The sequence below is a fragment of the Artemia sp. Qi Xiang Cuo genome, chromosome 17 (genome assembly GCF_049724085.1).
Source record: "Artemia sp. Qi Xiang Cuo chromosome 17, ASM4972408v1, whole genome shotgun sequence".
Taxonomy (NCBI): domain Eukaryota; kingdom Metazoa; phylum Arthropoda; class Branchiopoda; order Anostraca; family Artemiidae; genus Artemia; species Artemia sp. Qi Xiang Cuo.
The window spans coordinates 1711297-1783385 of record NC_142810.1 but is presented as its reverse complement, the minus strand read 5'-3'; the positions used below and the strand labels follow the sequence as shown (position 1 = coordinate 1783385).

The 72089-nt window shown below is 37.0% G+C and overlaps 1 protein-coding gene across 1 annotated transcript; it reads left to right on the top strand.

Annotated features, from left to right (window-relative positions):
* The first annotated feature begins 23024 nt into the window (after positions 1–23024).
* Positions 23025–31008, top strand: LOC148941781 (triacylglycerol hydrolase DDHD2-like). Its single transcript, XM_089103607.1, has 2 exons — positions 23025–24117; positions 30821–31008. Exons 1-2 carry the CDS (start codon positions 23025–23027, stop codon positions 31006–31008), a joined length of 1281 nt encoding a protein of 426 aa, XP_088959733.1.
* The last annotated feature ends 41081 nt before the right edge of the window (positions 31009–72089 follow it).

Here is a 72089-nt window from a genome sequence, read left to right as displayed (position 1 = left end):
CCTTTTTCTCTTTAGATGTCCATTCCTTACAGCACTGAGGAAAATTTTGAAGAGTTATTTTGTTGAAAATACGCAAAAGGCCAATTAACTATGTCTCTAGGGATCAAACATCCCCCCAAAGACCCCAAAGCAAGGATGGTAAATTATAAAGCTTATACCTTTTCAATTGCAGGACTTGTCGTTAGGAAAAGGGAGAATGTTCAATTCTGCTTGTGTTCGAAAGGGTTATGTATATTACGGCGAAACGTAGAAAAATATTGAGAGGCCTTTTTAAGTAAATCAAAATATACAAAGTTCATCCAGCTTTTCAATAAAGCTGTATTTGCAATATCTTGAGAACAGCTGAAGGTATTAAACTTAAACTTTTAGGGTATGTTGAAGGGAATATGAGAATGGTGGGAAGATAATCAGACCCACTTCCTTATCCTTTTTAGTTGCAATGTCCTCAAAGACATCTGACCAAAATTTTGGTATTGCCCCCTATTTCAAAATAGTCAAAAATCAATTAACTATGCTCCCAGGGATGATAAACCCCCCTCCCACAGCACTTGGGGCAGGTGTTGTAGGTTACATTTGTTGCTCTTTGTTTGTATATGAGGAGAAAATTTTATCCTAAGTCTCCAAAAAGGCTAAGGGATTGAGGTAAATCCTTTAGAAAATGTTGTGGGGGAATGTCAAGTAAAATCAAAACACACCATAAGCAGGATGACATTTAAAAGGGTACAATAGCAATATCTAAAGAATGGCTAATTGTATTTTGTTGGAACTCCAAAGTAATGTTGAGAGGGAAGTTGTAAAAGGAACGGAGAGCTTCAAGCTCCCATCCATTTGTGACTGCTTGCAACTTTACTAAATTAATTACTTGATAAACAGCATTTATGAAAATACGAACTCTTCTATTGACATGAGTAAGTTAGAGTCAGGTATTGAGGAAAAAGCCAGTACAACTTTAGCATCGAAGGAGCATATTAAAAATGTCGACGAGCAGCGTGACGATTAACATGTTCAAAAAATTGACGACCAGCAGATTAACGCAACCAAGTTTGCAGCAGAAGATGGTTATGCAGCAAATTTGGAGATCACAAATCACAGTTTTTATATAAAGCCCCCTAGTGAAGACGATGATAAAGAATTCTGGAATCCCTTCTCAAAAGAAGATTCATCTCTTCTTGAAAGAGGATATTTAGAAGGAAGGAACAAAGTCCCCGTGATGGATAACCAGTTTGATACCAATTTAGATTATAGCCGTTGTCCAAATGTTTGTGATTGCAGGCCCGTATATTGGCATGAAGAACCGTTTTCTGTGAGACGAAGTGGGTTTTCTCCTTCATGGAACAAATATGAACAAATTTGAACCCTTCAGTTTACAAGAGTCTGCAAATCTCGAAGAGCATTTCATGTGGACCTTGAATAATGCCAATTGGGGTAGCACCCTTACAATTAACAAATATGTCGTAATCTTTATTTCAATTGACTGTTTGGTATGGTGTCGCAAACCAAGTTCTGAACGCTTCGACGTGTACAGATTTTATCAGGACGTTGATAAAATGCCAAGTAGCGAAAAGAAAAATATTGATCATGTTGCATTTATCCATCACAGGATAGGTTCGATGAAAAGCCCTTTTGTCAAAAATGTGGACGGGTTTCTTGACGTCGCAAATACTTTAATTTCTGAAGATTTAGGGGATGACGTCAAAAGGATTGAATTCTTACTTTTAATGTGGCACAAAAAGTTACAACAAGATTCCTTAGATGCAGAACTTCAATCCACTACTTTAGGACAAGTAAAGCAACTACGAACTCTTACCAGCGAGACGCTTATTGATATAATGTTTTATTTGAACAATTTAAAAAACTTTTTCCACAAAATAAGTTTTTCAAAGAAAAGTATAGAACTCCATTAAACAAAAATGAGCAAAAATAAAATCAAATAGTCTACCAAGCGTAAAACTACCACAAATCAGCATCGATAAATAAATGAAACCCAAAAACGAACAGAAATTACAATAATTAACCGAGTCAAACTCCAAACGAGAAGAAATTAACATAAGTTGGGCGCAAAACCCCTATGCCTTCCCAAGGCCAGAAAAAAAACTTGCACTTTATTGAAAAAATATAAATGTTTTTACTTTTATAACTTTAATAAATCAAATAATAATAACATTTTGATTGCTAAATATCAGTATATGTATATTAAACTGACAATGCACATTCATTTGCATTCCGACATACGTGTCTAACAACACGGGTCTAATAACACGGTGACAATTTTATTTCTTATAGGTTTAAATAAAAGTCATTAGTAGAAATGACCCTAAAGGTCCCACGCCCACACCATATTTGGGCATAGAGTCCCTAGGGGAGATGGATTTCTGAGAAATTGATTGCGTAATCAAAGTGTGTCAATGACCTCTTTTTCCAAGGTCGATTTATTTGCTGTTTCTATGTGTAATAACTCCGGGACGAAGGTTGCACATGCGCATTGAATTCTAACGGGAACAATTTTATTGATCTAGGACTCGAGGGGGAAGTGAATTTCCGAGAACTTGATTGCGTAATCGATCGTGAATGTCATGGTGTCCAGAAATAGTATTTGTTGTTGTTGCTCTAAGCAATGTTATGAGTTCCCCGGGAACAGTTAAATCACGTGTGTCCTTCTCAACCAATCAGTGGGTCAGTTAAATCTCCCTTCTCAACCAATCAGAGGCCTGGTTACATATAATTTTCTCCGTTAAATAACAGTTCACCTTTAAGATTTCGTATGTAACTGGGATTCACAGTGATTAAATTATCAGACAGTATTTTGACACAGTTGATATAACAATGGATAATATTGATGAATTAGAAACCTTGGCAACAACAATTTACCATGTAAGTTCCGTTTTAGTTTCAAAATTATTTTCCTTGTACATCCTCCAGTATGTTCAGCTAAAACTTAAATATCTTCCTTTACCCCAAACCCCCTCCCCCCACAAACCTAACACCGTGCAATCTTTATACTCACTAGGAAACATAAAATATGTTCTTTTTATTACTTAAACCTAACCCCCCCCACTGTTTTTAAAAGTATAATTCTTGCCAATAGAAATATTTCTCCTTTTTCAATAAATTTATTCTTTCTGTAAGCCTATCTAAAAGTGACATTCAACTTCTGTCTATCCCATAATAGCTGTTAATAAACCGTTTCCATTTAAGCCAGCCATCACAGCCGTTTAATTGACTGAAAAAAATTTTTCCGCAATGATTTAAACAGGTGATAATTAGCTGACACCCCACAATTGCACTTCCTGCTTGTTAATCCTTTACGTTAGTGACTTAACCAAAAGGTTTCAATGATAAAAAGGATTTGTTTCCCTCTTTCTCAAATTAAAACGGTTTTAAGCAAAAAGAGATTGCTGTATATTAAGCTTGTGGATTCGTAACCTGTATTTGACGGAGAAGTGGTGAAACGGGAATTATTTCCAAAAATAATTACCAACAATATATTTCGGACATTAATGAAAGGGGGGGGGTTTGACATGCCTCAAGTCTATCGCCAATATTGTAAAATGAAAACAAAGTGTTTGCATGAAAAGTAAGGTTAGGTTGAGATGTCTATGAATAAGCCTTTTTTAATTAATTAAAATAGCATTTAATTTCTGAGTTTAGTATATTTTTACTTTTTGCTTTACTGAAAAGAGATAAATGCTTTTCTAAACAAAATTATATGGATGAGGGTACTAACTTTCTTTCTGTAAAAAAGGGGCAAATTATTTTGATACTAATTTTTTCTCTTCTTTTTAAGGCAAATTATGAAGAATGTATGGCGCCGTCGCCCGCTAAGAAACCGAGAGTGGACGAGACTAGACCATCCATTATTAAGTATGCTGGCTCGACCCCAAAACAAGTGCAACCATCTGTACAAGAATGTAGCGCCACCGGCCCGTCAACCTTCCATCATGCGTTGCCTGGGCCTTCAAGAGCTGCCCCACTTGTGCAAGGTCAGGAAGTGGCCCTCCAGCATGCACTACCCGGACCTTCGGATGCCCAAGACCAGACGAATTTTGCAAATGTAGGCATTTTTTCCTACCTTTCTATAGAAATATCTATCGATTTCATCCAACTTTTATAGGCCTTTTCCACATTCAACATTTTCGAACACTGTGTAAGAGTATATCTCAATGGGGATATTTAGTGATTTTTTTTCTCCAATGGAAATATAGTGTTCTTACTTTTGACTCACGTCAAGTGAATGATTTCGCTCATTTTCTAAATTAGATTAGCGAAGCCAAAAAAAGGCAATATATAAATTTCATTTTTAGGGTAGATAGTTTCTTTTGCGATATACGCGAATGCTTCACATAAACTATACAAATATAAAAAAAAAACTTTATATCTGAATGAGTTGTGTATCATGAGAGGAGATGGCTATCCTTTTCAAAATCATGTGTTTTTTCAACAGTGCCGATCAAAATTATTAATAAGAAATTTTATTGTAGTACTTTTTATAACAAATTCAGAATATACTATGTCATGTTTTCGCCCAATTGCTAAAAGATATTAGCGAGGCCAAAAAAGGCGCTATATTCTGGTTATTGTAGGTGTTGGTAGTTTCAATTGAAATATAAACGAATGGTTCACCTTGCCTCTACAAATATTATAAAAAAAACTTTATATCCGAATTAGTTGTTTATCCTGACCTGAGTTTGCTATCCTGGTCATTCATGTTTTTTTCCACCGATCAGAGTCAAATTATTCCTAATAACTTGAATGTTTTTGGATGGATAGTAAGTTATAATCAAAGACTATTACTTGCGATGTGGTATACGGTAAAGCTAGTCTACTAAGATCTTAAGTATAGCGTTATCAGAACGTATTGTGTGGCGAGGACGCATCTTAAGACTCAATGCGGATCAAGTACTTTCCCCAGGGATGCGCCACGCGCCAGGAAAAAGCAATAGGGATGTACAAAGGGCCCTGGAAGTGCACCAGAGATGTACACCGGATCAAGAAAGTGTCGCAGGAAGTAACCTGGGTCAGGGACACACCACGGGAAGTGCTGGGGGAAGCACTGCGGGAAAGTGCCGCGAAAAAAAAAAAAATTGAAAAATTTGAAAAAAAACGAAAAAATTTTCGCCTTCTTTGTCATATCTTATATTATCGTCAGTTTAATTAACCAAATGTTTTTAAGCAATAATAAACCAAATTTTAAAAGTAGGGGTGATTTGAACACTTTGAAAATAAGCTATTTTTTCATCTATAGGTTGTCCTGCGTCCATACTCGCCATCTCCCCCCTGCTCGTCAGTTGGAGAAGGAGAAGAAGATGCACATGTGGAGCTCCCCAACAATTCACTATGGGATGATTTACATCAAATTCCAGATAATATTGACGAGTTTATAACTAATTATTTTAATGTGGATAATAGCGCAGTTGAGCTGGTAGACTTGAGCCAAAATACCTTGCAAATTTTAGACTATTTTACCCGGGAATTAACAGGGAACCCTCCAGCCTCCGATACCCACACGACTCCAATTCGAACAACTGAAGTGGAGCATGCGCCAGTTATTGTTGACCAGCTGGGGGGAGGGGGTCATAACGACGCGGGGGAGGGTGGTACAACTCTTCCACACGTTCAGATGTCTCACAGAATTTTAAATCATCTAGTTGTTGTCACTGTAATGTTTGGTGACCCCTTTAAGTCACTTGTGTCTGGAAGATTTGTTTATGATCCTAAAGAGATTTTGCACACCTATATATATAAAATTCATGCACAACTGGAGAACCAAATTTAGTTGTGGGGGAGGGATCCAATTAAGGTTTCCGTTGTTTTAAAGGTTTTCTATTTGAATGAGGGAAAAAGTGAAGTTTATTATCATTATGTACATTCCGAGATGCGTTTGGTTTATTCGAATTTGGAAAATTTTGAGGGTGTTTTCTTAGATTGGGTCGATCAAATTATAACGCATCACGAGAACTATAATGAAAATGGTAGTGGATCTCTAGTTATTTTTATTGAAAATTTAAGTCTTAATATTTGTAAATTAAAGAAACATTTTCATTTCCGAGGGGGGCCTGGGGGCGGGCGGGCAGTAGAATTAAATTATAGTTCAGATCTGGGAGGTTGCTATGGTGTTCAGAAGATTCGTTTTGAAAAAGGTCAAAAGTTTTTCCGATATGCTTTTCTCATATCCACATTTCAGCCTCTAGCAGATGAAGCTAGCAAGAAAAATTTGGACGTTTGGGCTGTGCAAAGGTAGGAAGGGTCCGTTTTCCCAGTTGTAGATTTTTCTGGTTTAGAAGGAAAATACCCAGTAACGCTTCGAGCCATTGACATTTTTGAAAGAGCTAATACCCATTTAAATATTGGCGTTACTGTGGTACAATACGAAACTGAATTTGAAGATGGGGCTCGTTCTAAAAAGAAGGGGGTGGTTTTCCCCGTAAGGAGCCCGTCAGTTGATTTGGTCAGACACTGGGTTTGGTTGCTAGACACGCCACCTAGTCAACCGAATACAATCGGTCATTTTAACCCTATCACTGACATTAGTAGAGTTCTGAGGGAGGGTAAGACAAGGGGGACCCGTTTCTACTGTCCAACATGCCTCTCTAGATTTTGGACAGAATTAAAGCTATAAGATCATATGAAGTATTTTAGCCGCCATGGCTATCAGACAGCGAGAATGGTTTCAGGGAATGGGGCTATTTTATGTTTTAAAAATATTCAAAATACACTCCTCTAGTGCGAGAAAACATCGTTGGATTTGGAAGTTAATTTGGTGAAAGTGAATGACTCCTAATTTCCGAATCGAATCAAAGAAGATCAGGCTATTGCAGTTTCCTACGCTCACGCGCAAAGAGATACTTCTAACACCATGCGGTTGTTAGAAATAGTTGAGACATTGGATGAGAACGAGTGCATGGTCAAGGCACTGACTAAACTAATCGACACGGCTAATGGTGCTATTTTTCGTTTGAGAAATACGCATTATCCAATGGTGTTGTCTGCAGCGGATTGACTCGCGATTAAAAATCAACACCTATAGTGGGTATGTAAGGGAGAGTTTGTAGAGGGGGATAAGGGGACTAAAGGGAAACGTGGAGAGCATAGCCACTTCAGAAACCATGATCATGTGTGGCAGATTCTATCCTCGGGATCTCTTCCCGGTCGAGGAGTTGCGATTCAATCGGTTAATTTAAATGTGAGCCAGAAGTTTTTTATCACTGTTTTTAGTCATTACTACAATTATGACTTGAATTTTATTGGAACATCACGGGCTCGTATGCACAGGGGGGGTAGGGAATTCTATTGCCCATGTGTAAATAGTACTTTTATAAATGGGATACACCACAAATAGGCCGATAAGTTACTACTTCTCGAACTGAAATGGCAAGCAGTGGATAATAAACGTACGTGTGGTGAGAAAATTAGGTTTTTATATTCTTTTATTTTTTTCCCCAAGGCTGCGATTCTATGGTTTCAAGAGCAAAAAAGCGACCATTTCTATAGCTTTCCATTGCTTGATAAGACAATTCCAGGCGTTGAAAAGTAGTGTCAATTGTACTGCACATGTATCTATGACTCTGAATAGTATTGCTCAGATAATCGCTTAATTGAGTTTAAACTCCATACAATTGAAGCTTTTTACAATTAACTGACAAGCAGTGAATGCACAGACGCGAATCATAAGTTTTCAAAGAAGGTGTGGTCCAAGGGGGATTGTAAGAATGGTTGGGATTATTGTAGACTGTACTTGGCCAGTGACGTTCTAACTCTCTTGGATATAGTCTGTAAGAACACAGACCAGATCTATTCAGACTTCGGGTTAGATATAGGCTATTATTTTTCTACACCCCATTTAGTGATAGATTTAATTTTGAAAATTAGCAGGGAGGAAATAGGTTTAATCACCGACGTAGATCAGCACCTTTTTGTAGAGCGTTCAATGAGGGGTGGGTATGTTTTTCATGGGGACCGCGTCTTATCAACCGATCCGAGCGGACAAAGCACCGGTGCAAAGTCATATGCAGTGTTCTTGGACATGAACTCGTTGTACCCCTCGGCAATGTCACACTACTCTTTGCCGTGTGGGAACTACCAATTGCTTGAGAATCCTTGTGAGTTCCCTGAAATTACCACCGTCAAGGACAATGGGCCACAAAGATGGTTATTTGAAGTTGACGGTCACAGTCCGCTGGCGCTTCACGACTTAGTCAAAGATTTTGTCTTTCCCTTTATCAATCGGCCATTGAGCAGGGACTCCCTGAGCCCCTACAATTGTTAAATGGCTGAGGATATAGGGATGCACTGGACACCCTCCAAACAGAAACTGATTGCTGATTTGGACCCTAAGGAGAATATCATTGTTCACATTGTGCTTGGGAATTGGACGGTGTGCAACGGCTTCAAGATCACCGAAATATCTCGGGTCCTACAGTTCAAGCAGCGACCCTATTTGAAAACGTTTATCAATACTTGTGTCAATAAACGCTGTCGGGAAAATTCAAAGGTGGAGAAGGAATTGTACAAACTTATCCTAAATTCAGCATTTGGCAAAATGTGTGAAAGTGTTCGTAATAGATCTCGCTGCGACGTTGTGACTGACCCTCGAGAGTGTGCACGAATTATTGCCGACCCCAATTTTACATCGTTCACGAGCAGAGAGGCTGGCATGGTTCTTCTAAACAGGCGAAAACGACATTTAGTACTTAACAAGAATATAGCAGGTGGTAGTTCAGTACTCGAAATTTCAAAAAAGCTCATGTTGTCTTTCTTTTAAAAAATGTGAAAGGTGCACGGACAACAGGCGGGGGAGATTCGAGTTTACGATGGGGATACATATCTTCTGCTGTTAAAGGTAAATGGGGCTGAAGATTTGTATTTATTTGGTCATTTAGAAAAGGGGGTGCACATCAGTTCGCGGATGGATTTCATCAACTGGTATCCATCTGTCTACCCCGAGCTGGTGAAACTTCAAGCCCTCAACCAACTATTAAAATTAAAATCAGAGACGGGGAGTGATTTGATATCCCGGGGGGTGGTCCCGGGTCCCAAAGTTTATTGCGTGGAAACACATAGTGGGGAAGAAAAGCAGGCATGTAAAGAGGTGCCTACACATTTTTTAAAGAACAATTTCAACATGAGCGTGTACAGTGAATGTGTAGAAAGGAGCCTAGTGCCGAGAGCACAAGTGCTTGCAATTCGCTCTCTACAGTATAGAAATTATGCTGTGAGATTGGAGCAAACTGCAATGTCATTGAGATGTGACAAAGTATATGTGCTCGAAAAGTGTGTTACTTTTCTAAGTCATGGTCAACACCATTTTTAGGACTAAGCTGAATGAATAGAATCTCACACTCAACAAGGTCTTGATCTACTAGCATTACCTGAACTAGCCACTAACCAACCTTCCACTACCTTAACTCAACCTCATCTAACCCAACCTCAACTAACCCATAGCAGTGACGACAACTATTGTTTTTCCCCCGCCGCTCCCGGGGGGAGGGAGGGGGGGGCCCTTCCCGCGGCCGCCCAGGGGAGGGGTCCCGCCCGCGGCCGGCCGGCCTTCGGCCCCGCGGTCCCGGGGGGGGGGGGGGGACCCTTTTTTTAAATTCATAACGTTCAACTGTGTTGCTAGTTCATGTTCCCGTGTGTGTATTTTGTTGTACAAAAAGTGTTGTATAGAAAAGTGTTTAAAGACAAAAAGTGTGGTACAGAAAAGTGTTGATGATGGACAAAAGTGTTTTTTATTGTAGATAAAGTGTTGTACATAAAAGTGTTTTTAAGGACAATAAGTGCTTATTTATATAGTGTTATCGTTGCAGTTCATGTTGAACAAATAGAGTTTTCGTGTTTACCACAATGAAAATTTGTCAATTGTTATTGTTGAACAAGTGTTATTATTTTTATCGTTGTGCAGTTCATTTTTAATGCAAATATTTTTTTTCATGCGGTTTCAAAATAAATACTGCAATGAAATATTGTTTTTTGTTGTTCTTGAATAGATAGATCCATGGGGAAAATTATTGCTACGTTTTCATTGAGCACATACGATTTACAGTTAGTTATATTTAGACTACTGTCAACAGCATGCATCAATTTAAAGAGCCCTTCAGATCATGTCTGTGTGGACCCTCAATGTCGGGGAAAACAATACTTTTAACTAAAATAATTCAAAATTTTGATAAAATGTTTTTGAAGAAACAAAAAAAAATCTACTATTGCTATAGTATTTGACAGGAATACTCTGATAAAATAAAAACAGTTTACCCATTCATACCAATACAAATCATGCGGGGACTCGATGTTTTCAATGGTATTTAATCGAACTCGAGGTTGATTATTGAGGATTTGGCTGAATCCATTGAACAGCTCTTACAGGAAATGCTACAACTGTTCACCGTTCGCTCCCATCATGAACACATTTCCGTTACTCTGGTTCTACACAATCTGTTTCATCAGAGCAAATGTATGCGAACCCTTGCTTTGAATTGCACTGTCTATATTATCTATCGAGTCGTGCGGGAACCAAGCGCACGCATAAATCTCAATAAGCACATAAAACCCCGTGCCCCAAAAATTATATTGTCAGCATACAATCAGGCAACTAGCAATCCCTACGGTTACATTTTGTTTGATATTAATCTGAGCACGCCCGAGGATCTACGTGTAGTCACCGACATTTTCAACAATGAAATTACAGTATATCTACAGGTGAACAGTAGAAAAGACTATTAGTCACCATTATGACGCTGAAGAAACTACACGCACAACGGCATCTGTTTTCTGTTTTAAGCACTTCAAAACCATTGCTTAGGAAGGTTATACTCAAACATGGGGTTGACAATGATTTAATTAATCTAATATCTGAACTTTGTTTAAAATTAACAGAGGGCAATGTTCAACTGCCAGAAGGTGTTAGACAACAGAGAAAGCAACATCGTTACACTGTACGAGCCTTGGCTTGTAAAAACAAGGGAAAAAAATTTAAAAGAAAACGGATCCTTCAAGCAGGTGGTAGCTTTTTCACACTTTTACTACCGATAATTGCAGGACTTGTAAGCAGTTTTCTCTAGTGAGAATGGCAAAACCCTATAAATTGACACCATTTGAACTTGTCCTCTCGCCCGTCGAACATTTTGAAGACAATCTAAGCAAATTCATTAACGATGAAAATATTGCCGATGACAAAAAACTGCTTTTACTTCAAGATGCATTGCGACGTGTGGACAAACATAAACCACATCGTGAGAGACCCACCGTCACCGATCCGCCTAAACATGAAACATCTCCAGATTATGTACAATTAAAGAAAAAGGAATTGAATTCGACCGGAATGAAAATTGGAAACATATTGACTCTGTCCTATCAAGAACAGAGTAACAGAATATTATCATATGTCATATTGGAAACTGGTGATCTAGTTCAAGTCGAGAGCACGGGGAAACAAATTATAATACAGGTACAAATTTATAACCTAATTCATTTAATTTGTGATATGGTGATGAATCGTAAAGGACTCTTATCCTTTGACGATAATCTATACACATTTCTCTGTGTATCAAACTTTCCCCAAAGTCTTATTGTCAATAAGCAAATTCTAAAGAAACTAAGAGAATATAGTCCTCCAATATCACCATTTAAAAAAGAAGAAGATTCAATATTTGAAGATACTAGCAGCGTCACTGATTTTACAACACCTATGGCTGCTAGTCAAAAGCGAGGACGAATTGATTCGCCCACCAGTGTGCAAAAGGAGAGTGGACATTACACTACGTGTTTACGTTCAAAATGGATGAAGTTTTGAAAGGGTCTCTATGAAAATATTGGCGAAGCGGGGAGTTTAAGTTCTCCCAAAACGCTTTCTAAAGCTGTCTCCGGCACCACCACATTGAAAAATGCAAAAGAGTATCTAGAAAATGAACCGAGTTACACACTGCATCGAAATCACATGCTTCGCAGTAAACAATATCGACAAACTAAAGCCTTTTTCTGTTTGCATATAATGCAAACGGATCTTGTAACTCTAGACACACTTCAACGGCGTCACAATGTCCCCTACAAATACATTCTCGCGGGACTCAGTGTCTTTAGTCGCTACGCCTATGCCATTCCACTGCGGTCAACGAGAGGTGTTGAAGCTGCTAGGGGGATTGAAAGTATTCTTGAACAGGATTCATATAGAAAAATTCAATCGGATCGTGGCAGTGAATTTGTTAATCCCCATGTGCAAAAATTTCTTTTGAAATATAATAAAACACTTTATCATAGTCACAATCCGATAAAGGCTGCATTGGCTGAATGATTAATAAGAACGATTTGTCTATTAATTTCAAGACATTGTTCTTTCAAAAATACACCTGCTTTTATTCATGATTCAGATAAAATCATGCAAATATACAACCATCGACCCCCTCGATCTCTGTCTAACTCTACACCAACGGATGTTCATTATAGTGAAAATACATTTAATGCTTTTCTAAAGCAATACTCCAAGGGTGAAAAAGAGAAAAAGAAGAAGAAATTGAATGTTGGTTATACTGTTCGAATTAATAGAGCAACTAATGTTTTTGAAAAGGGGAATTATTTATGGAGCATCGAACTTTTTAAAGTGTCCAAAATACTATACACATTACCTATAACTTATTAACTGTGAGACATCAAATATGATGAGATTCTTGGCGGTTTTTATGAATATGAGATGCAAAAAGTTAGAAACACTAGTGAAATTTATCAAATTGAAAAGATATTAAAGAGTCGTACACGCCATGGTAAGAAACAGTTGCTTGCTCGCTGGCTAGGATACAACTCTGATTTTGATTCTTGGGTCAGTGCTGAAGACATTGACAATGCCCAATGATTTCTATATGAATTTCATGTTCAATATTTCCTATCCTCTCGACAACGAATTGAATATAACCAGTGATTTTTGAACAAAATTCTCCCCCACCATCAAATTTGACGACGGAAAGTATAAAGTATCTCTTGTCGACTGTTTTCTCGAAAATACATACGACATCCTGAGAAAGGATCGTACATATGAAATAAAAATCAGACCCTATGATTGGCCGCCGCCACCAGCAAGTGATCAAGAACAAATTCCAAAAATAAATTTGTTGGATTATCCTTATATTGAATTACCTTATGAGGAACTCACGTGTATGAACGAATTATGGCATTCTATTAGTAAAAGAATATCCGCTCGTAAAAAAGGAACTTTTCATTTCAACTATTCAAATTAAGAGGGTAAGATATACATTAGTTCACCTATAGCCAGTGAAAAGGTTATTCTCAACGATAATCTAAAGGATGTTCTTGTATTTAAGCTAAATATAAAAAATGGTAAAAGTGCCGGAAACACAAATTTCGTTTTCTCCGACTATCTACTTGCCGTCACCAAGTCCACCTTTTCAGGACTATACGATACATGATCGGAAACAGCACGAGTCTGCAACTCTAATGTCCCACCCCTACGTGCCATTGAACGAAAAACCAATAAGTAACACGTTCCCCACTACAATAGAAGGCATCTTCAGAACGGCCCCGTAGACACGAGATATTTGGTACTCTGTCAGTTATCACTAAGAACTGAATTGGGTGATCCCATAGCAATTTCAAAAGGTTAGTAGGCTATAAATTGAAAGATTCGACCCATTATTAAAAAAAACGATGTCTCATAGAAAAGTGGTATTCACTTGTCCTGATATTGACTGCTATGTTAATACTCTTGGCCCAAGACAACAGGGCAATTGAATGGTCTACTACAAAGGTCGCTCGTCAATTTTTGGCTACGGTCTTGGCAGTTGGTTTGCTAAGCTGTTTCGCTCTTCACTACAACTGGCTAGAAAATATCTTTTACCGGCTGCGACTGATTTTTCGTTCTCTACATTATACGATTGGGGCTCTGGCAATGATTGTAAAAAAAGTGCTTCGGAAAATCTTTGGTCCACTGCGTAAACCCTTGGCGAGAAATTAAAACAGAATGGTAAAGGTTTAAAAAGGTCACGAAACAATGCATCCCTCATCACTCTCTGCTCAGGACTGAAATGAAAGACATCCCTTTTGTCAAAGAAAAGAAGGAAAAGCCGACACGTAGGGTAACCAGAAGTCACAGGAAGAAGAAAATTGTTACAACAACTAAATAGTCCTTATACTAAGCGTAAAGACATACAGCCTCGTGACTTCCTAACAACCAAACCCGACTAAGTGTAAAACGACGAGGCTAGAATCTTCTAGGCATGTATTAAGAAAGTCTGACCGTTGCAATTCTATCCACTACAACCCCTCTCTGACACTCTCCACTTAAAATGTGAAAACACTGACGACTACTTAATAGATTTATCGTCCAAAGTTATAGATTTGCAAATGAAAGTCCGGAAATCCGATAATACAATGCCGATTCGGGCCGATGGGATATCCTATGAAGATTGTATACTACATAATCTATTTCGTCAAATTAGTGTCTACATCAATGGCACGCTGGTGAGCATAAGCAACAATCTCTCCAACTATGCAAGCTCTATGCAATTCATGCTGATGACACCCAAGTCACACGAGGACTAGAGAGGCGCCTCCGCTTGATATGAATATATTGATAAGGGCACGCATACAGATGTGCTTTCACATGCTGCAACTGGGTATGTACATCGAGTCTGAAAAGTATATAAGGGAATATCTACAATGTCCCACTGACTAACACACACTGTGCAAGCGTGTATAAAACTATCTCGCACGTACACCTCTTTAAAATTGATCCAGGAACTTGCTGGCCCCACTACGTTAATACTCTGACTCGCCACGTCGCTAATGCCCTTGTGCACCCAACAGGTCAAGTGTTCAACTTAATTGTATCTGGAAAACAGACAGTCACTTGTACCCATATTATGCTACTTTGCTCCATTACAATCACTAATCCGCGTCATAGTGACATGGGCTGACACAGCTTCACCGATTCATCACTTATCAATGGCGAAATCCCTTCGAAACTTGAGTTAGCCTTTGTAAAGAGCGCCAGTGCAAGAGGATCATGGACTGAATGCCCACATAAATTCGAGATGTTTGGACTTTCATCTCTTGTGTGCAAAGTAGACTGCATCCCACTCTACAGTCTATCTTTTGATAAATCCTATAGAACATTGTATGAGTTGACCATGCAAACCCTAGATCATGATTCGCAACTATTTGAAAATGGTTTAACCGAAGATATGTTTGCTAAAACACACGTTATCATTGTACTGGATTTGTCTGGCCCACAGGATCTGAGTCTAGTACGTACGGGGAGTGTGCGTTTAGAGTGTACATTTACCGACCCATTGGCTGTGAGTATTGCACTAATCTCACTAAACCAATATGAAACCTATTAGTAAATCACTCCCGAAGGCAGTGTTTTACTAGACTTGGCACCATGAACACCAGTCAAATAATCAATGTATTTAATATGGACCCCAACATGTCCCAGTACAAATCCTATTGTCGACCGTCGGAATTTTTTGGAAAAATTCAAAATGTTAACAATACCTTAATTATTGTTTATATCAGTCTGTCAACTACGCCGACGGGTCAATGTCTGTGCATCTTTCAAACAATGAAGATCATGGAAATCTTTTACCCTCTTGGGCTACCCTATATATTTTACACACCTCACATCAGCAACTATATTGAGAGCAGTGGGAAAACTATTATTCAAAATCGAAAAAGGGTACAGGATCTAACGATTAAAAGCTGCGGCTTCCATGCACTACTATATTTTGTGTTCCGATGTCGCTGCTATACTTACAAGCAGTTTCTCCACATTTATAGTTACAACCCACGTCTGAATGACTTTCTAGTGGAAAATATCCTCTCAGACCTATACATTATTGATTTTAGTGCCCTAAGAGTAAAGTGCTTAAAAAATGTATGTGAATTTGTTTATTAATAAAATGCATATATATACAACAATGTCTTTAAATCTTCACTTTAGATTTCTTCATCTTCGATGTATAGGCAACTATCGTGAACCACTAATGCTGGTAAATCATTTGGATTCACTGTATATTGATCTTAATTGACTGCAAAGTCAGGGTCACATTTTTTACAGTACAATGTAACTTCACTCTTGTCATATCTCTTTGTATAGTCAATTATACTATTTGCGTTCATATTATGAAATTCAAGAGTTTCAATCTGTCTATTTGAAGCAATATCACATACAGTGTTTTCAAGGGGTGAATAACACTCGGTAACTGCCAAATAGAAATCGCTTGGTTTATAATCATAGTAGGCAGTGTCATCACAACGATGACGTAGAAACCAAATTGTCTTGTTACCCCAGCAGTTGAATCGTAGACCAGATTCCTCTTCCCAGAATAATTTAAATCCGCGACGATACCAATCTTGTAGAAATAAACTGAAATCATGTTTGGGATTCTTTCCAATCATAGCGGGGTAAGTATTCTCCCACTGATCACATTTATCATAGTGACAATTGGAGCACAGGTGCCCTCTAGGATGAGAGTCACACACCTCCTCAAGACATGAATTACACCCTTTAATTTGTACTGCATACCCTCTATGTAATTTACAAGGATTACATAATTTACCCTTTTCACTATAGTCATCAATAATTGTACATGTCTCACATTGATTCCAACTGCCAAGAGTGTACATGCACAGTGGACATATATAGAACATTTTTCGGTTTCCGATGTCAACTCACTCACAGCTAAAACGAAACTGATCCTCTTCGTTCGATAAATTCAACGAGAGGGAAATGGGGGAGAGAGGAGTAGCTCTGTGACGTTACCTCTTTCGAATGATGGGGGGAGCCATAAACATTGAATCCATTGGCAGTGTTTTCAAAAGTATGTCCACGATATGATTCTGCTTTGTTTCAATTAATACATCAATAAATTGAGTATAAGCATTTGAGTCACATTTTAAAAGTTTCATACAATAGTTCAATGGGGGAGAATCACTCCTCCTTATATTGTCAAGTGTTCCCTAACAAGAGAATATCCTGCGTTTAAGAGATAACTCGAGAAAATCATCATCCAAAATCAAATGTTTTTCCATAAACACTAGATTTGATATAATTCTCTCTTTCTCAAATTCGTCCATTTTTCAAACATGAAACAACGACTTTTTAATATAGACTAGGACCGATGCGTTACCCATTGCCAGAAAAGAAAAGTGACCGATTCCGCGGTTTAAGTCGTTTTAACTAATAATTACAACAACAACCTCAATAATACATAAAATATGCAAATAGAGGGACAGGGTACTGTCTTCAATATGTTTAACCGATGCACTTAAAGCACATTGAAGTCTATTCACATGTGCTATATCAACTTTTGCGGCGAAACATAATTGATCCTCCATTTTAAATTTGCTCATGGATATCACATATCTTGCATATACTGCATCCCATTCCAGACAAAGCCGCGATCCTTTCGTGATTTCCACCGCAATGTTTGATGCTCTTGTACTATTATCATTAACTCCACTATCAACTTCTAATAGTGTAAACATTCCACTCATCGCCATCACAAATATATATCCAAATGAGTAAAGTCAAAACTGTTCTTCTTCTCACTCCTTTGAATTCTATTCACAGCCTAATAAAACTCTAGAAAAAAACCCTTTCTTTATATTCACTCCGCCGCTAATATGTAACCAGCCCTCTGATTGGCTGAGAAGGAGGATGTATCCGACTCGCTGATTGGCTGAGAAGGAAACACGTGATCTAACTGTTTCCAGGAAACTGATAACATTGCTTAGAGCAACAACAACAACAAATTCCATTTCTGGACACCATGACATTCGCGAATGATTGTACACTCAAGTTCTCGGAAATTCACTTCCCCCTAGTGTGCTAGATCAATAAAATTGTTCCCGTTAGAATTCAATGTGCAGGTGCAACCTTCTCTTCGGAGCTGTTACACATAGAAACAACAAATAAATCGACCTTGGAAAAAGAGGTCATTGACACACTTTGAGTACGCAATCAATTTCTTAGAAATCCATCTCCCCTATGGGCTCTATGCCCATATATGGTGTGGGCGTGGGACCTTTAGGGTCATTTCTACTGTCATTACTCCGCGCTGAAATAGTTTTGAAATGAAAGCGGTTAGCTTTAAGGTACAATAATTACCATTACTTATTCTTTGACAAAGCTACCATAATCATAGCTTTGCCTACATTTTAGTTTAATTTATATTTAACGCTTAAGCGATTCAGTGTCAGTGAAAGTGATAAATAAAAAAATTCTAAAAGGTAAAAGCTCGCCGTAATTGGTATTGTTACCAGTTAAAATTACCAAATAAAAAAAGGCACAGGGATTTTCCTCTTTGGAAACTATACTGGTATAGGAAATCTCTAAGTAAGGAGTGACATGGCTCTATAATAACCGAAGCTTTAAATTACAGTTGATATAAAAACATATATCAATAGAATTGGCTTATTATGTTGATTCCAAATATTTTAGATTCATTAAGCATAGTGTTACCTCAGAAAATTAGTGTTAAGGTTAGGTTACGGGCCTGAGAAAATCTGATAAGTTTCCAAAAAAGGGGGGATACACCCTCTAAAAGTCAAAGAACCTTAACGAAAATCATATCATCATATTCAGTCTATCAGAGAACCTTACTGTAGAGGTTTCAAGTTCCTATCTGCAAAAATGTGCACTAATTTCTTTTTGTTTCTTATTGGCACTGTCTTTTTTATGAAAAAAGTAAAGAATATTTTAAATCTTTGTATTTTTTTTCATAGGAATCGATAGTTAGGCATACTATTTGTATGTTGGAGACAATTTTTCAATCATTTTCAACAGAATACGCTGTTTTGAAAATCTGGACACGCATAGCGACTTTCTTGCTTGATAGTTGAAGTGTGATTTGTTTGTATTTAGTAGATTATTATGTTCGGTTGATTTGTTTTCGTCTTTATTTTCTCTTTTCTTTTGTTTTGCTCCGCTTCTTCATGCTTCATAGTATTGTTAATTTAGATTCATACTTCGTCAAGTTGACTTGAAAAATAAAAGTTAATATCATCCCCAAAACATTGTATGTTTGTTCCTATACAACCTGGCTCTATATGAAAGACCCTGGTATTAATAAACAACGTAAGGGAGTTACAAATTATCTTGACGTATCTGAATGTATATATATGAGTCTAAATAAATTGTCAAATATAAAGAATGTATTATCAGTCTTTATTGTGGTTCTTTAGTCTTTATTGTGGCTCTTTAAAATATCAGTTTCTTTGAAAATTGTTCATAAGTGAACCATTGACATAGTTCTCAGGTATATTTTGGCATCTTCAATCTGTATTCTTCTTTTGCGTAGATCATGGCAATGCTGTCAGTGTGACGTCATTTGAATTATAAAGCAGTAACATCAATTTTTATATAAACGTCATTGTTGCGCAACAATTATGACGTAATTTTTTATATATATACCTTGCGATTACCCATGCAATATTAATTACTTAATAAAAAAAAATTACCAAAAATGAGTTCTCCTATTAATCAAACTGAATTAAAGCCAGGTACTGAGGAAAAGGCCAGTACAGCTCTAGCATCGAAGGAACATATTAAAATTATTGGCCAGCAGAATAAAGACGAGTATGTTCAAAAAGGTGACGACCAGAGGATTAACGCAAGCCAGAGTGCAGCAAAAGATAGCGATGCAGCAAATTTGGAGATCACCCACTGGTTTTATAGCAAGCCCGCCAGTGAAAACGATGTTAAAGAAGTTTGGAGTCCCTTCTCGAAAGAAGATTCATCTCTTCTTGAAAGAGCATTTTTAGAAGGAAGGGACAAAGTCCCCGTGATGGGTAACCGGTTCGATACCAATTTAGATTTTAGCTGTTGGCCGAATCAGGGTGTTTGCAGGCCTGTATATTGGCATGAAGAACTGTTTCCTGTAAGACGAAATGGGTGGTACCGGTTTTCTCCTTCAGGGAACAAATTTGAACCCTTCAGTTTACAAGAGTCTGCAAATCTCAAAGAGCATTTCATGTGGACCTTGAATAATGACAATTGGGGTAGTACTCTTACAATAGACAGATATGTCGTAATCTTTATTTCGATTGACCGTTTGGTATGGTGTCAAAAACCAGGTTCTGAATGCTTCGACGTGCACAGATTTCATAAGAACGTTCATGAAATGCCAATGAGTGAAAATAAAAACATTGACCATGTAGCATTTATCGTTCACGGGATAGGTTCGAGGAAAAGCCCTTTTGTCAAAAATGTGGACGGGTTTCGTGACATCGCAAATAATTTAATTTCTGAGGAGTCAGGGGATGACGTCAAAAGGATTGAATTCTTACCTGTAATGTGGCATGACAAGCTACACCAGGATTACCTAGAGGAAGAACTTCAATCGATAACTTTAGGAAAAGTAAAGCAGCTTAGAACTCTTGCAAACGAAACATTGATTGATATTATGTTTTACTTGACAGCAGAACATCACAAGAAAATCATAAGAATTGTTACTGAAGAGCTTAACAAACTTCAAACTTTATTTCTTAATCGAAACCCTAATTTTGAAGGAACAGTTTCCCTAATTGGCCACAGCCTGGGATCTGTGATCCTATTTGACATCCTGACAAATCAAGATGAAGAGAAAGAGTTAAATTTTCGATTAAATTTCAAAATCGAGAATTTTTTCGCCATGGGATCACCCATTGGCCTGTTTCTCGTGGCTCGAGGGGACAAGAATGTCCAAGTGAACTTAAAGATTCGTACTATAAAACATTTTTTTAATATTTTCGATCCACATGATCCAGTAGCCTACAGGATTGAACCGAAAATACATCCCCAGTTGAGAGATATTCGTCCAGTTTTAATCCAGGCCTACAAAAAGAAAGGTGACCAAATCTTTTATCGATACGGTAGATACTTCGCCAGCTGGATTAAATTGGGTGACATTCTCACTAAACTAGGTATACTACCACATACGAATCCAAAATTGTCCAACAATCCGTCCTATGGATCAGACATTCCACAGACTGAAAATTTCATAGGCCAATTAAATGAAGGTAAACGATTGGACTATGCACTCAATGTGCCTGAGACTAGTGACGGAGGTTTGGATGAATATCTGCGATCCTTACAGGCACACAGTTCATACTGGACATCCGAAAATACAATTTTCTTTATTAGAAAAGAGATAACTCGAGAAGAAAGAGAGCTGCAGACAATTTTAGACACTCCTCCACCATCAGAGGAAGAGGAAATGAATTATGGTCATTTCCAAGAATATATAAAAGAAAAATTGGATCAACTAAAAAAAAAAAGACCAGAAAATCTAAATCATGAAACCCAAACAGAATGATTATTGTTGGTTTTTTTTTGCACCTTATCTTGCGCATCACAATCATTATTTTTGTCTTTTGGTATATGCTTTGGCTTTAAGTGGATAGAAGCTGGTTGTCGGTGCATCCGACCGCAAAGTTCTTGTTTGGGATCTCAGAGCTTTAAAAATTTGGCAAACAAGAGAGAGTAGTTTGAAAAATCAAACGCGTTGTATTATAACGTTACCTAATAAACAGGTAAGACCACAGACTAAGGAAAGGTAAGCTTTCACCAAGACTCTTATCAACGTGCTGATTATTTATAAGCAATGTTGAGATGCACATCGGAACGCTAGTTTTTTAAGTTTAATAGCAAAATGCTTGTTTTTGCAGTTTTTTGGTTTCATGGATTTATAAGTTATTTTAACTTGTTGTGGAACAGGTGCGAATACCTCACTTGACATCCAGGAGACTCTACATGACGGCTCTCACCTTTTGCAATCCTCTGCCAGCTCTTCGACAAATCAGAACCAGCAGATATCCCATATCCTGCCATAATCCAGAAATAAACCCATCGGAAGGTCGTTTTTAATAATAGCCGATAAGCTCATTATTTGACTGCCAGGTGGCCCTTTGTCAATCTGGCAAAGAATCAGATTGAAGTTATTCGTTCATTATTTTTTTTTTACCACGTGGTCGAATCAAGGGAGTCTTCTCTGTTTGACAATTGTGATAGTTGACTTTGTGTTACTGCAGTAGTGGCGTAGATCAACATTTTTAATTCTGTTGGAGTATGGTATCCTATTTATAGGCAACAGTGATAAAAAGTTTCTGTATCAAGAAACTGACACGCCTTCAAAGATTGATAGTTAACTGATGATAAATCTGGGAGCCGTTAATGAAGATTATATATTTGAAGATGACAACCACCCCACAGCCCTCAGGGCAAGGGTTGTAAGTTATTCTCCGAAAAGTCCAGTACAGCTCTAGCATCGAAGGAACATATTAAAATTATTGGCCAGCAAAATGAAGACGAGTATGTTCAAAAAGGTGACGACCAGCGGATTAACGCAAGCCAGTGTGCAGCAAAAGATGGCGATGCAGCAAATTTGGAGATCACCAATCACTGGTTTTATATGAAGCCTGCCAGTGAAAACGATGATAAAGAAGTGTGGAGTCCCTTCTCAAAAGAAGATTCATCTCTTCTTGAAAGAGGATATTTAGAAGGAAGGAACAAAGTCCCCATGATGGGTAACCGGTTCGATACAAATTTAGATTTTAGCTGTTGGCCGAATCATGGTTTTTGCAGGCCTGTATATTGGCATGAAGAACTGTTTCCTGTAAGACGAAGTGGGTGGTACCAGTTTTTTCCTTGAGGGAACAAATTTGAACCCTTCAGTTTACAAGAGTCTGCAAATCTCGAAGAGTATTTTATGTGGACCTTGAATAATGACAATTGGGGTAGCACTCTTACATTACCTTAGACCTTAGCTCCTACTGTACCTCCAGAGGCACACAGGGCGTCCGATAACAGCCTCCAATCATCCCGCAAATGAGCTGCGGTGTAAATGTCCTCCCCCTCTGGGATTAAGGATTCGTGAAGGGCTCTCCTGTCCCGCTCATATGTCCTGTGAAGCGTGTATTTGGGCAGCACTCTTACAATAGACAGATATGTCGTAATCTTTATTTCGATTGACCGTTTGGTATGGTGTCACAAACCAGGTTCTGAATGCTTCGACGGACACAGATTTCATCAGGACGTTCATGAAATGCCAATAAGTGAAAATAAAAACATTGACCATATATCATTTATCGTTCACGGGATAGGTTCGATGAAAAGCCCTTTTGTCAAAAATGTGGACAGATTTCGTGACATCGCAAATAATTTAATTTCTGAGGAGTCAGGGGATGACGTCAAAAGGATTGAATTCTTACCTGTAACATGGAATGACAAGTTACACCAGGATTACCTAGATGAAGAACTTCAATCGATAACTTTAGGAAAAGTAAAGCAGCTAAGAACTCTTGCAAACAAAACATTGATTGATATTATGTTTTACTTGACAGCAAAACATCACAAGAAAATAATATCAATTGTTACTGAAGAGCTTAACAAACTTCAAAGTTTATTTCTGAATCAAAACCCTAATTTTGAAGGAACAGTTTCCCTAATTGGCCACAGCCTGGGATCTGTGATCCTATTTGACATCCTGACAAATCAAGATGAAGACACAGAGTTAAATTCTCGATTAAAATTCAAAATCGAGAATTTTTTCGCCATGGGATCACCCATTGGCCTGTTTCTCCTGGCTCGAGGGGACAAGAATGTCCAAGTGAACTTAAAGATTCGTACTATAAAAGTTTTTTTTAACATCTTTGATCCGCAAGACCCAGTAGCCTACAGGATTAAACCGAAAATACATCCCCAGTTGAGAGATATTCATCCGGTTTTAATCCAGGCTTACAAAAAGAAAAGTGACCGAATGTTCTATCGATACAGTAGATACTTCACCAGCTGGATTAAATTGGGTGACTATCTCATTAAACTTGGTATACTACCACACACTAATCCAAAATTGTCCAATAATTTGGTCCTATGGTCCTATGGATCAGACATTCCATGGACAGAAAATTTCATAGGCCAATTTAATGAAGGTAAACGATTGGACTATGCACTCGATGTGCCTGAGACTAGTGACGGAGGATTGGATGTATATCTTCGATCCTTACAGGCACACAGTTCATATTGGTCGTCCGAAGATACAATATTCTTTATTAGAAAAGAGATAACTCGAGAAGAAAGAGAGCTGCAGACAATTTTAGACATTCCTCCACCATCAGAGGAAGAGGAAACGAATTATGGTCATTTTCAAGAATATATAAAAGAAAAATTGGATCAACTAAAAAAAAGACCAGAAAATCTAAATCATGAAACCCAAACAGAATGATTATTGTTGTTTTTTTTTGCACCTTATCTTGCGTATCACAATCATTATCTTTGTCTTTTGGTATATACTTTGGCTTTAAGTGGATAGAAGCTGGTTGTCGGTGCATCCGACCGCAAAGTTCTTGTTTGGGATCTCAGAGCTTTAAAAATTTGGCAAACAAGAGAGAGTAGTTTGAAATATCAAACGCGTTGTATTAGAACGTTACCTAATAAACAGGTAAGACCACAGACTAAGGAAAGGTACGCTTTCACCGAGATTCTTATCAACGTGCTGATTATTCATAAGCAATGTTGAGATGCACATCGGAACGCTAGTTTTTTATGTTTAATAGCAAAATGCTTGTTTTTGCAGTTTTTTGGGTTCATGGATTTATAAGTTATTTTAACTTTTGTGGAACAGGTGCGAATACCTCACTTGACATCCAGGAGACTAGTTCATTAATTTGACCACTAAGTTCATTATTTGACCGCCAGGTGGCCCCTTGTCAATTTGGCTAAGGATCAGATTGAAGTTATTCGTTCATTAGGTTTTTTTACCACGTGGTCAAATCAACGGAGTCTTCTCTGTTTGACAATTGTGATAGTTGACTTTGTGTTACTGCAGTAGTGGCGTAGATCAACATTTGTGATTCTCTTGGAGTATGGTATCCTATTTATAGGCAACAGTGATCAAAAGTTTCTGCATCAAGAAACTGACACACATTCAATGATTGATAGTTAACTGATGATAAATCTGGGAGCCGTTAATGGAAATTATATATTTGAAGATGACAATCACCCCACAGCCCTCAGGGCAAGGGTTGTAAGTTATTCTCCGAGGGCATATAAGGTTTTTATAGAAAAGGTGGTCGCATAAACTTTAGAGGGGCTCATTGGATTGTAGATTAAAAGTTATAGGGCCATTTTAAGAGTAAAAGTGATTGGAAGGCAGCTTCCCCCCCCCCCTTCCACGTCGAATTTTCTCAAATGGATCCGATGGAAATTTTTGGATATGAATCTGTTCAAAAATAGTCTAAAAATCACATAACATAGTCTTTGAGGGTGGCACAACCCCCCAGTGTGTGGGTGTAAGAGTTGTAACTTATGCCCCGGGGGCACATAAGATTTTTATGGAAAGGACAAAAACAAAACTTAGCGTAAGCAAGGGGGAGGGATTAAGGAGGGATGGTCCCATGTATTTAAGGAATAATTTTCCATCCCCCCTGCTTACGCTAAGTTTTGTTTTTGTCCTAATTCTTTAAAACAATGGCTCAAACGCAAGGGCCAATAATTTTGTTTGTTTCTAGTAATGTCATTTTTTACTTTCATTAACAAATTAAATTTAATTACAGTTATGAATTTTGATAAATCTTTAGGTTATCAGAAATTATCATATATGAGGAAGGCTCCTGTCCCTATAAACCCCATTGTTTATGCCAAGGTTGTAATTTATGGTAGTTTTGAAATTTGATCAAAATCTATAATGTAGGTATAATATAATACTTGTGTTAGTAGGGTGGAGAGAGCCCAGGGGCGTAATTTGCTAGGGCCCATGTGTGGGGAGGGGGTTATCTACCTCTCCCAGACCTCAGTTTGCCCCGACCTGAGATCCCCCCAGCTTAAATTTAATTTATTCAAAAATCTTGTCAAAACAAACATTAGTACACATTCACTTTTGTAGTACTAAAATTAGACCCCGGCGCCGCACCGATGAGGGAAGACCGGCAGTGGCTGGGCCAAAAACAGCGCGCCAAGCCGCGCAGCCGGTAGGACGGCGGCGGTGCGCCGCCGGTAAGATGTCGGTAACGCCCCGCCGGCGCGATCAATGTTGACCGCAAACATTAATGTTTTCATCAGTCTTTCTCCAATTACAGCTTAAATTTACAACAGATTCGAGCCTATTCATGAGTTCAAAAATTCACAAGTCGCTGGCTGGAACTGGTCTTCTTCGTTATTCATCAAGAGAAGTAGAAATCTGGTAGAAACGAAATGGCTGTGGCGTTTCAGAACCCTTGCATAATACGAGTAGTTGAAGTATCTATTAGCTATGTATTCTTAACATAAATAATTATCAAAATTAGTAGTTTTTTTCAACGAGCATATACTGCATACCAGCTCTAAAACGTCTTTCCACATTCTCAATCCTACGGCGATTAATGCTCTTGCTCCATATCGTATCATAATATCATAGGATATTATGTTTTTAGCACGCCATATCATGAATTATTGGAGACAGTATAATGTGAAAGGGCCGAATCCAACGAAACCATGCCAAAGAAGATATTCTTAAAATGGGTAACTTCGCTGGAAATCTCTGAGTGTCTTCAATTTGCTGTTTTCTAATGACCTTGTTTTTTGTTTTTAAGAAATTAATCGAAAGCAAAAAAAAAATAGGAAAATGAATAATGAACTAAGAGCTTCAGAGTTGAAAATTGGGCCCCTCAAAACAAAGGGGGGGGGGCATGATCACCTGCCCCCAACCCCACCCTTCCCCCCCATGGCGCCCCTGGGCATAGGGGGTTTGAGCCCTAATCATGATAAATTCTGCTTGTTTTGAGTTTGAATCGGTTCTTTATTGTAATTTCTATTCGTTTTGGCTTTCACTTATTAATTGATGCTAATTTGTGACAGTTTTACGCTTGGTAGATTATTTGATTTTATCTAGGCATATTTTTGGTTTAATGGAGTTCTTTACTTTTCCTTGAAAAACTTATTTTGAAGATTTTTTTTTAATAATATATGTAAACAATGAACGAATTGTCTAACCTACAGCCCTTGCCCTGAGGAGCATGGGGAGGTTGACATCACCAAAACCAGAATTACTCAACCTTTCACAATGCTGAACATAATAGTTCTCATAAAATTTTGATCTGATGTGTTCTGGGGAATAAAAGGCTTGGAGGGGTTGATTACCCTCAATTCACTTTTGACTCTTAAAAGGGCGCTAATACATCCGAATTCCAATAAAATTTCCCCATCCGATCCAAAGTTTATGCGACCTCCCATTCCACAAGAACGTTATATGCCCTGGTGCATAAATTAAAATACATATCCCTGGGCTCTGGGGGGTTTATGTTTACACGGAAGAAATTTTTAAATTCTTTTTGGACTATTGGTAACAAAATGGCTATCTCACAATTTCGATCAAATGTGTCTGGGGAAAAGTGGATGTCAGAGAGGGGGGGGGGGGTTAGTTGTCCTCAGTCACGTTTGGTTATTAAAATGGAACTAGAACTATACATTTCCAATCAAGTGAGCACCCTCTAAAATTTACACAACCACACAACCTTTCTTGATACAGAAACTTTTGATCACTGCTGCCTTTAAATAGGATACCATACTCCAACATAATCACAAATGTTGATCTACGCCACTACTGCAGCAACACAAATTCAACTATCGCAATTGTCAAACAGAGAAGACTCCCTTGATTCGACCACGTGGTAAGAGTTTTTTAAACTGAAAGTAAGGAGCGACATTAAAACTTAAAACGAACAGAAATTATTCCGTATATGAAGGGGGCTGTCCCCTCCTCAACGCCTCGCTCTTTACGCTAAAGTTTTTTTATTGTTTAGAAAAATAGAGTTGTGAGAAAGTCAAACTTTAGCGTAAAGAGCGAGGCGTTGAGGAGGGGACAGCCCCCTTCATATACGGAATAATTTCTGTTCGTTTTAAGTTTTAATGTCGCTCCTTACTTTCAGTTTAAAAAACTTGTTTTTTTTATTTAATTTTTGAACGTTTTTGAATTAATGCAGGTTTTGATTTTGGCTCACCGTACATGAATAATTAAAACGAATTTTGCATATTATATTTGGTTAAATGGCTTTCTCGAAACTTGTTTAATTTTATTTACGAACGTTTTTATTAGTAATAAATATACGTAACTTAGAATTAACTTACGTAACGAACTTCTATATTCATAAAATTTTAACACGTATATTAGGGGGTTCGCCCCCTAGTCAATACCCTGCTCTTTAAACTATAGTTCGAATTTTTTTTCCAGTTCTTTAAAAATGACCTCTTAATCACAATCAGTTGATCAGTTGAAAAACTTGTTTTTTTTTATTTAATTCCTGATCTTTTTCTTTAATAATGCTAGGAAATCCGGCGCCCCCTTCATAGCAATGTCCCTTCCCCCCTGAAAACTTCCTTCATGGAAAGATCCTTCAATATAGCCCCCGACCCTCTCCGTCCCCCACCTACCAGAAAAAATCTCCTCTGAAAAAGTCTGTATACGTCCCAATAACCAATACGATATGTTAACATTGAGTAAAGTTCATAACTTTCAGCCCTCCCCCTGGGGACTTTGGGGGATCAAGTCATTCTAAAAGACATTTTTATCATATTTTCGACCATGCTGAACAAAATGGCAATCTCAAAATTTTGGTCGGGTGACTTTGGGAAAAAAATGAGCGTGGGAGGGGGCCTAGTTGCCCTCCATTTTTTTTTGTCACTTAAAAAGGGCACTAGAACTTTTAATTTCCGTTCTAATGAGCCCTCCCACGATATTCTAGGACCACTGGGTCGATACGATCACCCCTGGGAAAAAAAAATAATAAAATAAAAATAAAAACCCAACCGTGTTCTTTATTATGGCAAAAAATTCAAAATTCCACATTTTTGTAGATAGGAGCTTAAAACCTCTACAGTAGGGTTCTCTGATACGGTGAATATGATGGTGTGATTTTTATTAAGGTTCTATAACTTTTAGGGGGTCTTTCCCCCTTTTTTCGAAAATCAGCCAAATTTTCTCAGGCACGTAACTTTTGATGGGTAAGCTTAAACTTAATAAAACTTATATATTTGAAATCAGAATTAAAATATGATTCTTTTGATGTATCTATTGGTATCAAAATCCCGTTTTTTAGAGTTTCGGTTACCATTGAGCCGGGTCGCTCCTTACTTACAGTTCGTTACCACGAACTGTTTGATTGACAAGGGGCCACCTGGCGGTCAAATAATGAACTTATCGGCTATTATTAAAAACGACCTTCCGATGGGTTTATTTCTGGATTTTGGCAGGATATGGGATATCTGCCGGCTCTGATTTGTCGAAGAGCTGGCAGAGGATTGGAAAAGGTTAGAGCCGTCATGTAGAGTCTCCTGGATGTCAAGTGAGGTATTCGCACCTGTTCGACATCAAGTTAAAATAACTTATAAATCCATGAACCCAAAAAACGACAAAAACAAGCATTTTGCTATTAAACATAAAAAACTAGCGTCCCGATGTGCATCTCAACATTGCTTATAAATGGAAAAAGGAAAAAGGTAGAAAACCAAGGAACTTATTTGAAAAAAAGAGGGAAACGTATCTGGTTCTTTTATTAATTTTGCCCTTTTGAAAGTAACAAAAGTTTTTTCATAGCTCGATATACAGCAGCGGATGGGAGACAAGATAGGTACGGGCTGAGAAACAACCCGGGGTGGGCAAAATCTGGGTGATGAGTGTCTTTAGGGAAAATATTTTCATGCGAGAGTTTGGTATTGCATTTCTTAGAAACATTGTCACTACCAAGGAAGGATTTTCTAAAAAAGGTGAAAAAAGAGATTGATAAATCACTTGAATCAGCTTAAAAAATATTGACACCAAAACATTATTTGTTTTTCCTGTTGGACATAATTTTTTCTCCTGTCCTGAACGTCCTTTCAGCACTCATGTCATCTAATGGTTGGAAACTTATTTCTACTTAAACCACATTGATTCAGACGTAAGTTCAAAATGAGAATGATTTGTAACATTAATAAAAGCACAAAAATAAAAAAAGTAAAACAAATGAGCACGTATAAAAATAATATTAAAATACAGGCATTAGTAACTATATAATTGTACATCACTGTACATATGTATTGATATAACAACAGGGCCGTATCTAGGATTTTTTTTCGGGGGGATGGGGTAAAAAGACTTAAAAAAACACATTCAAAATTGGTTTAGGTTCAGTTTTGTTACGTTTTTAAAAGTCAGACTAATATTCCGGGGAGGGCTCAAACCCCCTAACCAATTTTCAAGAATTATAGATAATACAAAACAAGCGAGTTCATATTTGCATTCAGCAAGCCAAAAATAACACTGATCTGCTTAAAAAACGCAGACAAGAAATTTGTTTATACTTTTATGTAAAAATTTTTGCCCTGCGTATTCAAATCACATTTTTATTTTTGTTCATATCATATTTTGTTACTTTTTTCCAATGCTTTAATGTCATTTGCAGTAGCTTCCTAATGGAATCATTTGTTTGATTTCAGCTTGACAGAGAATATAAATAGTTTTATTTTAAGGCAAATAAATGAATTTAAAATGAATCCATTTCACTTTGACATAAATTAGAGATTGATGATGGAATTACACCACTATTGTCTGCTGGAATTTTGGAGTCGGCTTAATAGCTATGATTTCCAATTAGCTCGTCCTACATTTAAGGTTATATTATTAAATTAAATACTATTTATTTAAATTATCTAGTGTTTTGCAGGCAAACCTACTAGGACTATCATCATATGATTCAATTACAGAGCATTTCTGCGTTGAATCCAAATGTTTTTATGGAGACTATGATCACTATGGCCAGCTTGGAGGGTTAAAAGAAATGGGCAAAACTTTGCGCCGTGGCGTCGCTTTAATGCTCAGTTTGTGAACAGACCATGAGGCTAACATGCTTTGGATCGATTTAAACTATCCCGTTGATGCTAACCCAAATGATCCAGGCCTTTCACGTGAACCTTGCCCGACAGATTCTGGAATTCCACAAGATGTTGAAAACGCTAATCCAGACGGAACAATGAGGTTTAGTAACATCAAATTCCTAGCCATTGGCTCAACCGCTTGAATTTATCACTCTTACAATCTTTTGTTTTGTATCTTCCGTCCTGGGATTGATAATGAAACCATTTTAAGTGTTTGATAACCATATAGGCTTATCGCTTAAAACAAACAGAAACTATTACGCATAAGCGGATTGTTCCCTCTTCAATACCTCACTCTTGACGCTAAAGTAATTTAGTGCTTAAAAAAAACTTCTTATTGTTCTAATTTAAGAGACCCTTGTGTTTTAGAAGTCATTCTTAGACAATTGGGGCAAAAATTCAAACTTTACCGTAAAGAGGTAGGTATTTAGGAGGGAGCAACATTCCTTATATACGTAATAATTTCTGTTCGTTTCAAGTTTTAATCTTTCTCCTTACTTTCAGTTGGAAAAAAAACTTCTTTTTTTTACTAAATTTCTGATCGTTTAAATAATGCCCAGAAATCTGGCTCCCCCTCCGTAGAAAATTTTCTCCCCCATTCAAAGTTCCTTCCACGTAAAATGCCATCCCCCTATCAGGAAAATTCACCCCAGACAAAACCATTCTCGCTGAAAATTCCCGACGAAAAATTTATTGCGCACTATTCTGCCTGAAAAGTTCTTCGCATTACATAAGTGTGTGTTGCGCTTATTTATGTCACAAGGCATTTGCGTTTTCGTTGATAAACAGGGTTAAGTCTTGTTGTAAATAGAAAGTTACTCTACTCTCAGCACACTTTCATTTGAAGAAGACTTTAATTTCTGATTGTTTTCATATCATGTCAGTAATCCCAGCCACGTAGGAAATTTTCGCCGGAACCCCTTCCCCCTTTCCAGTGGAATTTACTACCCCAGAACGTTTTTCCATGGAGAATTCGTCCTTTGGAAAAATCCCCCTCCCCCGGAAATAGATACTATAGATAATCCTGACCCGGTGAAAATTTCTCCGGACAGTTATCCTTAACACTTTTACTACATCAATAATTGAATCGGTAAAGAGAAAGTAAGACAAATAAATGGAAAGAATCTCATATAGAACTTCTGGCAAATTCCCCTAGTGTATAATTTTCCCTGCTAAGTTTATTCCCCCCCCCCATGGAAACTTCCATCCCAACAGAAAATTATCCCCTTGAAAAACCTGGCAGAAGATTGACGTCCCTTCCCTGAAAAATGTCTGTATACTTCTCAATGACGAATACTATACGTGAACAATGGACGAATTCCATACATTACAGATCTTTTCCCAAAGGCTCTGGGGGTCAAGTCTTCCCCAAAGGCATAGTCATTGAACCTTTCACCAATGCTGAACAAAATTGCTATCTCAAAATCTTGATCAGGCGACTGAGGAAAAAAGGGAGATGGGAGCTGGGATAGGGGCTAGTTGCCCTCCTATCTTTCGGTCATTTAAAAAGGACGCTAGAACTTTTAATTTCCGTTCGAGTGAGCCGTCTCTCGATATTCTAGGACAATTGAATTCAATACGATCACCCCTGGGCAAAACAAACGAATCAACAACAAACAAAGAAACACACATCCTTGATCTCTGGCAAAAAATACAAAATACTGCATTTTTGAAGATGGGAGCTTGAAACCTCAACAGTACGGTTCTCTGATACGCTGAATCTGGAGGTACCCTTATCGGTAAGATTCCTTAACATTTTTGGGGGTTCTCCTCCATTTTTCGAAAATCAGATAGATTTTCTCAAGCTAGCAGCATTTGGTGGCTAAGACTAAACTTGATGAATCTTATGAATTTGGATGAGCATAATAAGCCAATTCTTTGTATACATCTGTTGATATCAAAACTTCGTTTTTTAGAGTTTCGGTTGCTATTGACCCGACTTGCTCCTTACTTACAGTTCGTCACCACGAACTGTACACCACGTCACCACGTTAGGTTAGGTTAGGTAACCTAACCTAACCTAACCTAACCCTACTCATAATAATTTCTGCTCGTTTTGAGTTTGACTTATTTTAATTTCTTTTTGTTTTGGGTTTCATTTATTTATTGATACTGATTTTTGGTAGCTGTATCCTTGGTAGATTATTTGATTCTATTTTTTTTCATTTTTGGTTTAATGGAGTTTTTTAATTTTTTTTAAAAAACGTATTTTGTGCAAAAAGTTTTTTTTGATTAATGTTAAATAAGAAACAGATACCATCATATCAAAGTTCTTTTTTCCGAATGAAAGTAAAGAGCCGCATTAAAACCTAAAACGAAGAAAAATTATTCCTTACATACGCGATACCATCCCTCCTTAATCCCTCCTCCCTGCTTACGCTTAGGTTTGATTTTTGTTCTAATTCTTTAAAAACGATGGCTCCAACACAAGGGCCAATAATTTTGTTTGTTTCTAGTAATGTCGTTTTTTACTTTCATTAACAAATTAAATTTAATTCCAATAATGAATTTTGATAAATCTTTAGGTTATTAGAAATTATCATATATGAGGAAGGCTCCTGTCCCTATAAACCTCATTCTTTATGCCAAGGTTTTAATTTATGCTAGTTTGGAAATATGATCAAAATCTATAATGTAGGTATAATATAATACTTGTGTTAGGAGGGTGGAGAGAGCCCAGGGGCGTAATTTGCTGGGGTTCATGAAGGGGGGGGGGTTAAATGCCTCTCTCAGACCTCATTTCATCTCGCCAATGACCTGAGATCCACCCCCCCCCAGCTTAAATTTAATTTCTTCAAAAATCTTTTCAAAACAGATATTAGTACACATTTACTTTTGTAGTGCTAAAAAGTATCTTTATAGTGCTATGCAGTACTTTCAAGCTACCAAATGGTTCATTTTTCCGTTTTTACTGTCATTTTCACTTGATTTGGGGAAATTGGCTTCAGCTTTGCCCCCTCTCCCCAAGATGTTAACAAAATTACTTCACTGGGAGAGCCCCCTCATATGAAGGACAATTCCAGTCTACTGAATTTTAATGTTGCTCTAGTTTTTAACGTTTAAGCTTCTGAGTCAACTGCCAGTTCTTCTTCGACTATTACTTCTATTGCACCTACTAAGAGCATTGAGATGGAAATTTCAAGAGATATATGAACATACAGGTTATCAAAAGGACACGTCAGTAGGGTTATAGCAATGGCTAATTATATTGAGTTGAAATTTCCAGGGCTTGATGAGAGAGATGTTCTACTGACCAAAAGGCAATGTGATAATACTGCTGCTGCTACTAATAATAATTTTGGAAATTAGGTCTTTGAGGATGACACCCCCCCCCAGCCCTCAGGGCAAGGGTTACAAGCTATGCCCTGGGGGCATATAAAGTTTTATAGAAATCGTTGTCGCAGAAGCTTCAAAAAGGGCCCTTTCGATTGAATATTGAAATAACTAGTGCCCTTTTTAATAGTTGAAATGGATTGGAGGGTAACTAACCCCCTCTTACTGTCACCATTTTCCCAAACAAATACAATCAAAATTTTGAAATAGCCAGAAGGAACTATTTTGACTTTTGTGTTTTCTCCAGATGACGGTCGTTTAGCCTTACAACAAGTGCATATAAAATTGTTGGTTTTTGATGAATAAAAAGTTAATATTTTTTTTATTTGTAATGTCTTAATCACTTAACAAAAATATTTTGTGGGTGCATTTTCTTAAGACTTCAACTTTGATATATTAGTCTATAAAATTTTTAATGTTGAATGCAATGATAAAGAAGATAAACGGAAAAAGATAAACAAATCAATAAAGAGGTTAAGAAGAAGATAAAGGAGTTAACCGATAAAAAGTGATAAAAAAGTAAACAGTTTAACAAAGAACCCACAAAAATCAGTAAAAAGAAAATATCGCGACTAATATTTCAGTCTAATACTAGAGAGGTCGTTTTCGCTATCTACGAAGCAGAAACGGTTAAGGCAAAATAAACCCAAGAAAAGCAAACCAAAAAAAAAAAAATTGGACAGGAAAAAAATTTCAGCCGCTTGGCCCCCTCCCAAAATTGAGTTGGTTTATCTAAAAGGTAAGGCTACTGTAGAACATTTAATAATTATTAAAAAAAGAACTGCGAAGACCATGCTGCCTTTTCTTCATGTTCTAAGGCAGCGCAATCGCGCTGCCTAAGTAAAGAAAGATGTCGGTACAATGTATTATTTATCTATTGTTGTTTTGTTGTAGACCAGAGCACTTCGTATCGAAGGAGTTGTCGTAGAAACTACGAAAAGGGTTCATTCAATTGGAAATTGGAGTGGCTTGTGCCTTTTTAATAGTCGAAAGTGATTGGAAGGCAACTAACACCCCGTCCACGCCCACCATTTCCCAAAACACATCCAATCAAAGTTTTGAGACAGCCATTTTGTTCAGCGCAATTGATTTCCAGATAGAAATTATGTTTTTGAGGAGGACACTCCCCCAAATCCCTTAGGGCAAGGATTGTAAGTTAAGAAGCATATAAGGTTTTTATAAAAAGCTTTGTCGTAAAAAACTTCAAAAAGGGCTCTTTCGATAGGAAACTCTAAGCGCTAGTTCCATTTTTAATAGTCGAAAGTGATTGGAGGGTAACTAACCCCCCTTTCACGCCCGCCTTTTCCCCAAACACATCCCATCTAAATTTTGAGATAGCCATTTTGTTCAATGTAGTTGAAAGTTCCGGAAATTAGGTCTTTTGGTTCTGTTGGTTTTAAGTTTTAATGTTGGTCCTTACTTTCAGTTGAAAAAAAACTTTTTTTTTTATTTAATTTCTTATCGTTTTTTAAATAATGCTGGGAAATCCGGTGCCCATATCATAGAAATGTCTCTTCCCCCAAAGAAACATCCCCCCATGGAAAGATCTTCCCCCGTAACCCCTACTACTTCACCCTTCGATTGCCTTTGACCATCAATAAGGGCACTAGACATCTCTATTCCCAATGAATGAGCCCTTGAAGTTTTTACGACAGCATATTATATAAAATCTTATTTGCCCCAGGGCATAGATTACAACCTTAGCCCTGAGCGCTGGTGGGGGGGGGGACAATGTTCAACAAAATTGCTATAATCTAAATGTTGATCGGAAGTGTTTGGGAAAATGATGGGCGTGGGGGAGGGGGCCACTCCCACTCAATGGCTCTTTACTATTAATAAGGGCACTAGCCCTCTTAATTTCCAATTAAATGAGCCCTTTTTGAAGTTTCTACGACAATTCTCTCTATGTAAACCTTATATGCCCAAAGGGCATAACTCAAAAACCTTTGCCCTGGTGTCTGTGGGTGGTTTGTCATCCTCAAAGACGTAATTTCTGGACCATTGAACAATGTTGAACAAAAAGGATATCTCAAAGTTTTGATTGAATGTATTCGGAAAAAAGGTGGGCGTTAGAGGGGTTTAGTTGCCCTCCAATCACTTGCGAATATTAAAAGGGCACTAGCCCTTTCAATTTCCAATCGAATGAGCCAGTTTTTGAAGTTTCTACGACAACACTTTCTATAAAAATCCTTAAATGGCCAAAGGGCATAACTTACAACCTTTGCCTCGAGAGTTGGGGGGTTTGTCATCCTTAAGGACCTAATTCGAAAATTTCAACTACTTTGAACGAAATGGCTATCTAAAAATTAGTTGCCCTCCAATCGCTTTTGACTATCAAAAAGGGCACTAGCCCTTTCAATTTCAAATCAAATGCGCCCTTTTTCAAGTTTTTATAACAAAACTTTCAATAAAAACCTTGTATGTCCCATGGTATAGCTTATAACCCTTTCCCTGAGGGTTTTGAGGGGGCTATCATCCTCAAAGACCTAATTTTCCGAGCTTTTAACGACGTTGAACAAAATGGCTGTCTCAAAATTTTGATTGGATGTGTTTGGATAAATGATGGGCGTGGGAGGGGTGTTAGTTGCCTTCCAATCCCTATGGACTATTGAAAAGGGCACTTTCCATTTCAATTTCCACTTGAACGAGCCCCTTTTGAAGTTTCTACGACAACGCTTTCTATGAAAACCTGATATGCCCCCAGGGCATAAATTATAACCCTTGCCCTAAGAGCTGTGATGGGGGGGGGGAGGTATTGTCACCCTCAAAGACTTAATCTTCAAAACTTTCAACTACGTTGAACAAAATAGCTATCTCAAAATTTTGATTGGATATGTTTGATGAAAAGGTGGACGTCATAGGGGGGATTAGTTGCCCTCAGATCCCTTTAGACTATTGAAAAGGGTACTAGCCCTTTGAAATTCCAGTCGAATGAGCCTTTTTAGAAGTTTCTACAACAACGCTGTCTATAAAAATCTTATTTACCCCCAGGGAATAAGTTACAACCCTTGCCCTTAGGGCTGTAGGTGAATGTCCTCCTCAAAAACATAATTTCTATCTTGAAATCAACTACGCTGAACATTATGGCTATCTCAAAATTTTGATTGGACTTGTTCAGGGAAATGGTGGGCGTGGAAGGGGTGTTAGTAGCCTTTCAATCACTTTCGACTATTAAAAAGGGCACTAGTCACTTTGAAGTTTATACAACAACTCCTTCGATACGAAGTGCCCTGTTCTAAAATAAAAAATGATAATAATAAATAATACATTGTGCTAACATCGTTCTTTACTTAGACAGCGTGATTGCACTGCCTATGATTTCCTTTTCCCATTCTTTGGAGAGGTATGAGGCAACAGATTTGGCTGGGTTTGTCTGAATAGCTTTAAATTTGTTCCAGGAACTGGTACATACTTTGTGCCAATCTCTGCTTTCGTGGTGCCTATAAACTTCAAATACCGTATCACAAAATTCGTCAGTTATCTGGGTAAAAACTTTGAATATAACTTTGAACTTAGAAGCTTAATTTTTTCATAATGCCCTTTGCCTACATTTATTTTGGCACCTTTAAAACAGTTGAAAAGGGCGACTTTCATATTGAATATTTTTTTTTTTGCTCTTTTGGATTCCTAAGAAGCCTTCTTATATTAAAAACTGATTTTCAGTAACAATATAAAAAAAAGGCATTTTAAAGTTTTTTTTGACTTCTTTATAGAATATATGTCATGTAGGCTAAAGGCTGAACTGCTGCTTTTTCATTGCTTTTGGCTGCTCTTTTGGATATTGTTCATTTTTTCTTTTGGGGATTCATTCTAAATTATAAACTGATAAATATCTAATATCAGTCAAATTATAAACTGCATCTGAAAGGAGTAAGCTTATCAAATTGAAAAATACATGATGAACACTTCACAAAAGAACACTTCATTTACAATGACACATAAAACACTTAGTAGTTTATTCGCTATGAAGTAAAATGAAGTGCCAGCTATTTTCTTAGGTAATTAAATGAAATAATATGCAGACTGAAGTAGCTCCAGGAAGATGTTAACATTTTCATCCTAGTTCGTCACTTTTAATCCAAGCAAAATGTTAGGACACTTAGTATCAGTTATTGAGTTTAAGCTTTGATTTCCAAATGCTCACAAGAATTACCTAATTTAAGAAAGTCGCAACAATAAGTCACCTGTGGTCAAAATACTCAAAGACTTCTCTTTGATCCCCACCCAGACTCAAATCTTCTGCTATGGTCATTTCCATGGAAATATTCAAAGAGTTTCTTTTTTAAATAGCTTTCAAGCTTGGTTAAGCGTATTTAGACTTTTTTGCTTTTCTTCAAAGCTATGAAAAAAGTGTAATAATATTCTAAATGTTACATTTGTGCATATTTTTGGTATCATTTGTGGGGGATCGAATTTTCTAAACCACTGTAGATACGTAAGAACGTTGCAACATCTAGTACCCTGAGGCCATAAGACTGTCAAAGACTCCTACTTGAACCTCCCAAATTGAAAGCTTTTATTATGACCTGGCCTTTTAATGTAACTTGGGCACTGGACCAATTGCGCCATTGTTGCTCGAGCGCAACGTTAGGTGGGGATGTCGATATTGCTTTCGTCACACCAATTCGTTTCAGTGTGAATCTACCTGGTACATATTAATGAATGTTTTCAAAGTAAACCCGTTTCATCAATAGGAAAAAAAACAGATTGGACATATATGTCCGTTTCCCTTTGGACGATAAAACCATGCAAGGGCTGTGTCAAGTATAACTCACGAAAATCTTGTTAATTTTGTCAACTTTTCGGCATCCCTGCTTTCAAGAAAAAAAAATCAAGGTACTATCACTTAAATATAATAACTCCCTATGCCCCCCCCCTCTGGATACCATCTTGATAGGATACCGTCTCTGCTTTAAATACAAAAATATTTAACTTATTGGCACCCCTGCTTTCAAAAAAATCGGGATATTATCATTTAAATATGATAGCTCATTGTCCCCCCCCCCCTCTGGATACCACCTTCATAGGATGCCGTCTCTGCTTTAAATTAAAAAAAAATCAACTGTTTGGGATCCCTGCTTTCAATAAATAAAATTTTGAGCTATTATCATTTAACTATCATACCTCCCTACCCCCCCCCCCCCCTCTGGATACTAACTTGATGGAATACCGTCTTAACTTTCTTTAGAAAAATAATTTAGTTGATAAATAACTAAGTCACTATACAGTTCAAACTACCACGCAAAATAACTCTAAAAAGCTTAGTGTTCATTGAAAAAAAATTGTGGCTATAAGTAAAGGAGTGCAAAGACAACATCGAAATTATCAATGTCGAAATTATTTAGATATACCTCAAATTATTGGAAAACTGAGTGATAGATTCGCCATGGCATTCTATAAGATCCAAAGAATCTAATTAAAAGAGAGCACACACAAAAGCCAAATAAGGCCAGTAGCCTATGAGAAATCGCAAAATACCCAAGACAATGAACAAGTCCTAATGGGGGGCCCTGGGTCTATCAAAATATTTCAATGGTTTCCCAGGGATTTTGATATCATTTTCTTCTGTCTCCACTTTAAATGAAAAAAAAAATAATTATCTTTTTGGCATCCCTGCTTTCAATAAAAACAATGAGGTATTATTATTTTAAAATGATAGCCCCCTATCCCCCCCCCTATAGGCAATAATTTACCATTTATTTATGAATCATATTTTTGGGGTAACTTCCGGTTCAATATTTAATTCCCCACCCTTGTACATAGCCTAGTCTATAGCTAAATTTTGTCTCAGCCAAAGGTTGTTTTTTTTTTTTGGGGGGGGGGGGGGAGGTAAAAATTATCCAGAAAAAAGATTGTATTTTATATCAGGCGTTCAAAAATTGAGTATTAAACATTAAGAAAATCTTATCTAAAAGCAGCAAAAAAAATCTGCAAACATACAATTCAGCTGTAGAAACAATCTGTCGGCTATCAATTTCAAAATCCAACAAAAGGCTGAAGCTGTATAGTAGTGAATGCGTTAAATAATTCTATTCAACTTGAAAATAAAATTCTTGACTACGAATGATGTAAGAAATAGTGATTGGGAAACTGCATTCAAAATGATTTAAACTCATTTCATAAAGACGGTACTTTTTTTTGTCAACATATGAAGCACTGTGTATATTGCAATATTTGCATTAGCATATTGCATCTGTCTGGTTTTTATGCAAAGTAACAAAAGAGACGAAAATTAATGAACAAGAGAGTAGTGAAGAATTATGGTATGGAAAATAATATTTGGCAGGGAAAGTCACTGGTGATAAATCACTAGGGGTGGCATCATGATTGCGTGATTTCCGGGGATTCGGGGAACCAAATTTTTTTTTTGGGGTGACGTATAGATTTTCGGGGAAAGACCAGAAAATTCGGGGATAGTGCAAGCTCTGCTTGATTTCTAATCAGGAAAATCGAAATACTAAACCACACGAGAAGGCAAAGCTCCGACTTTGCGGTTGACGCAATAAAAAATTGCCACAAAAATAATTTAAAGTCGACCGAGCGCCACCGTCTCTGCCCGCGGCGGTGTGCCTGAGGTGCGCCGGCGGAGTTACGACACTTTGGTGGCGTTTGACCGGGCCTCTCGTCAGCGGCGTTCAGTCGATCCGCCGGCATGGCACCGGGGTCTAACTAAAAGTATCTTTATTGTACTATGTAGTACTTTCAAGGTACCAAATGGTTCTTTTTTCGGTTTTTACTGTCATTTTCTCTTGATTTGGGAAAATTGGCTTCAGATTTGCCCCCCCCCCCCCAAGATGTTGACGAAATTACGCCACTGGGAGAGCCCCCTCATATGAACGACAATTCCAGTCTACTGTAATTTGATGTTGCTCTAGTTTTTACCGTTTAAGCTTCTGAGTCCAATTGGTCTAACAGTAAATCTATCTGCGTCCTCGGTTATGGGTCCTACTGCGTCCTACTTAATAAGAAATATAAAAAAGACAATGCTAAGCGATGTTATGGAAGTCTATTAGTCCATATTTTAATAAGATTTTCAAGTTTGAGGGCTCCGCAGATCCTATTTCAGCGTTTGATGATTGTGTTAACAAAATTAAATTTTACCTCCACTTTGACAAAATGGATAATTTCTTACCGAACTGTTCGTGGTGACGAACTGTAAGTAAGGAGCAAGTCGGGTCAATAGCAACCGAAACTCTAAAAAACGAAGTTTTGATATCAACAGATGTATACAAAGAATTGGCTTATTATGCTCATTCAAATTCATAAGATTCATCAAGTTTAGTCTTAGCCACCAAATGCTGCTAGCTTGAGAAAATCTATCTGATTTTCGAAAAATGGAGGAGAACCCCCAAAAATGTTAAGGAATCTTACCGATAAGGGTACCTCCAGATTCAGCGTATCATTGAACCGTACTGTTGAGGTTTCAAGCTCCCATCTTCAAAAATGCAGTATTTTGTATTTTTTGCCAGAGATCAAGGATGTGTGTTTATTTGTTTGTTGTTGATTCGTTTGTTTTGCCCAGGGGTGATCGTATTGAATTCAATTGTCCTAGAATATTGAGAGACGGCTCACTCGAACGGAAATTAAAAGTTCTAGCGTCCTTTTTAAATGACCGAAAGATTGGAGGGCCACTAGCCCCTATCCCAGCTCCCATCTCCGTTTTTTCCTCAGTCGCCTGATCAAGATTTTGAGATAGCAATTTTGTTTAGCATTGGTGAAAGGTTCAATGACTATGCCTTTGAGGAAGACTTGACCCCCAGAGCCTTTGGGAAAAGATCTGTAATGTATGGAATTCGTCCATTGTTCACGTATAGTATTCGTCCTTGAGAAGAATACAGACATTTTTCAGGGAAGGGACGTGAATCTTCTGCCAGGTTTTTCAAGGGGATAATTTTCTGTTGGGATGGAAGTTTCCAGGGGGGGGGAAGAAACTTAGCAGGGAAAATTATACACTAGGGGAATTTGCCAGAAGTTCTATATGAGATTCTTTCCATTTATTTGTCTTACTTTCTCTTTACCGATTCAATTATTGATGTAGTAAAAGTGTTAAGGATAACTGTCCGGACACCGGGTCAGGATTATCTATAGTATCTATTTCCGGGGGAGGGGGATTTTTCCAAAGGACGAATTCTCCATGGAAGAACGTTTTGGGGTAGTAAATTCCACGGGAGGGGGGGAAGGGGTTCCGGCGAAAATTTCCGACGTGGCTGGAATTACTGACATGATATGAAAACAATCAGAAATTAAGGCCTTCTTCAAATGAAAGTGTGCTGAGAGTAGAGTAACTTTCTATTTACAACAAGACTTAACCCTGTTTATCAACGAAAACGCAAATGCCTTGTGACATAAATAAGCGCAACACACACTTATGTAATGCGAAGAACTTTTCAGGCAGAATAGTGCGCAATAAATTTTTCGTCGGAAATTTTCAGCGAGAATGGTGTTGTCTGGGGTAAATTTTCCTGATAGGGGGATGGCATTTTACGTGGAAGGAACTTTGAATGGGGGAGAAAATTTTCTACGGAGGGGGAGCCAGATTTCTGGGCATTATTTAAACGATCAGAAATTCAGTAAAAAAAAGAAGTTTTTTTTTCTAACTGAAAGTAAGGAGAAAGATTAAAACTTGAAACGAACAGAAATTATTACGTATATAAGGAATGTTGCTCCCTCCTAAATACCTACCTCTTTCGGTAAAGTTTGAATTTTTGCCCCAATTGTCTAAGAACGACTTCTAAAACACAAGGGTATCTTAATTTAGAACAATAAGAAGTTTTTTTAAGTACTAAAATACTTTAGCGTCAAGAGTGAGGTATTGAAGAGGGAACAATCAGCTTATGCGTAATAGTTTCTGTTTGTTTTAAGCGATAAGCCTATATGGTTATCAAAAACTTAAAATGGTTTCATTATCAATCCCAGGACGGAAGATACAAAAGAGAAGATTGTAAGAGTGATAAATTCAAGTGGTTGAGCCAATGGCTAGGAATTTGATGTTACTAAACCTCATTGTTCCGTCTGGATTAGCGTTTTCGACATCTTGTGGAATTCCAGGATCTGTCGGGCAAGGTTCACGTGAAACGCCTGGATCATTTGGGTTAGCATCAACGGGATAGTTTGAATCGATCCAAAGCATGTTAGCCTCATGGTCTGTTCACAAACTGAGCATTAAAGCGACGCCACGGCGCAAAGTTTTGCCCATTTCTTTTAACCCTCCAAGTTGGCCATAGTGATCATAGTCTCCATAAAAACATTTGGATTCAACGCAGAAATGCTCTGTAATTGAATCATATGATGATAGTCTTAGTAGGTTTGCCTGCAAAACACTAGATAATTTAAATAAATAGTATTTAATTTAATAATATAACCTTAAATGTAAAACGAGCTAATTGGAAATCATAGCTATTAAGCCGACTCCAAAACTCCAGCAGACAATAGTGGTGTAATTCCATCATCAATCTCTAATTTATGTCATAGTGAAATGGATTCATTTTAAATTCATTTATTTGCCTTAAAATAAAACTATTTATATTCTCTGTCAAGCTGAAATGAAACAAATGATTCCATTAGGAAGCTACTGCAATTGACATTAAAGCATTGGAAAAAAGTAACAAAATAAGATATGAACAAAAATAAAATGTGATTTGAATACGCAGGGCAAAAATTTTTACATAAAAGTATAAACAAATTTCTTGTCAGCGTTTTTTAAGCAGATCAGTGTTATTTTTGGCTTGCTGAATGCAAATATGAACTCGCTTGTTTTGTATTATCTATAATTCTTGAAAATTGGTTAGGGGGTTTGAGCCCTCCCCGGAATATTAGTCTGACTTTTAAAAACGTAACAAAACTGAACCTAAACCAATTTTGAATGCGTTTTTTTTAAGTCTTTTTACCCCATCCCCCCGAAAAAAAATCCTAGATACGGCCCTGTTGTTAAATCAATAGATATGTAATGTGATGTACAATTATATAGTTACTAATGCCTGTATTTTAATATTATTTTTATACGTGCTCATTTGTTTTACTTTTTTTTATTTTTGTGCTTTTATTAATGTTACAAATCATTCTCATTTTGAACTTACGTCTGAATCAATGTGGTTTAAGTAAAAATAAGTTTCCAACCATTAGATGACATGAGTGCTGAAAGGACGTTCAGGACAGGAGAAAAAATTATGTCCAACAGGAAAAACAAATAATGTTTTGGAGTCAATATTTTTTAAGCTGATTCAAGTGATTTATCAATCTCTTTTTTCACCTTTTGTAGAAAATCCTTCCTTGGTAGTGACAATTTTTCTAAGAAATGCAATACCAAACTCTCGCATGAAAATATTTTCCCTAAAGACACTCATCACCCAGATTTTGCCCACCCCGGGTTGTTTCTCAGCCCGTACCTATCTTGTCTCCCATCCGCTGCTGTATATCGAGCTATGAAAAAACTTTTGTTACTTTCAAAAGGGCAAAATTAATAAAAGAACCAGATACGTTTCCCTCTTTTTTTTCAAGTAAGTTCCTTGGTTTTCTACCTTTTTCCTTTTTCCATTTATAAGCAATGTTGAGATGCACATCGGGACGCTAGTTTTTTATGTTTAATAGCAAAATGCTTGTTTTTGCAGTTTTTTGGGTTCATGGATTTATAAGTTATTTTAACTTGATGCGGAACAGGTGCGAATACCTCACTTGACATCCAGGAGACTCTACATGACGGCTCTAACCTTTTCCAATCCTCTGCCAGCTCTTCGACAAATCAGAGCCAGCAGATATCCCATATCCTGCCAAAATCCAGAAATAAACCCATCGGAAGGTCGTTTTTAATAATAGCCGATAAGTTCATTATTTGACCGCCAGGTGGCCCCTTGTCAATCTGGCAAAGGATCAGATTGAACTTATTCGTTCATTAGGTTTTCTTACCAGGTGGTCGAATCAAGGGAGTCTTCTCTGTTTGACAATTGTGATAGTTGAATTTGTGTTACTGCAGTAGTGGCGTAGATCAACATTTGTGATTATGTTGGAGTATGGTATCCTATTTATAGGCAGCAGTGATCAAAAATTCTGTATCAAGAAAGGTTGTGTGGTTGTGTAAATTTTAGAGGGTGCTCACTTGATTAGAAATGTATAGTTCTAGTTACATTTTAATAACCAAACGTGACTGAGGACAACTAACCCCCCCCCCCTCTCTGACATCCACTTTTCCCCAGACACATTTGATCGAAATTGTGAGATAGCCATTTTGTTACCAATAGTCCAAAAAGAATTTAAAAATTTCTTCCGTGTAAACATAAACCCCCCAGAGCCCAGGGATATGTATTTTAATTTATGCACCAGGGCATATAACGTTCTTGTGGAATGGGAGGTCGTATAAACTTTGGATCGGATGGGGAAATTTTATTGGAATTTGGATGTATTAGTGCCCTTTTAAGAGTCAAAAGTGAATTGAGGGTAATCAACCCCTCCAAGCCTTTTATTCCCAGAACACATCAGATCAAAATTTTATGAGAACTATTATGTTCAGCATTGTGAAAGGTTGAGTAATTCTGGTTTTGGTGATGTCAACCTCCCCATGCTCCTCAGGGCAAGGGCTGTAGGTTAGACAATTCGTTCATTGTTTACATATATTATTAAAAAAAAATCTTCAAAATAAGTTTTTCAAGGAAAAGTAAAGAACTCCATTAAACCAAAAATATGCCTAGATAAAATCAAATAATCTACCAAGCGTAAAACTGTCACAAATTAGCAACAATTAATAAGTGAAAGCCAAAACGAATATAAATTACAATAAAGAACCGATTCAAACTCAAAACAAGCAGAATTTATCATGATTCGGGCTCAAAACCCCTATGCCCAGTGGCGCCTTTGGGGGGAAGGGTGGGGATGGGGGCAGGTGATCATGCCCCCCCTCTGTTTTGAGGGGCCCAATTTTCAACTCTGAAGCTCTTAGTTTATTCTTACTTTTCCTATTTTTTTTTTGCTTTCGATTAATTTCTTAAAAAAAAAAAACAAGTTCATTAGAAAACAGCAAATTGAAGACACTCAGAGATTTCCAGCGAAGTTACCCATTTTAAGAATATCTTCTTTGACATGGTTTCATTGGATTCGGCTCTTCACATTATACTGTCTCCAATAATTCATGATATGGCGTGATAAAAACATAATATCCTATGATATTATGATACGATATGGCGGAAGAGCATTAATCGCCGTAGGATTGAGAATGTGGAAAGACGTTTTAGAGCTGGTATGCAGTATATGCTCGTTGAAAAAAACTATTAATTTTTATAATTCTTTATGTTAAGATTACATAGCTAATAGATATTTCAACTACTCGTATTATGCAAGTGTTTTGAAACGCCACAGCCATTTCGTTTCTACCAGATTTCTACTTCTCTTGATGAATAACGAAGAAGACCAGTTCCAGCCAGTGACTTGTGCATTTTTGAACTCATGAATAGTCTCGAATCTGTTGTAAATTCTAGCTGTAATTGGAGAAAGACTGATGAAAACATTAATGTTTGCGGTCAACATTGATCGCGCCGGTGGCGCGTTACCGACATCTTACCGGCGGCGCGCCGCCGCCGTCCTACCGGCGGCGTAGCTTGGCGCGCTGTTTTTTGGCCCCGCCACAGCCGGTCTTCTCTCATCGGTGCGGCGCCGGGGTCTACTTTTAGTACTACAAAAGTGAATGTGTACTAATGTTTGTTTTGACAAGATTTTTGAAGAAATTAAATTTATGCTGGGGGGATCTCAGGTCGGGGCAAACTGAGGTCTGGGAGAGGTAGATTACCCCCTCCCCACACATTGCCCCTAGCAAATTACGCCCCTGGGCTCTCTCCACCCTACTAACACAAGTATTATATTATACCTACATTATAGATTTTGATCATATTTCCAAACTACCATAAATTACAACCTTGGCATAAAGAATGGGGTTTATAGGGACAGGAGCCTTCCTCATATATGATAATTTCTGATAACCTAAAGATTTATCAAAATTCATAACTGGAATTGAATTTAATTTGTTAATGAAAGTAAAAAATGACATTACTAGAAACAAACAAAATTATTGGCCCTTGCGTTTGAGCCATTGTTTTAAAGAGTTAGGACAAAAACAAAACTTAGCGTAAGCAGGGGGGATGGAAAATTATTCCTTACATACACGGAACCATCCCTCCTTAATCCCTCCCTCCTGCTTACGCTAAGTTTTGTTTTTGTCCTTTCCAGAAAAATCTTATTTGCCCCCGGGGCATAAGTTACAACTCTTACACCCACACACTGGGGGGTTGTGCCACCCTCAAAGACTATGTTATGTGATTTTTAGACTATTTTTGAACAGATTCATATCCAAAAATTTCCATCGGATCCATTTGATACAATTCGACGTGGAAGGGGGGGGGGGAAGCTGCCTTCCAATCACTTTTACTCTTAAAAGGGCCCTATAACTTTTAATCTACAATCCAATGAGCCCCTCCAAAGTTTATGCGACCACCTTTTCTATAAAAACCTTATATGCCCTCGGAGAATAACTTACAACCCTTGCCCTGAGGGCTGTGGGGTGATTGTCATCTTCAAATATATAATTTCCATTAACGGCTCCCAGATTTATCATCACTTAACTATCAATCATTGAAGGTGTGTCAGTTTCTTGATGCAGAAACTTTTGATCAGTGTTGCCTATAAATAGGATACCATACTCCAACAGAATCACAAATGTTTATCTACGCCACTACTGCAGTAACACAAAGTCAACTATCACAATTGTCAAACAGAGAAGACTCTCTTGATTTGACAACGTGGTAAAAAAACCTAATGAACGAATAACTTCAATCTGATCCTTAGCCAAATTGACAAGGGGCCACCTGGCGGTCAAATAATGAACTTATCGGCTATTATTAAAAACGACCTTCCGATGGGTTTATTTCTGGTTTTTGGCAGGATATGGGATATCTGCTGGCTCTGATTTGTCGAAGAGCTGGCAGAGGATTGCAAAAGGTGAGAGCCGTCATATAGAGTTTCTCACGATTCTCACGGGATGGTTTCTCATGGAATCTGTTCCTCTGGGTTATTTTATTTGAGTTATCTATTCTATACACGTATTTGAAGTCGTAGTTTCTTGTTGACTCGTAGAACAATTTCACTCTTACCATATTTATGTTTTTGGTGACTCGGTCTTAGATTCTTTAACATAGGACTCCCTCCTCGGCTAATTTTTTTTCCGAAATATATTTCTATATTGGCGTTTTTAGTTTAGATTGGTTGATGGTGGTCTTATCCGGAATTTTATGTTTTATCTCATCTTTCTATTGCATTTACCTTTAATCTATTACCAGCCATGGAGAGAGTCTTTATATTTCTAGCTGATTAGATTATAGTTTGCGAGAATATTTAATCAGAAGAGCTCACTTCATTCCCTTATTGGGAATTATTTTTCTTTACTGTCATAGTTTAAAAGAACATTAGTTTGTGGAGCTAAAGGAGAGCATTTCTGACAGTATTGTTATATTTTGTATTAGGTTACATGTTATTAGTTACTAGTGGGGTGGCTATGTGTTGTTCATTTGCATTATTTACACAATATGATGTTTATTTATTAAAGATATCTCTATTTTACTTAGATTACCAAGTGTGCTTAGACTGATTGGGCATATCATTCATCTTTGTAGTGCTTCTTATCTCTTCCCAAGTATTAATTTACTCTTCTTATTATATGAGCGAGGAGGTTTTTACAGGTCGTTTTATACATATATTGCTAGGATTTATATTATCTATGATCTTGTTAATTGTTTCATCGGACGGACTGAGATTAATACTATGTTGTGATGGGCTCGGTATTACTTCCTACCTCTTAATTATATTTTACAAAAATTATGCGTTATCTTCTAGAGTAATAATCACAGTTTTAAGAAACCGGGTAGGAGATGTATTGATTTTATGATCATTTGGGCTAATATTTTATTCAAAAAGTTGGGATTACACATTTTTGAGATACTTTTCCTCATCAATCCTAGTTTTCTTTATTGTGTCTTCCTTTACCAAGAGAGATCAGCTCCCTTTTTTTTGCATGACTACCTGCAGCCATGGCAGCCCCTACACCCGTCTCCTCGTTGGTTCACTCCTCTACATTAGTAACTGCAGGGATTTACTTAATAATTCGTATATCACCCTTGGTTGAGAGAGGGGGGTGTTTCATGCTTATCGTTGCCGGAGCTGTGACTTCATTTTTCTCGGGATGGGCTGCAGGTGGAGAGACTGATTTACATCGAGTCATCGCGTTATCTACTTTGAGTCAATTAGGGGTGATGATATTTTCTCTAAGGTTGGGGCTAACATTATTCTGCTATATCTATTTATTCGCTCATGCAGTCTTCAAGGCTCTTCTCTTTATATGTTTGGGGGTAGTAATTCATTCATTAGGTGTACAGGACATGCGCCATATAGGGGGGGGGGGGGTTTCTAGGATACGTCCATATAAATTCCATATTATTTTGTTATGCTCTTTAAGACTAATAGGGTTCCCGTTCTTATGAGGGTTTTTCTCGAAGGATTTGATCATTCAATCTTCAGAAGAATCTGTTATAATAATCCCCAGTATCCTCATGATAATTTTATGTCTTTTGACGAAAGTTTATTAATCTTAAATTGCTCTAATATATCTTTGTTCGTATAATTATTATCTGAGCTTTCAGTATAGGGATGAAGAGGTGGATTTTCTTGGCCCTCTCTTTTTTCTTTAGTGGGGGACCGGTGTAGGAGGTTAGTTGTTTTACTGGGGTTTTTTAGTGTAAATAAGACCTATCTTAGGGGGATTTTAAAAAAATATACTTTTATGTTTCGTAGGGGTGGGGGTCACATTACCTTACTTTATTAAATTATATAGATTTAATTTAAGACACTGTCTAGGGAGTATATTTTTTTGCCATTCATTACAGGACATGTGAGTTCAACCTCCTTGCGTGTGGGGGAACTTCTTTTCTATAAGGGGGATCAAGGGTGGGTAGAAGAAATAGGCCCATCCCTAGTTTATGATAATAGAATGTGGGGGTCATCTCCATTTTATTCCTGTCATCCTCTCCATATAGGGTAATCCTTCTAGGTTCTCTGTCGTCTCTACTAATCATCTATTTCCATAGCTTACCGAGAGCACAACACTGAAGATGTTGGGGCGGACTATTCCTGGAAATATTTAAAAGACATATGTCTGTCTATACATTGAAAATGTATTGTAGTTTCTATACTATATACCGATGCAGCGATGATAATTTAACGATTCGGTCGACTAGTTAGTAGCTCCCGTCCCTCGTCCAGACTCTTAGCATTGGTCCTAATTTAATCTTCAGTAAAACTTCCTAGAGCGGCATACTATTCTGATCTATAGTGAGGCCCCTAGGCCTAAATTCTGGTCGCCCCTGGATTTGATATATCAATTCTTACTCTGAGAGAAGGAATATCCTCTTCTAGGATGCAAACCTAATGTTCTACCTAAACTATTCTCCTTACAGGGAAGTCACCTTATAAGGACTATCACCTACTTAATTCATCTAAGGGCTCCTTCTTTTCATTCATAAAGCAGTCCTGATAGTAAGGACAAAAGAAAAGAAAACAACTAAATAGGTTCCTATAATTGAGACATTTAGAAATACTACAGGCAGAAGAAGGGTAATCTCTACATCAAAAATAAGAAAAACTAAGGTAATTACAAAGAATCGAATGGAAAAGGGAGTGCGAGAAGAATTTAACGGGTCAAATCCGCATTCAAAGGGAGAGCTCTTTTCGCGATCGAGAGAGGTTTTTTTATTTACCAGGACCCCTAGAACTAATAAGATAAAAACAATAATTAAAATTCTCAATCAAACTAAAACAATTATCTTTCCCTAGCAGGTTCTCTTGATTGGAAGTCAAGTATAATATTTATGCTAGAAAGATCCTATTCTCCTCACCAGTAAAAAGAGAGATAGAGAAACAACCAGACAACCTCTACGAAATGTCAATATCAAGCCGAGGCTTCTAACCCAAAATGGTGCTGAGGGAAAAAGTAGCATTTAGAGTGGCGTACTGCGCAAATGATAAGAAAAATAATACCAATAAGTACATAAAGGCCATGAAAGCCTGTCGCAAGAAAAAAAATAGATCAGTAAATTCTATCTGCGATAGTAAAAGAGGCTTATATATATTCTAACCCTTGTAGTAGTCAGAAGTGGATTCCTAGAATAACAGTTATTAAATGACCTTGTAGACATTGATCAAAATTGTTCTCTATAAGTGCATGGTGGGCTCAAGTTACCGTGACCCCTGAAGCTAAAAGAATTCTTGTATTAAGCAAAGGTACTTGAAATGGGTTAAATCTTTCTACTCCAATTGGTGGTCATAGGGCTCCAACTTCAATATTTGGTGACAAACTTCTATGAAAAAACGCTCAAAAGAAGGAGACAAAAAAGAGAACTTCAGAAATGATAAAGAGGATAATTCACCATTGCAGGCCGAAGCCAACCTTGCTGGAATGTATCTCTTGGACATTAGCCTCTCGTGAGATATCACGTCATCATTGATAGGAAACAATTATAACTGTAATTAATCCCGTGAGAAATAATATTCTGTCAAAAGAGTGAAATCATTTGACAAGACCTGAAGTCATCACAAAAGCTCCAATGCCTGTGGCCAAGGGCCATGGTCTAACGTTAACTAAATGATAGGGGTGATTTAATTAATTCATTATTCTCTTGCGTAGAGAGTTATTAAAGTCATAAGTACATAGGATTGGATGACCGCGACAGAGAATTCTAGGACTAAAAGAACAACTTGCGCAAATAGCCCGGCTATAGTGATATAAACATTTTCTATGGTGCCTTGGTTTCCTAGAAGAGTTAGAAGGAGGTGGCCGGCAATTATGTTGGCTGCGAGTCGCACCGAGAGAGTGATAGGCCGAATAAGGTTTCTAATAATTTCAATCAACACCATAAAGGGTATGAGGGGTGCCGGTGTCCCTAGGGGGACGAGGTGGGCCAAAGCACTTAAAGTCTGCTTAGCCCAAGCGTAAATAAGAAAAGAGGCCCACAGGGGTACCGTTAATCTTAAGGTAACTGCTAAATGTCTCGTAGCAGTAAAAATATACGGAAACAAGCCGACAAAATTATTGAATAGAATAAACAAAAAAAGAGCAATTACTAGAATGTTGGCTCCAATTCTAGCTGTCCCTATAAGCAGGGACATTTCTCGGTTTAATCCGTTTAAGACTCTTCTAGCCAAGAATTGAGCTCGTGAGGGGAGTAATCAAAAAGCCATCGTTACAAATAAAAGTGGGGTCAGCATTCTTAATCAGTTGGATAAAAAAGAAGAGGTCGGGTCAAATACTGATAATAGATTCATTATCATTTTCAAATCGGGTAAACAATTTGATTCAATGTCGTCTTAGTAGGGAATATCGTTCGTGGCTGACAGAGGAAAAAGATTAGAGTTATAAGAATTCATAGGAGGAGCATGGATACAAAAAATATTGTAATTCAAAGAAGGGGTAGCATTTGAGGAATAAAAGACTACCACTGGCTTCTTAAAGTTGAAAACCTCGTATTTATTATTAAACTAAGTCTCTATTTCCATAGGGGGTAATTACCATAAGAAAGCTTAAGAGGCTACTGCTTAAATTTCAGCCACCCTATGAAATTTGTAATTTAAGTCATTTCAGGAAATCTCTTTCTCTAATAGTCTCAATTACGATAGGTATAAGACTATGTCCAGAGCCGCAAATTTCAGAGCACTGGCCGTAAAACACTCCGGGTATATTTACTAAGAGTATGGACTGATTAAGCCGGCCCGGGATTGCATCCATTTTAATGCCTAGGGATGGTACGGCCCATGAATGAAGGACATCATCTGAGGTAATTATCATACGTATAGCTTGATTATAGAGAACAGGGAGGCGATTATCAACATCAAGTAGACGATATGTACCAAAATAGAGCTCATTCGAGGGGATTATGTAAGAGTCAAATTGAACATCATCAAAATCAGAGTACTCATAAGATCAGTACCATTGGTGTCCCGTTACTTTAATTGTTAGGGCGGGGTTATGAATTTCATCAATTAAGTAATGGAGGAGAATAGAGGAGAGGGCAATAGCTACTATAATAACGGTAGGAATAACAGTTCCTACTGCTTCGATTGCTTGTCCGTCAAGGAGATAACGATGAAGAAACTTATTGGAAAATAGTGTGGCTAGGAAAAATCCAACAAGTCAAGTGATAAGAATTACTACCAAGAGGGCGTGATCATGAAAAAAAGCAAGTTGTTCTATGAGATGTGAATTTCCATTTCGCAGACCCAGTTGGAACCATTGAGACATTTTTAAAGGGGTCCCCCCATCTTTGGAGCGTAAATCCAACGCATATGCGTTTCTGCCACTTTAAAATGTAGAAATTATAGTAATTTCTTCGTAAGAGTGGTCAGCGGGCGGGTGGGGATTATTTCACTCTACACTAGATCTCAAGTTTAGTGAAAAAAGAGTAATTCATTTAGCATCCATTGCTTCCCAGATGCAAAAAATAAATATAAGCGTGGTAATTATAGATACAACACATCCTAACAAAGAAACTACATTTCATGAGGCATATGTGTCAGGATAATCTGCATAGAGGCGCGATATCCCTGCAAGACCTAAGAAACTTTGTGGGAAAAAAGTTAAGTTTACCCCTAAAAATATCATAAAGAAGTACACCTTAAGAAGGAATTGATTCATTCTTAGCCCAGTCATAAGAGGGAATCAATGCACGAATCCCCCTATAATAGCAAATACAGCTCCTATTGATAAGACGTAGTGGAAGTGAGCAGCAACAGAGTAAGTATCATGGAGTACAATATCAATTCCAGAATTCGAAAGGACAACTCCAGTAAGACCCCCCACAGTAAATAAGAATACGAACCCGAGGGCTCATAACATAGATGGGGTTATAGTAAGTCGTGTCCCGTGAAGAGTTCCGATCCATCTAAAAATCTTAATTCCAGTAGGGATTGCAATAATCATAGTCGCAGCAGTGAAATAAGCTCGAGTATCCACATCGAGACCTACAGTAAATATACGGTGTGCTCAGAAAACAAAACCAAGACTCACGATAGCTAGTATAGCATTAATTATACCTAACGAACCAAATGCGTCCTTTTTAACTCTTTCTTGACTAATAAAATGAGAGACCATAAAAACTCCGGTTAAGATTAGAATATACGCTTCAGGGTGACCAAAGAACCGAAATAGATGTTGACAAAGAATGGGATCTCCACCACCTGCGGGATCAAAGAAAGAAGTATTTAAATTATGATCAGTCAACAACATGGTAATAGCCCCTGCCAGTACAGGTAGGGACAAAAGTAAGAGGACGGCTTTGATTCCTACGGCCCATACCAAGAGTGGTATACGGTCAATAGATATTGACTGAGGTCGTATATTGATAATAGTGGTAATGAAGTTTACGGCCCCTAAAATTGAGGAGGCCCCAGCTAAGTGTAGAGAGAAAATAGCTAAATCTACCGAAGGTCTGGCATGGGCAATGGCGGAGGATAAGGGGGGGATAGACTGTTCATCCGGTTCCTGCCCCTCTTTCAACTATAGATCTAGCTAAAAGGAGAGTTAGGGAAGGTAGAAGTCTTCAAAATATCAAGTTGTTTAGACGGGGGAAAGCTATATCAGGGGCCCCTAGTATAATAGGTACTAGCCAGTTACCAAATCCCCCACTCAGAATAGGTATAACTATCAAAAAGATTATAATAAATGCATGAGCCGTTACAATGACATTATACACCTGTTCATCTCCAATTAGGGAGCCGGGTTGACCCAATTCTGCCCGAATAAGTATGCTTAAAGAAGTTCCCACTAGCCCTGCTCAAGCTCCGAAAATAAAATATAAAGTCCCAATATCTTTGTGAATTGTAGACTAAAATCAACGTTGCGTAAGTAAAGTGGCCGATCATAGGTGCTAAATTGTAAATTTAGTTAAGGAAACTTCCCTTTACTAAAATTACTTCCAGGCTTAGTAGTTTAAAAAATGTAAGATTGCAAATCTTAAGATGGTCAATCCTTAGGCTTAATAGTTCTGATTTTTCAATTTCTATTAAACAGTAAGACATAAATACATATATATATAGGTGTTTTGTGCACGTAGGATTTTGATTCCTAAAGAGGAATTTACATTTCATATATAATATACAGGGACGAGGTGCCTGATAAAAAGGATTACGTTGATACTGTAATTATGTAGATAATACCCTCGTCTGGATAAGACGCAAAAGAACTAAAGCTTAAGAATTTCTTATTTCCGGCTTTGAAGGCTGGTAGTTTAGTTAACTTAAAGCTTTACAAAAATAGCAGGGGAAGTAAAACATTTAATCTTATCGATAAAACCGCTAGAACTTCTATGTTTTTAGATCTTATTTCTGAGGGAAACGAAAGAGAGCTCATAGCAATCTTAAAATAAAAATAGACTGAGAGACATGAAGATGAAACGATGGCCAAGATGATAAAGGGAGGTAAAGTTTATTTCTAGAGATATTCATTTGATGAAAAACCCCAGGAAAGGGGGAGTCCAGCTAAAGAGAGGAGGCTAAATGAAATTGAAATCTTATAAATTGGTCCAGCGTTATCATTTACTTGAGTTAGAGAGAACAACCCCCTCTGCTCTAATAGGGCTACTACCATATAAAGAATAATTAGATAAGTGGCATAATAAGTTGATACTAGAAAAAATCTGGTTATGTTAATCACAAGCCCGGATAAGTATCCAATAGAGGAAAAAGCTATAATTAGGCGGATATTGGAGTGACTGATCCCCCTTGCCCCCCAATAATTGCTCTGACAAGGATAAAAAAGGAGCTCGTAAATTGGGTTATAATTAGCCCTAGAAGAGGTCCAATTTTTTGAAAAGTTATTAAGAGGGCTAAGATCTTCCATGACATAGACTTGGAAATGCTCACCAGTCATATATGAAACAGGGCTGCTCCAATTTTAGTTAATAGAGCAAGGGGGATCAAAAAACGAAAATGACTGATTTAGTGCACTCACTAAAAAGATCATTGGGGCTACCGATAGAATTAAGAAATATTTTAGTCTATTTTACTTTCTTTCTTCAATCATAAGGGGATAAATCTTAAAGAGTTTATTTCTATTCTAATCTACACGCCCAATCAGGAGTGGGCAGATATTATAAGGACATAGGAAAAAAATAAGCATAATCATTTAATCATTTAAAGAGAGATTCCTCTATCATTGGGGTATGAGCCCAGTAGCTTAACTTAGCTTACTCTTTAATTCAGCCATGATAGAAAGACTCCCCCCCCCCCGGGAACGCGACATTTATGAAGCAGTTTGCGGGTGGAGTTTTTCTCGGAGGCTAAATCAAAGCTTAACAAATTGCGCCATCCAAATAGTACACAAAATTCATATCATGAAAAACTAAACTCTAATTCCAATTATCATGAAAACTGCGGCACTTATCAAGATTAATTTATCAGTCATTTCAAGCGGATTTGTTGGCATAGGGGGGGGGGTTGGAATCTTCATTCTAGAAGTTTTTGGGAGCTAAAATTGGGATGAGCCAAATTTGCATTTCTAATACTTTAAGGGAGCATGTTGAATAGGGCCATTTTTCGGAACAAACTCAATAGACCCCCCATTAATATTGAAAAAGTGACATACAAAATTCCCTAAACGTAATGTTTAAGCTGATTTTTAGCGATTTTAAGGGTTTTTGGATCCAAAATTTTAAACTAATTTACGTATATAGAACGTCATTTAAATTATATTAAATAAAAAAAGTAATTTAATGGAATGTACTTATAAGAACATATATAAACATGCTATTAGTATGTTTATCCTAACATGCAGTGTCAGGATAAATCTACTACTAGTATGTTTATAACTATATTAAATTTTAAACCCTCTTAGGAGGGTTGTATTAAATGAGATAATGATTTTATTTACCCTGGAACAACAAATCTTCCAGGGTAAATATAAATCAATATCTCCGTATCATTATAGAAACCCTCTTAAGAGGGTTTGAATAAAATATATATATATATATATATATATATATATATATATATATATATATATATATATATATATATATATATATATATATATATATATATATATATATATATATATATATATATATATATATATATAAATGATATAAATAATTTACATTCACCACTCTTTTATTATTCTACTAAAAGAGCGGTGAATGCAATATACAGGACGGTATATATTATAATAGCAATATATATATATGCAGGCTTAGCTCCTTAGTAGGACCCCTCTCAGACATGTGGGACTATACCCACATGTCTGAGAGAGAGGGGGGTCTTACTACGGAGTCAGCCTGCACATAAATATGCACATAAACATATCACTACGACAGAGTCTGATTCCGTCTTAATGTCATTTTGGTTCACACAAAATCAAATGTGGTTCAATTAGTTCATCTTTCATCTAAGATTTAAGGTTCATAGGGGTGGGTTAGTTCTTTATTTTCCTTTAAATTTTGTTTTTTTTTATCGTTATAAAGACAAATAGATCAAATCTAGTATTCAATTAAATTTTCGCAAACCATTTATCACTGATTTCGTACGGATTATTTAACTTAGCTTAATAGAATGCTGGGTGCCAGTTTCATTTAGTGGTCATTTCCAGGCATTAGTTGATATTCACTTGACTCTCATATTAATTAAGTATTCAAAAACAATATAACGAATTTCACTTCACATCAAATTTCTTATTGAGTCAGATTTATTTATTTAACGTTCTCTGGAATTTGGGGCCGGTTTTTTCTGTTTAACGATCATTTTGTGGTGGGTCTAATTAACATGGCGGCTAGAGAATGGGTTTCAGCTGCTTGCAGGCCATACTGCTTTTGTAGTTCTTCCTATTCTACTTGTGTCACTGGGTCTATACAATTCAACCTTAGCAGTTTACTAGCCAGTAGTCAACATAGGGTATAATTATCCTTTTTTTCTGATGGTCTGAGTACTTCTCTTTATATCCGTAGTCTGGCTTCTCATTTTCTTATTTCGCGGGTCTGAATAAAAGTTTGATTCTAGCTGGGCTGTTTACTCTTTCTTCGAGTCATATGCAGGGTATCCGTTTAGATTAGTGGTGCAGTGATTGATATTATTATCTATTTCTTAGGGGTAGCGATTGATAAGATAGGAGGATCATTCTTTGCCAGCATCCGCGGTCATACAGTTTCCTAAAGTAAACGTTTTAGGGCAATAGGGGGACTTTGAAACAAGAGCGTCTCACTTCAACATGGGTGAAATCTGCATTTATCGTAAATTTTTTGGTTAAAGTACCTTTTAGGTGGTCAAATGACTAGGATTAGATACCCTATTAGTCCATTCTTAATTAACCTGGGTAGTAGTATCAAAACCTAAAGAATTTGGCGGTTCCTAAACCTACTAGAGGAACCTGTCCCATAAACGACAATCCACGAAAAAATTCACCCGGGCTAGTTATGCAGCTTATATACCGTCGTTTATAGGACTAAATAAATAGATTCTCTTAAAAGCTTAGGCTAATAAATCAGATCAATGTGTAGTTTATGCCCGGGAGAGGGTGGGTTACAATGAAAACTCATACGGAATTTCTATTTTATGATAGTGAAGAAGGTGGATTTAGAAGTAAGACCTAATATACTGAAAAAGGCTCTTAGGAATTTACACATCACCCGTCGCTCTCTTGTCCGAAGAGATAAGTCGTAACAAAGTAGGTGGACCGGAAGGTCCATCTTGAAAGAGGGGAGGGATTTTTAATAAACATTTTATGTAAATTAAGAAGATAATTGAGAGTACTCATCAATTTCTTTTTTACACCACTATTTAAAACAATATTATAGAAGTAAATGAAGTGAATTTCATCCGCAAAAAATAACTGATACGGTAATTCTCGTGCGTACCATTTAAGTTATTTATAATAAAGGTTTTATCATGGTTTATCTAATTTTTTCAAGTATTGTCAAATCCCGAAATAAGGTTATCTATGATAATTAAAGATGACTTTTTCATAATTCTCTTTAAGATTAATGTCGGTGTAAAAAATATTTCGTACCTATATATCTGGTTGGCAGAAGACTCCTCTAGGGTACTCCGGAAGGAAGATTTTTTTAGGGGACGAGCTCTAGAAAAATTATATCAAATCACCGTCAGTGATATGAATAGGCTTAAAAGTTGCCAGGGTGTAATAACCAGACTCACTTAAATAATAATTTAAAGTTGATTAATTGAATCTAGCCGATGCTTATTACTAATATCCAGCAGTCATAATGATAAAATTAGTACATATAAAAATGTAATAGAACTCGCCCTAGGAAATTTGGAAGGAAGTCTGTAAAACGCGTGTTCTCCTCTATAAAAAAAAAAGCGCTTTGGACCTTGGTGAGTTCTGGCCTGCACCCTTATCACTGCCCGGGCCATGGTATTCTTAACATGCGAAGGGATCATAATCACTAGCATTCGGAGGTGAGTTTGGTCTGACTGGTCTGACGAGAGGCAACATGTCTCCTTAATTAATTTGAATTTAATCTTTAAGTGAAAAAGCTTAAAATATTCTTGGAGGATGATGAGAAAAAAGATATCTTAACCTCCTGATCTTTTATAGTCCGGTGGTGTCTAGTGTTATCGTAATTTTTTGGATTGTGTTGCGATTTAGAGTTGGTAAGAAACCCTATATAACAGATACAAAACGACCCATTATCAGCTATAATTTGATTACCATGGAGTAAGTTAAAATAGGTATAAAATAGACCTTCTCTTGGAGAGTTCAAATCAACAAAAGAGTTTGAAACCTCAAGGTTGGTTTATGGACCCTATTCGGTGCAGCAGCTTAATCAGGTAGTCTGTTCCACTATTAAACCCCTACGTGATCTGAGTTCAGACCGGAGTAAGCCAGGTTAGTTTCTACCCCCAAGACAAATCCACCCGGGATAGTACGAAAGGACACCCCGGGATTTTATATCAACTTGGTAGATAAATGCATTAGACTTAGGATCTATTTATAAGGACACCTAAGTTGATAGCATGGGCATAGATGATTTATTTTATTTTTCTCCAAATAATTATGGTGCTAGTCTCAGTCGCTTTTTTAAAGAAATTATAGCGACTGGTATTAGGCTATATACAACAACGTACGGGTCCTAATAAGGTGGGATTCGGGGGTCTACTTCAGCCGTTCTCCGATGGAATCAAACTTTTTTGTAGGGAAGTATCACTCCCACTGGTCTCTAATTTTATACCCTACCTTTTGGCTCCGGTGTTTAGTCTATTTCTTTCTTTCTTCTTATGGACACTAATTCCATTCACATCTTACGGCGCGAAATTTAGCCTATCAGTTCTCTTGGTTATTTGTGCTGTACTAGTGGGGGTCTATAGCATTATAGTAGCTGGTTGATCTTCTAACTACAAATATTCTTTGCTGGGACGAATTCGGGCAGGAGCTCAAACCATTTCTTATGAAGTGAGCTTGATTATCATTATTCTCTCTCCGCTAATATTATTTAAAACTCTCGATTTAAGAGGGTACTTAGTCAAGTCTTCTTACTTAGGGTGACCTCTATACCTGTGCTTTCTCTTGGGAGTCTGTTGATTCATTACAATCTTGGCAGAAACCAATCGGACTCCATTTGATTTAGCCGAAGGAGAGTCCGAGTTAGTGTCGGGGTTTAATACAGAATATATGGGAGTTGGGTTCGCGCTTATTATGTTATCACAATAATCCAAGCCGCCAAGGTAGAAATTAACCACTTTGTCAGTTGAAAATTTTAATGCTATATTATTTTCAAGGATATCAAAAAGAATTTGACATAATTCGATATCCTTCGGATAGAGCTTGCAGATATCAGGGTGACATTGCCAAGTAACCTGCTGCCCAATTTTTGGTTTTGAATGATTACTCAGATTGTTATAGGTGACTTCAGCCATCATAATTTCCTTGTCAGATCTAGTTTTAGAGCATTTTTCAATAGTTGTCTCGTACTTTTCAGGACAGTTTGTTCTACTACACAGAGAATTTTTTGCCAAATATTCAGTAGAACTAAAAAAACTGTTTAAAACACAGTTAGAAATGCTTTTTTCTTGAGTCGGTGTTCCAGGAATTTGTTCTAAATCATTAGTCTTACAAACACATTTACTAATAACCCTAACAGGCTCGTTTGCGCCATAATTGAAAAACATTGCTTTTCCTTCGCTGTTGATAGGTATGCTTGTATATATTTTTTTATTGCTGCTACATAAACTGCAATTGCTCCTTCCAAAATTAATATACGAATTTTCAAAGAAGTACGCCTCCGTATATTCACTATGTTGTCGAACATTTTCCATTGCATCTATAAACTGTTCCGCAGTTGCCCATCCATACCTTGGAAGCTTTTCATTAAACTGACAACATTTCTTTTGTATATTACTATGAAGCTTTGCCAAAGCATTTCTAGCCGACTTTTCAACAGCATCCGCTCTTTCAAAGAGAATTTTAATCTGTAATTTTGAATACTTTTCGTGATCCTGGTAAAACATGCGTAAAATGTTTCTCAATTTACGAAGATCAGCCTGCATTTTTGCCATCTTCTTGTATTTCTGAATGTAATTTTTCCCTTTGTCCTTATGCGTTCTTCGGTACAACCTCGCAGAGAATTTAATTTTTTCATTATAGATTTTGTCACCCCAGTAACGCTCCTTGATCTTTTGTTTGGCTGTCTCAATTTTTGAATGTCTATAATCTTCATCATTGTGATAACACATCTTACTGTTTTGTTTTGCTCTCTCAATTATTACTTCTCGATACGCCTGGTCGGTTGAATACCTTTGTTTTGCTCTCTCGATTATTACTTCTCGATACGCCTGGTCGGTTGAATACCTTTGTTTTGCTCTCTCAATTATTACTTCTCGATACGCCTGGTCGGTTGAATACCTTTGTTTTGCTCACTCAATTTTTACTTCTCGATGCGCCTGGTCGGTTGAATACCTTTGCTTTTCTCTTTTCAAGATACTATCTCTGTTGTTTGTGTAGTACTGTTTTTTCAAATTGCGTATAGCTTGCTTCGATCTAACCATTATTCTAATCAAGAATGAGAGAATTTACATCTGTAGCGTTCTTAAGTAGTAATTAGGACGTCACGGCGTAATGATTTTATTGAAGTCAAGGCGCAATGATATTATTTCATGACGTCATCAGAAACAACAATATAATTTCGTGTTTTTCTATTCACGTCATATCTCTAATATAAAGCTACGACATTCATTATTTATCTAGTAGGGTTTCAGACAAGGTAGTTCTAATGATGTACTTTTGATTTGATCTTACTCTATTTTTAGGAGTTTTGTTATATTTCTTAGCATGGGACTGATCGTCTCTTACTAGGTTGCTAGCTACTGCTGCAACCCAAATTCACATATATATTTATTTATGAGAGGCAGCCTGGCCGAGTGGTCCAAGACACTGGTGTTAGCCACCAGTCTCTTCGGAGGCGTGGGTTCAAATCTTACCGCTGGTATACGATTATGTTTGAAAGACTGCAGTGTGAAAAGACATCAAAAATGCAGTTTTTGGTGGAAAAATTTATTCTCTTTTATAAATAATTTTTTTTAGTTACTATAGATTTTTAACCCAATTAATTTCCTTTAAAATGAGCTATTGAACAACCCTCTACGATGTTCCAGTGCCAAGCTATCTGTGGAAAAGAAAAAAAAAGAAAAGAGAAAAAAATATCCCGTTTGGGGAGAATAACGTGGTTAAAGTCAATTTTCTTGATTTTCAAGCCAATATATTTCCCTTGCTGTTCAAGCCAAGGGACAGACAGTTTCCTATACAGTGGTTTCGGACAAGGCGGTTCTAATGGTGTACTTTGTGTTTTGACCTGACTCCTTTGTTAGGAACTATGGGTTTTTATATTTCTTAACATTGGACGTGATCGTCTCTTACTAGGTTGCTAGCTATCGCTGCAACCCGGAAAAAAAACACATTGTGCCCACATCGTTCTTTACTCAGGCAGTGCTAGCGCGCTGCCTATGATAATAAACTGATTACACACAGGAAAAAGCCTACGGCTTTTTCTTCTTTTAAATAGTAAGAGACGAGTCTCAAATAATCAAGTAGCTAGCTAATTCCAAAGGTATTCAATTTTTGTTATTCCAATGATCTTTTTTTATTGTAACTAGGTTTCAGCCATCTCTACAGCCATGATACTATTGGAAATTACATAATCCCTATTTATGTTTTAGTTAACATGGGCAAGGTGTCGTTCTTTATTGTGTATGGACTAAGGTTCGTTCTTTCATGTAAAACTAGCAAAACATTTTTTAAGCCTGATGAAGATTTAACTAATGTGTCAAAAGTAAGGTTGCAAGTCGACGATTTTGTTTTGGCCTTATTATAATTGGTATGGTGAAATAATAATACGCATATGGCTCTTAAATCATACTTCTTTATGGTTTAATATGGTCTAGTGGCTAGGATAGTTAACTTTCACTTAACAGGCTCGGGTTCGATTCCCGGGGTGGGAAAATTTTTAACTCTATAATCTTCGAACATTTGAACCTTTTATAATTTATAATGATGCATAATATAAATACTGTAATCTTAACTATAGTGAAGTTGCGTATGCAAGTTAGTATAGGGAAGAGTTCGATCTTTATTAAGACATCAAAAATGCAGTTTTTGGAGGAAAAATTTATTTTCTTTTAGAAATAATTTATTTTAGTTACTATAGATTTTTAACCCAATTAATTTACTTTAAAACGAGCTATTGAACAACCCTCTACGATGTTCAAGTGCCAAGCTATCTGTGTAAAAGAAAAAAAAAAGAAAAAAATATCCCGTTTGGGGAGAATAACGTGGTTAAAGTCAATTTTCTTGATTTTCAAGCCAATATATTTCCCTTGCTGTTCAAGCCAAGGGACAGAAAGTTTCCTATACAGGGGTTTCGGACAAGGCGGTTCTAATGGTGTACTGTTTGTTTTGATCTGACTCCTTAGTTAGGAGCTATGTGTTTTTATATTTCTTAACATTGGACGTGATCGTCTCTTACTAGGTTGCTAGCTACCGCTGCAACCCGGATATAAATACTGTAATCTTAACTATAGTGAAGTTGCGTATGCAAGTTAGTATAGGGAAGAGTTTGATCTTTATTATACAGGAGACAAAAAGCAAAACTAATTTTAGAATTTTCATGTATTTTTGTTGTTTAAATTAAAAAATTACTATTACTGATTAGGCATCATAAATATTTTTGCAGTTTACATAATAATTTTAGCGATTAAGCCGAAAAAGAAAATTTTGTTTCCAGGAGTTTCGGTTACTATTGAGACAAGTAGCTATTATTACTATAGAGTTCATTACCATGAACTGTTTTATTGCTTCAAAATTCAAATATCTTTGAAAAGACTGCAGTATGAAAATACATCAAAAATGCAATTAAATGACAAAATTGATTCTACTTTAAAAAGTATTTTATTTTTAATTACAAAAGTGACTAGATGTTGCAATTGCCTTTAAAATGAGCTATTATACAACTCTCTATGATTTTCCAGTGCCCAGCTAGCTGAGCAGGAAAAAAAAGCGGAAAGAAAAAATATCCCGTTTGTGGAGAATAACGTGGTAAAAGTCTATTTTCTTGATTTTCAAGCCAATATATTTTCTTTGTTATTCAAGCCACAGGGCGGTAAGTTTCCTTTTTAGAGGATTCGGACAAGGCGGTTCTAATGGTGTACTTTTTGTTTTGATCTGACTCTTTTTTTAGGAGTTGGGGGGTTTTATATTTCTTAACATTGGAGGTGATCGTCTCTTACTAGGTTGCTAGCTACCGCTGCAACCCGGATCTGAATACGCTAGTATTCTCTTTATATCTTTATTGTTCAGTGTGGTTTTTGGGGGGATAAGCTTTTTAATGTTTTCTACTATCGTATACTTCTATCTCTGAAGACGGGGGTCTTACCCTCGCTATCGGTACGATAATTTAATATATCTATGTTGAAAGAGTCTTTTACCGCTATCCTTAATATTTCTCTGTTTTTATTGAGGCCTTTGTCAAGGCGGTTAATACCAAAGATCCCTGGTTGTATGATCAACCCCATTCTTCTTTCAAAACAGATGCTATATTGATCTTAGTGACCATATGATATTATTTTGTAGATTACAACAATTATAATATTATTACCGAGGAAAAATTATACATAGAGGCACGTGAGGACCTTGAAGATAACAATATAATGTTATTATAAAGTTCGTGCCACGCGTGAAGGCATTATCAAGAAGATTAAAAAAAACGCTCAAAATAGGGGTTGAGCTACAGAGTAAAACTCAAGGCCTCGTAATTTGGGCTTAAATGTATAGGGTAGAGAAACGAGAATGAGAATAGAAGAGACGAGCGCAATTACCCCTCCTAATTTATTAGGAACGGATCGGAGAATAGCATACGCAAATTGGAAATACCACTCCGGTTGAATGTGGGCTGGAGTAACCAGCGGGTTGGCAGGAATAAAATTGTCTGGGTCCCCAAGTAGATAGGGACTAGTTAGGGAAAGCGCGACTAGGAGAAATACAAGAATTACAAAGCCCACGGTATCCTTAATAGTGAAGTAGGGATGAAAAGGGAACTTGTCCACATGAGCTTTAATAATCAATTTGTTATGATATAATAATGGTTGACTAAATACTATAGTAATCATAGCTACACTTTCATATAGCAAGTGACTTACAAAATGACAGATGCCGCCTGCTTGGACAGGAGGACTATCGAAGGCACATACTACCCAAAGCCATTGAACCAAATCATTTCCAATTTAGGGGACCACCGATACTTGATTTGTAATTACAGTAGCCCCCCAAAAGGACATCTGCCCCCATGGAAGAACATACCCCAAAAAGGTGGCGGCCATCACCAGGAATAGTAGAGCGATCCCCGTTATTCACGTCTCAAAGTAGTGGAAGGAGCCAAAGTACATTCCTCGACCAATATGAAAATAAATGCAGATAAAGAAAAAAGAGGCGCCATTAGCGTGAATGGTTCGAAGAAGCCATCCATAATTAACGTCCCGACAAATGTGGGCCACTCTAAAGAATGCTAGATCAACTCTTGCAGTGTAATGTATAGCTAGAAAAAGTCTAGTGATGATTTGAATGATTAAACAGAGTCCTCGTAGGGATCCGAAGTTTCATCAAATAGAGATATTGGCCAGGACAGGCAGGCCCACCAGAGCAGTATTGACAATTTTCAGGGTAGGTTGCGTGTTACGTAAAGATAACATTTTAGTAGCTAAGCCCCGACTGGCATAAATTATGGATCGAAGGGGTTTTTTAGTGATATTCAAAAAATCGATAACCAGAAAGAGAGCTAAAAATAAATAAACTACTACGAAGCAATAGGTGAGGAGAGCGACATCTCCGACAATAAAGTTGATCACCATGTAGTCAGTGGGGCGCTGGTAGCCCAGTGAAGTGCTCGCTAGCAGCTGCCACTTTTCTTGATTTTCAAGCCTCTATATTTCCCTTGCTGTTCAAGCCAAGGGACAGAAAGTTTACTATATAGGGGTTTTGGACAAGGCGGTTCTAATAGTGTACTTTTTGTTTTGATCTGACTCCTTTTTTAGGAACTATGGGTTTTTATATTTCTTAACATTGGACTTGATCGTCTCTTGCTAGGTTGCTAGCTACCGCTGCAACCCGGATACCACTGCAACCCGGATACTGTAAAACCGTTCAACACAGCCATTCACACCTTTCAGTTAGTATTATAGGTTAGAGTTCGTTCTTTATTGTAATTTATGTAATCTATTTAATTTAAGTTAGAGTTCCTTTTTCTATTATAATACGGTGAAACTCGGATCTTCAATTACTACGGGCTACAGATCTGTCTTTACTGTAAAACTGTTCCGCAGTTGCCAGTCCATACCTTGGAAGCTTTTCATTAAACTGACAACATTTCTTTTGGATATTACTATGAAGCTTTGCCGAAGCATTTCTAGCCGACTTTTCAACAGCATCCGCTCTTTTAAAGAGAATTTTAATCTGCAATTTTGAATACTTTTCGTGATCCCGATAAAACATGCGTAAAATGTTTCTCAATTTACAAGGATCAGCCTGCATTTTTGCCATCTTCTTGTATTTCTGAATGTAATTTTTCCCTTTGTCCTTATGCGTTCTTCGGTACAACCTCGCAGAGAATTTAATTTTTTCATTATAGTTTTTGTCACCCCAGTATCTACCAATTATTCTGGTACAACTTTTTTCTTATGTTTGTTTCGGTAATCTATATCGTTATCATACCGTTCCATACTCTTTTGTTTGGCTGTCTCAATTTTCGCATGTCTATAAACTACATCATTATAATAACGCTGTTTGTCACTATCAATTATTACTTCTCGATACGCCTGGTCGGTTGAATACCTTTGCTTTTTTCTTTTCAAGATGCTATCTCCGTTTTTTGGTAGTACTGTTTTCTTAACTTGCGTGTAGCTTGCTTGATTGAAAACATTATGTAACCATTAGTTGAATGTTTTTATGTCGCGTATCAATTATCAAGAACCTAACAAAAAATTAAACTAATTTTTAAATTTTCAGGTATTTTTCTAGTCTAAATTAAAAGATTAGAACTATTGTTCAGACACCATAAATATTTTTGCAGTTTATAACTTTAGCGATTCTGAACTAAAAATGAAAATAAAATAAAAATTGATTTTTTCAATTTTTACGTCACGTCGCTAATTAAGTCATATATGGTTATTAGTACACAATAGGTTTTAGATACTACGTCATGTCACTTATTACGTCATATATGGCTATTAGTAGATAATCGGTAAAATATTTGTTCTTTATTATAAAACTAGAAACGACGTCAAAGCAACTGTGGAACAGTTTACAGATGTAATGGGAAATCTTATACATCACTGTGAATATATGGAGAGATAATTGTCCTTTACTTAGTTTCAGCTTAAATTCAATGATCGAGCCTTTATGTAATACTAACTACATCCAGCGACTATGACGTCATTGATCAATATTGTATATAAAAAATAAAGTTTTTCGTAAAAAATAATTAATTAAAAAAATGAAGTGCTAAAGGTGCTAGATCTAGAGATTTCCTTTAAAATGAGCTATTGAACAACTATCTACGATGTTCCAGCGCCAAGCTATTTCTGGATACAAAGAAAAAAATATCCCGTTTAGGCAGAATGTTGTAGTAGCTGCCACTTTTCTTGATTTTCAAGCCAATATATATCCCTTGCTGTTCAAGCCAAGGGACAGAAAGTTTACTATACAGGGGTTTCAGACAAGGCGGTTCTAATGATGTACTTTTTGTTTTGATCTGACTCCTTTTTTAGGAGCTATGGGTTTTTATATTTCTTAACATTGGACGTGATCGTCTCTTACTAGGTTGCTAGCTACCGCTGCAACCCTGATTATAATAAAAATTATTATCATATCTTATATGTAACTTTTACTTCATAAGTCTTATTTTAGTTTTCAGTTTAGAATCGTTAAAGGTATCATGTAAACTGCATAAATATTTATGATATCTGAGTAGTTATTTTTATCTTTTAATTCAAACTTAAAAAATGTCTGAAAATTTTTAAATTAGTTTAATTTTTTTGTTAGGTTCTGAGAACTCGACACGTGGCTTAAAAGATATTATATTTTAGTTACATCAATACAACAATGAAACAATTCAACAAACTTTTAAGTAAATCAACTTACTTTTCTTTTTGTAAGTTATTTCCTGAAGTTGCCATAGTTTAAAGGTATTATGTAATGTTTAAAGTTTAAAGGTATTATGGTTTTTATAGTTTAAAGGTATTTTGTTAAAGGTATTATGTAAACTGCATAAATATTTATGATATCTGAGTAATTATTTTTATCTTTTAATTCAAACTTAAAAAATACCTGAAAATTTTAAAATTAGTTTAATTTTTTGTTAGGTTCTGAGTACTCGACACGTGGCTTAAAAGATAATATATTTTAGTTACATCAATACAACAATGAAACAATTCAACGAACCTTTAAGTAACTTTCAACAAACTTTTAACAATTCAACAAATGTTTCTTTAAGCTTTTTCTTATGGTTGACCAAACGTGTCTGTAGTATACTCAGAGATACTATGATTTTCTGCCTTCAGCATACGCTAGACTGGATCAAAGACGAATCCCTCTTATTACAGATTAAAGGAAAAATTACACTGAATAGATGCCAAAACCTGCTTAACATAGGGGCCAACCCAAATGTTAAGGATAGGTATGAATTAACAGCTTTACATTACGCTGTAATGAAAGGCAACCCGGCTATTTGTAAACTGCTGCTGAGCTCTGGAGGCTACCCAAACACTACCTGTTTTACCTCTTTTACCTCAATGGACCTCTTTTACGCAAATCTCCCTCTGCATCTTGCTGTTGAAAATGGTGATATCAATATATGTCAATTGCTGCTGACCAATGGAGCAAACCCAAATTTAAAAAATAATCACTCCAAAACAGCTTTGCATGATGCTTGTAAAAATGGCAAATTCGATATTTGTCAACTGCTGCTGAGCTATGGAGCCAACCCAAATGAGAAAAGTGGCCCGTACAAAAAAACACCTCTATATTATGCTGCTGAAAAAGGTGCACTGGATATTTGTCAACTGCTACTGAGCAATGGAGCCGACCCAAATGCAATATGTGACAATGAATATGCACAAAATCAAAAGTTGAAACACAAAACAGCCTTTATCATTGCGTTAGAAGATTGTTCATTCAAAGAGTATTCTGGCATAGCCAAACTGTTTTTTGAAAACAAGACAATTTATCATTCAAGGTTGCCAATAGATGTTAAAAAGGAATACCAGACAATAATCAAGCAACTAGTAGAAAATAGTAAAAGAAGACCACCAAAGACGAAATGGTTTTGGAGACTATGGAATTATACCTTCAGTGACACTAACGGGTCACTCAAGTCAATGTGCAAGTATTTAATCAGGGAGCATTTAGATTGGGATGATATAGCCAAAGAAGCTAAAAGAATGAACTTACCAGAAACATTAATACAATATCTAATTTACCCTCATTTACCTTAACAGCCTGTGCATTCGGGATACAGAAGTAGCTAGCAGCCTAGAAGGAGACGATCACGTCGAGTACTAAGGGATGTAAATAACCCATAAATTCTTATCATAGGCAGCGCGATAGCGCTACCCAAGTAAAGAACGATGCGGGCACAATTTCTTATTTATTTTTTCTTCCCCATACCTGGGTACTTCGTATCGAAGAAGTTGCCATATAAACTCTTAAAAGGACTCATTCGATTGGAAATTGGAGTGGCTAGTCCCTTTTTAATAGTCAAAAATTATTGGAGGGCAACTAGCCCCTCCCCCACGCCCATCATTATCCCAAACACATCCAATCAAAGTTTTGAGATAGCCATTTTGTTCAGCGTAGTTTATTTACAGATAGAAAATATCTTTTTGAGGAGGACACTTCCCCAAAACCCTCGGGGCAAGGGTTTAAGTCTTGCCCTGGGGGCATATAAGGTTTTTATAGAAGGCATTTTCGTAGAAACTTTAAAAAAGGCTAATTCGATTGAAAATTCAAAGGGCTACTGCTCCTTTTAATAGTCGAAAGTGATTGGTGTGCAACTAGACCCCCCCCTCACGCCCATCATTCCCCCGAACACATCTAATCAAAATTTTAAGATAGCAATTTTTTTCAGCATAGTTTATTTCATTGTAGAAAAAATGTTTTTGAGAAGGAAACTCCCCTAAAACCCTCGTGGCAAGGGTAGGAAGTTATGCCATGGGGGCATATAAGGTTTTTATTAAAGGCGTTGTCGTAGAAACTTCAAAAAAGGCTCATTCGATTGGAAATTCAAAGGGCTAGTGCACTTTTTCATGGTCGAAACTGGTTTGAGGACAACTAACCCCTCCCCCCACTCCCATCAATACCCCAATTACATTCAATCAAAATTTTTAGACAGCCATTTTGTTCAGCGTAGTTGATTTCCAAATAGAAAAATATGTTTTTGAGGAGGACACTCCCCATCAACCCTCGGGGCAAGGGTTTTAAGTTATGCCCTGGGTGCATATTAGCTTTTTATAAACTACGTTGTCGTAGAATCTTCAAAAAAGGCTCATTCAATCGGATATTCAAAGGGCTGGTGCCCTTTTTAATAGTCGAAAGTTGTTGGACAGTAATTGACCCCTCTCTCACGCCCACCTTTTCCCCAGACACATCCAGTCAAAATTTTGAGATAGCCATTTTGTTCAACGTTGTTTTAAGTTCTGGAAATTAGGTTTTTGAGGATGAAAACCCCCTCACAGCCCTCAGGATAAGGGGTGTAAGTTATTTCCTGAAGTTGCCATAGTTTAAAGGTATTATGTAATGTTTAAAGTTTAAAGGTATTATGGTTTTTATAGTTTAAAGGTATTATGTTAAAGGTATTATGTAAACTGCATAAATATTTATGATATCTGAGTAATTATTTTTATCTTTTAATTCAAACTTAAAAAATACCTGAAAATTTTAAAATTAGTTAATTTTTTTGTTAGGTTCTGAGTACTCGACACGTGGCTTAAAAGATATTAAATTTTAGTTACATCAATACAACAATGAAACAATTCAACAAACTTCTAAGTAAATCAATTTTTTTTTCTTTAAGCTTTTTTTTATGGTTGACCAAACGTGTCTGTAGTATATGCACTGATATTATGATTTTCTGCCTTCAGCATACGCTAGACTGGAAAAAAGAAGAATCCCTCTTAAAACTGATTAAAGGAAACATTACACTGAATATATGCCAAAACCTGCTTAACATAGGGGCTAACCCAAATGTTAAGGATAGGTATGAATTAACAGCTTTACATTACGCTGTAATGAAAGGCAAACCGGCTATTTGTAAACTGCTGCTGAGCTATG

What these genes read in the sequence shown, in the direction of transcription:
- LOC148941781 (XM_089103607.1), top strand. Translation starts at nt 23,025, where the DNA reads ATGCCAATAAGTGAAAATAAAAACATTGACCATATATCATTTATCGTT. An exon ending in GGAAGAGGAAACGAATTATG is followed by an intron (nt 24,118 to 30,820) that starts GTCATTTTCAAG and finishes GTTTGTGAACAG; the next exon opens with ACCATGAGGCTAACATGCTT.